We start from the raw sequence: 72,089 nt of genomic DNA, 5'->3' as shown, positions 1-72,089 counted from the left end.
GTGCATTGCGGCTAAGTACGCCGCACGATCCTATTGATTTAGACGTGGACGTAAATGACGTAAATCCCTATTCACGGACGACTTACGCAAACGACATAAAATTTTCGAATTTCGACGCAGCCATACTTTAACATTACTATTCCAACTATTTGATGGAATATCTTTAGGCCTGATAATGCGTTACGTAAACGGCGTATCTGTACTGCGTCGGCCGGGCGTACGTTCGTGAATAGGCGTATCTAGTGATTTACATATTCTACGCCGACCGCAATGGAAGCGCCACCTAGCGGCCAGCCTAAATATTGCACCCTAAGATAGGACGGCGCAAGCCCTCGTATCTTAGATAGGTTTAAGTGTATCTCTGTTTGAGAATACACTTAAACTTAACTCTATGGACCTAACTCTATGTGAAAGTATCACACTTCTCAATTGGACATTATAATATAGGAATACATTATGAAATAAGAATTATGATGATTATAATAAGAAGAACATAATTTACATGATTACCTACCTTCTCCTATAGAGTTGCTCCCTCACTGGGCAGACCAATGGAAAGGGGGCATTAATTAGTGCCCACATCATGGGATTGTGGCCGGCGGAACAACCATGAAATAATATAAAAAAAAAAAAAAAAAAAAATGGTCAACTGAAAGTACTGTAGCTGGCAGCTTGGGCGGGAAAAACGTGACTTTCAAAGGATGAGTCATGTTGCTGGGCAAAATAGGCTTCTGAGTCACGTGTTTCCCGGGTTTTTAGCAGGTGTTTGAACTCACGTGTTTCCCGGGCTTTCTGCATGTGTTTGAATTCACATGTTTCCCGGGCTTTGTACACGTGCGGGGGGCTATATAAAGCCCACTGCTCGGAAGGTTTTTCAGTCAGGGCCTATACGGCATAGTGTGCTTCCCCCCCCCTCTTTCTCTATCTTTTATCTCCTCTTACCTCAGGTCATGAAGGATCTCATCAGGCGAATCCTGGAGCGAGCAGCGGAGGACGGCGGGGAAGAATGGCTGAAGAAGTGCCTGGCAGAGATGGAGTCGGAACCTGCCCTTGTCGCGGAGGAAGATGGAGAGGTTGCGGGTCCGTCGGATGCTTTCCAGCAACCGCTGCTGCCTCAGACACCATCTCTCCCTTACAGGTGTTCCAGGACCCAGCCACCCGAGCGCTCCCTTGCTGTCTCTGCGGCCCGTGAAGATGAGGTTTCCAGCCTGGGCGGAACTTCCGACACCACCCCTCAACGCAGCAGCCTGCGGATACAGAAGAAGAAGAGGACGGCCTCTCCATCTCCAGTGCGCGTCACGACGGGGAGGGGTAGAGGCCGTCAATCACCAGTGAAGGGAAGGAGGGATCTTTTTTCTTTGCAGGTTCCTATGGAGGAGCAGACAGCGTCACCAGTGGCCAGGCAGACTCAGCTGGACAATGTGACGGCGCCTCAGCGGCTAGAATTCCTTTCTAGGCCGGCTAGCAGCTCACAGAGAGATGACAGCTCAGCGTCCCAAGCTGGAGCAGCGACATCTAGTGGTGAGTTAGCAAACCAATTGATTTTCAAACAACTATTGGAATCTGTTAATAAATTACAAAATGTCATTTCTAGTCAGTCACAATTATCCCCTGCTAATGTGTGGTCTGCACAGGCTTTACCTAACATTTCTCAGTCTGTTAGTGCCGTTAATGATAGTATTTTTGATTCTTTTCTTAATAATCCTACTTCCTCTCAGATCCCTGAAATTTCTTTTAAAGAGCCTCTCCCATGTGAAATCTCTCCTTTGGGTTTTCACTTGACCACAAATATAAAAGAAAAAATTTGGAAAGGCGACTTTATTGAATTATTGACTCTACTCCCTGGTAAGGAATTTTCGGGGAAAAGTGACAATAAAAAGGATGAGTTATCAGAAGATAGACGTCGCACTGCACCAAAATCTTTTTACAATTGGTTACAAGCCTTTTGTATTTATTCTGCTATCTTAGGTGAAAAATCCCCAGATAAGTGCAGTGGTCTATTCCAACATTTGGAGAATATACTGGAAGCGTATAGGAATTTTGGAGGTTTCGGGTGGTATAATTATGATGAATCATTTCGTCAAAAAATGTCAGTTTATCCTAATTTAAGATGGGGTATGAAGGATGTAGGTTTATGGTTGAACCTTATCCTCCCCCAGAAACCAGTTTTTTCAAGACAGTTACCAACACAGAATGTACCGCCCACTTATAAAAAAGGTATTTGTTATGCATTCAATGAATCACAGTGCAAATGGTCAACGTCGTGCCGATACAAGCACGAGTGTTCCTTTTGTTTCGGGACTCATCCCGTCTCAAAATGTTTCAAAAGAAATTTTCCTGCCCAGGGTAGGGAAAACTCCAAAGGCTTGCACTCCGGTGAATCTGCAAAACATGTACCCGTGGCTAATGCGGTACCCAGACAGGGAGAAAGCTGAGGTTTTAATTAAGGGATTTTCCTCAGGTTTCACTCTTCCAATTTTTTCTGGGGTCGGCTGCAGCCTAGTAAGTAACTTGAAATCGGTATTGATGCATAGCGAGGTGGTGAGGAAAAAATTAATTAAAGAAATTACAGCTGGTAGGGTCGCGGGTCCTTTTGTTTCTCCTCCATTTAAGAATTTTCGTATTTCCCCTTTGGGCATTGTACCCAAAAAGGAGCCCAATTCTTATCGTCTAATTCATCACCTTTCATACCCAAAGGGTGATTCATTGAACGATGAGATTGATGATTCTTTGGCTTCTGTATCTTATGCAAGTTTTGACGACGCAATTAGGCTAATAAAGACATTTGGTAACGGGGCCTTGTTAGCAAAGACTGATATTGAATCTGCATTCAGACTCCTCCCCATTGCACCGGAATGTTTTAATTCTTTAGGTTTCTGTTTTGAGGAAAAATATTTTTACGATATGTGTCTCCCTATGGGGTGTTCCTTATCGTGTAGATATTTTGAGACTTTTGCTTCCTTTTTGCAATGGGTCGTCTCATATGAGGCAGGCTACAACGGGATTATCCACTATTTGGATGACTTTCTGCTTGTAGGACCCCCTGATTCTCCAATTTGTCTTTTAATGCTAAAATTATTTTTGAACATTTCTGAGTTTTTTGGTGTACCAATTGCCACTGAAAAAACAGTTTTTCCGGTCACGTTTATAGAATTCCTTGGGATCAGTATTGATACTAGGTTGTGTCAATATCAGCTCCCTTTGGTTAAAATAACTAGGATTCAGAATACGATTTGTCTGTTTTTGCGTCGTAAAAAAGTATTGTTAAAGGAGCTACAGTCTTTTCTAGGTCTACTGGCTTTCGCCACCAGGGTGATGCCAGTTGGCAGAATTTTTTCTAGGCGATTGTCTATGGCCATGTCTGGCCTTAAATCCCCGTTTTCCCATATCCGTCTTACTTCAGATCTGAAAGATGACCTTTTGGTTTGGTCGCAATTTTTATCCGATTATAATGGTCGTACTTTTTTCCAAGAAGATTTTATTTTTTCAGCCGATCTTGATCTTTACACAGATGCAGCAGGTTCGCTAGGTTTCGCAGCAATCTGGGGCACCCATTGGTGCTGCGGTTCTTGGCCCCCATTCTGGGTTGCCAATAAGGCAACCAAGAATATAGTTCTACTCGAGTTATTCCCCATAGTAGTTGCTTTTGAGCTATGGGGAAAATTTTTCGCGAACAAACGAATTTTAGTACATTCTGATAATAAGGGTGTTATCTTCGCTTTAAACTGTCTCTCTTCTAAATCCATATTCGTTATAAAATTATTAAGATATCTTGTTTTACTATGTTTAAGGTTTAATATTTGGGTGAAAGCAAAACATGTTCCTGGAAAAAGTAATCTGATAGCTGATAGCCTGTCTCGTTTTCAGATGGCTCGTTTCAGACAGCTTTTTCCAGAAGCGGATCAGGTTGGATGCACCTGCCCGAGTCAGCTTTGGGATCTGATTTAGCCCCTATTGTTTCGGCTATCAGGGGCTCGATTGCTTCCAAAACATGGATCGAGTATTCGGTTGCATGGAGAAAGTGGCTCTTGTTCGCCGATGAATTGGGTTTAGCTGGTTTCTCATGTACTGAACAAACGGTCCTTGCTTTTCTTTGTTCACTTATGCAACAGAAGTTATCTTTTAATTATATCAACAAGAGCCTAGCAGGAATTTCCTTTTTTCTAAAATTGCACAATCTCCCAGCGTGTAACAGTTTCTTTTCGGTTCGTCAGGCTTTAAAAGGATATAGAAGACAGACGTTTACACCTGATACACGTAGGCCCGTTTCATTAGACCTTTTAAAAAAAATTTGTTTAAATACATCTAAGGTGTGTATTTCGGAATTCGAAGCATTATTATTTCAGACAGCATTTGTGCTAATTTTCTTTGCGGTTCTTCGAATTTCTGAGCTAGTCCCTAATAATAAAAAAAGTAGTTCGGGTTTAAAATTTAGTGAAATATGCGTTTCCCAGGGACAGGTTCGGGTTTTTATTAGTAAATCCAAAACGGATGTGGTAGGAAAAGGTCATTGGCTCACGTTGCATGCATGTGGAGATCATATCATTTGCCCTTATTTAGTCATTTCCAGATACATTTCCGTAAGACCTTCTTGTATAGGTAATTTTCTGGTTCATTTAGATTCGTCCCCATTAACAAGGTTTCAATTTTCTGCCATTTTCAGGCGATGCCTGATTTCTTTAGGCCTTGGTCATTTAAAATTCTCATCCCATTCATTCCGTATCGGAGCTGCTACGGAAGCTGCTAGGTTGGGCCTCCATGAGTCTGTGATTATGAGTTTGGGTAGATGGGAGTCAAAGAGGTTTGGTTTATATATACGTCCTAATCTTTCTCTCTGATTCTAGGTTCATTATCCTCCATCTGGATCATTGGACATTCATTTGTTCATTGGGCTCACATCCGGGCGTGTCAACGATGTTACTCTTCTAATCTGTCTTTGCCTCCTGACTCTTTTAAGATTTTTTGGAAAGGTATTCGTGGTTTGCGTTGGGACAATCTTTGTCACCACATTTCTAATTTATCTCACAGTTTACCATATCCTGATATTCTAATAATCCACCTTGGGGGTAATGACATAGGAAAGTATTCAACTCTAGATTTGATCTTTAAGATTAAGCGCGATTTGCAGCATATTCATTTGTCCTTTCCTAGTACTAAAATAATTTTTTCTGAAATGATTCCGCGTTTTCTCTGGCTATCTTTCCCGGAGAATAGGTCTCTGGAGAAGATTCGGAGGCGTGTTAATCATTCAATTGAGAAATTTATGCCTATATTGAACAGTTTTTCATATAGGCATACTGAGTTGGAAGGAGGTTTTTCTGGTCTCTATAGGTCGGATGGTATCCACCTATCTGACATAGGTTTGGATATCTTCAATTCGGATCTCCAGAATATGGTAGAAATGGCCACGGTGCTGGGGTAGGCCGTTTTTTGTCAGCTGACAAAATCCGGCTGGTGGGGACTTTGTATTTATTAGTTATGGTATTCGCTCGAGTTCTATGACTGAGCGAGATCTTAAGAGATGATTAAAGTTTGGAAAATGTTATATTAAGAATTTAAATAATATTAAAAATGTTACTATTAGAATTTTAGTAATATTAAATGGAATATTTATGATTATATAGATTTATTTATACCAATAACGGTGCCGCGGCCATTTCTATTACCATTAAAAAAAAAAAAAAAAAAATTGAAATGAATTTATTTATTCAATAAAGTTATTTAAATTATTTTGGTCTATGTTTTATTCAAATCATTAGAAGTTAAGTTGTCTGGTTCGGCCTACACTCCCATGGAAAGGGGGCATTAATTAGTGCCCACATCATGGGATTGTGGCCGGCGGAACAACCATGAAATAATATAAAAAAAAAAAAAAAAAAAAATGGTCAACTGAAAGTACTGTAGCTGGCAGCTTGGGCGGGAAAAACGTGACTTTCAAAGGATGAGTCATGTTGCTGGGCAAAATAGGCTTCTGAGTCACGTGTTTCCCGGGTTTTTAGCAGGTGTTTGAACTCACGTGTTTCCCGGGCTTTCTGCATGTGTTTGAATTCACATGTTTCCCGGGCTTTGTACACGTGCGGGGGGCTATATAAAGCCCACTGCTCGGAAGGTTTTTCAGTCAGGGCCTATACGGCATAGTGTGCTTCCCCTCCCTCCCTCCCTGTCGCAGCACCTTATGTGGTATGTCACCCTTAAAATCAAGGGGGGACTTTGTATTTATTAGTTATGGTATTCGCTCGAGTTCTATGACTGAGCGAGATCTTAAGAGATGATTAAAGTTTGGAAAATGTTATATTAAGAATTTAAATAATATTAAAAATGTTACTATTAGAATTTTAGTAATATTAAATGGAATATTTATGATTATATAGATTTATTTATACCAATAACGGTGCCGCGGCCATTTCTATTACCATTAAAAAAAAAAAAAAAAAAAATTGAAATGAATTTATTTATTCAATAAAGTTATTTAAATTATTTTGGTCTATGTTTTATTCAAATCATTAGAAGTTAAGTTGTCTGGTTCGGCCTACACTCCCATGAGGCGCAGTTCTATTACTGCTCCCTCACAAGTGAGTGAAAGTTATGCAGCATTCCAGATAGTTAGAAACCAATATTCACTCCCCAATTATCCCAGAACATTTATTTAGAGGACAAGAAGCATATGTTGGAAGCTGAGAGCCAGGGGTTTGTACTGCAACTGACATTCTGTATAGTATGATTAATCTTGGAAATGCAAAACTGGCTTCTTTAATGAATTTATAATCAAATTCTAAGACATCTGGAGCAGTAAACTTTTTGTATAATCACCCGCAAATTCTGTTTGCTGGCTTTGTTTATACAGGAGTAGCCGTCAGAGCTCATTCATCACAGACTAGGACCTGGCTGGTAACCTAGCTGTCATTTTGACAGCTGGGTCACAGTTTCTCTTGCAGAACCCCTGACAGTGACTCCTTTATAAACTGTTTGCAAGCTTTGTGTATAAATACATTTTACCAATATTACTAGAACAATGGGTGTCACTATAAATAAGAAAACACTTTGTTTTAAAACAATCCCATGCTTAATTATAAATACTTTGGGGTAGATCCACGTACCTACGCTGCGCCCGGCGCAGATGTAAGATACGCTACGCCGCTGTAACTTACTTTGGCTTAGCTTGAATCCTCAACGAATTTGCGCCGTAAGTTACGGCGCGTAGTGTATCTCTCGCGGTGTAAGGGCGCGGAATTCAAATGTGGCGGGTAGGGGCGTGTTTCATTTAAATGAAGCGCGTCCCCGCGCCGAACGAACTGAGCATGCGCCGTCCCTAAAATTTCCCGCCGTGCATTGCGCTAAATGACGTTGCAAGGACGTCATTGGTTTTGACGTGAACGTAAATGGCGTCCAGCCCCATTCACGGACGACTTACGCAAACAAAGTAAACATTTTTTAATTAGACGCGGGAACGACGGCCATACTTAACATTGAGTACGCCTCACAATAGCAGCTTCAACTATACGCCGGAAAAAGCCGAACGCAAACGACGTAAAAAAATGCGCTGGCCGGACGTACGTTCGTGGAACGCCATAACTAGCTAATTTGCATACTCAACGCGAAATTAGACGGAAATGCCACCTAGCGGCCGCCGAAAAATTGCAGCTTAGATCCGACGGCGTACTAAGACGTACGCCTGTCGGATCTAGCCGAGATGCCGTCGGATCTTGTTTTGTGGATACAAAACAAAGATACGACGCGCAAAATTTGAAATTACGCGGCGTATAAAGAGATACGCCAGCGTAATTTCTTTGTGGATCTGCCCCAATATTTTTATTAAAGCGGAGGTTCATCCTCAATATAAACTTTATATCACTAGTAACTGCAACCTTAGTACATGTATAAGCGATGTTTTGTTTTTTCCGTAGTTCAAGGATTACCGTGATTCTGTTGATTTTAACTCTCTTCCAGGTATAGTTTCCTCGCAGGAGTGGGCGTGTTACTTCTTTTTCCCCCGACGGCCCAGTGTGTCATGGGAGCTGGGCGCTGGGCATGTATCTGTGATGTCCCCCGTTGTCATGGTGATGTGTAATTGTTAACGGCGCAGCTCGCCCTGCTCGCCGTCAATGTGCATGGGCAAGATTACGCGGTGCATCATGGGAGCGTCGGATCATCGCATCCAGGAAGTCTTTGCTTGTGGGCTTCACAATGCCCACAAGCAAAATGGAAAATGCCTGGATGTTTTTTTAAAAGTCCTTATTTATGACGGAAAACGAAGCAATCCGACTAGAGGCGGATAGCAAGTGAGTGTCAAACTCATATATGTTTAACTATGCATTGCACAAAAAAGTAAAAAAATCGAAAAACCGCGGAACCTCCGCTTTAACAAATGAATACATAGTTTGATAAAAGAGAAAAGAACAAACAAATGTGCTAAAAACTGCAGTGTGACTACAGTGGCAAAAAGATTTTTCCAAGGAGGGAAGAGGGAGGGAGTCAACACACGTCACGAAGGACGTGTATGACCATTTTTAATAAAAGAAAGATTGTTTAGCTCTACATGTTTCGCGATGACCACTTCTTCAGGAGCTAGTTTAATTTTGTGTCCAAATGCACGGCATGCTTAAAGCGGGAGTTCACCCATTTATTTATTTTTTTACCTTTTCCCCTTAGATTCCTGCTCGTTTTGTCTAGGGCAATCGGCTAGTTGTTTTAAAATATGAGCAGTACTTACCGTTTTCGAGATGCATCTTCTCCGTCGCTTCCGGGTATGGGTCTTCAGGAGCGGGCGTTCCTTCTTGATTGACAGTCTTCCGAGAGGCTTCCGACGGTCGCATCCATCGCGTCACTCGTAGCCGAAAGAAGCCGAACGTCGGTGCGGCTCTATACTGCGCCTGCGCACCGACGTTCGGCTTCTTTCGGAAAATCGTGACGCGATGGATGCGACCGTCGGAAGCCTCTCGGAAGACTGTCAATCAAGAAGGAACGCCCATTCCCGCAGCCCATACCCGGAAGCGACGGAGAGGATGCATCTCGTAAACGGTAAGTACAGGTCATATTTTAAAACAACTAGCCGATTCCCCTAGACAAAACGAGCATTCATCTAAGGGGAAAATGTCTTCTCTATGGGTGAACCTCCGCTTTAAGGGTTTGAAGATGATTTATAGTACGTGGCCATATCCTTCGAATGGAGCCTTATGTAATGCTTTGTTGATAGGAGAGAGGATGGAAGTAAGAATGGCGCTAGCTTTTAAAGTGCAGCGCTGATGTAGTAAATGGTGTTACAGGCACCTGTACTTAATAGTGAAAAACGCAGTGACATATAATCAAATACAGGTAAATTGGTGCATTTTAATAAAACCTAATTTTGAAATCCTAGTACGGAAAGTAAAGGAACATGCTGGTGATATCCAAAATGTGTGTGTAAATAGCAATGCGATTAAGTGAAAATAGATGAATTAGATTGCTTGAGCAGCTGCGATAAAAAGTGTTCCAAGTGATCCAAAAAAAATTTAATAATATAATAAAATAGTGCACCTTAATAAAATCCTTGTGCTACAAAGGTTAGTGATATCCACTCCAAAGGGGTGAGAAATTACAAAGAAAAAATTAATTAAGTGCCAATTATAAATAAATTAAATAAATAAAAATAAAAATGAGAAAAAATGCTTCATGCTGTTGTGAACGTCTAGTTCTATGCTTCACACAGTGATCCACTCCAATCTGTGCTCCTATATGGACCGCACTCACCAGATTTGTGCCCCCTCTTGGGGTTTGTAGCATTCACAGTGTATGCCACTGTGCAGCACTCTGGCAAAGGCACGTCCTGCTATGGTCCTGGTGGTGCTCTCAGTGTTTGTTCCATATACAGGAAAAAATAAGAAGGAAGGGGTCCCACTATCTTGGCTGTGCACCAATGCTCCCCATCCAACCTGATGGAGCGTGAGAATTCTTGCAAAGAAGAATGGGAGAAACTGCCCAAAAATAGGTGTGCCAAGCTTGTAGCATCATACTCAGAAAGACTTGAGGCTCTAATTGGTGTCAAAGGTGCTTCAACAAAGTATTGAGTATTTGTTTCATTTTTTAATGTTCAATAAATTTGCAAAGATTTCAAACAAACTTCTTGCACGTTGTCATTATGATGTATTGTTTATAGAATTTTGAAGAAAATAATGAATTTAATTAACAAATGTGAAAAAAGTGAAGCACTGTGAGTACTTTCCGGATGCTCTGTATAGTGATAGTATAGGATTTGATTGGAATTCTACTTTAAGAATAAAGGAATGTCCAAACACAAAAGTATTTTCTGCATTTTACTAACTTCACAAAGATTTCCATGACATCCGACATCATATCTGACATACTAACAGAATTCTTTGGTGTGGAATGCCACACATAGGAGTAGACATTCTGTAGCTGTCATGTTTGTGCAGAACGTAAGCACATATCTTTTAAGCCATCTTCCCTTTGCACCTCCATTCCTCTCCTACGGAGCACCCCAGAGTTGGGCCACTTCCCCTTGTATACTACGTCCACAACATTACTGTAACGGGAGGGCCCGTGGGACCCAGAAGCTCTTACAAAGTATGAGTCAGGAAATAATGGACATATGTTGGATTGCTTTAACATGGCTCTGTAATTCACAATGTATTCCAGCATATCTGTAAAAGACCTATTTACAGGATGTTGATTCTGAACTCAACAGGTTAATTGAAAGAGGGACTCAGTCAATGTGGGAAAGACTGCTAGGTGTTAATGTCGTCTGCTACTGTGATGTAAATAAATCTTAGTATGGCTCCTAAGAACCTTCCATGGTGTTGTGCTAATGGACACTATTGTGTGAAGTTCTATTGATGTGTATTGTGAGTTAACACTAAAGGTCAGATGTCTGACTTGTCAGCTGTAGTTAATTAGCTCATGTAAATTATGTATACTAAAGGAACGTATATTGTATAGCAGGTGTCTATCTTGAAAGGTCATATCTCAGAGTCACCTTGTCTGGGTAAATGATTAGTTAATTAGCTCATGTAGATTATGTCAGAGTTGGAGTCAGAATGTCTGACTAAAAGATGTGTATTGAGGGGCTCATTAGGCACCATTGTATAATGTTGTGGGTGGAGTTGAGTCATTGTTCATTCTTGGTTTCTGACTGTATATAAAGAGCCTGATTTCCTCATTAAAGAGTCTATTCATTTTGAACCAGAGAACAGAGCTGTGTGTCTCGTTTCTGGGGAATTCTGTATGGGTCCTGTTCGCCAGATTGTGGAGTGTCGATAAGCTGCCTTGGGTTCGGAATGGAATATCTTAAACAGCGTTAACCCCTGTCCCATTTGGGGTTCCGTTACAATTACCTTCCATCACCTTGTCATAAGACCCATGGCAGAGAGTCGGGGATCAAGGCAATCTCTTTAGTGTACCAGTCTCTCTCTCCTTGTATAGCTCTGCCCAGTTAGGCACGCTCCCAGATGGCACATACTCTCTCAGGCTTTCACCTCTATTCACAAATGCTGTTCCACCTTGCCTGGAACTTTAGCCCTGCAAAGGGCCCTTTAGGTCAGTACTGCAAGAGACTTCATCTTAGCAGCTCCAGAGTGACTCCCATGACCCGTCTAACTTGGGCTCCACCCATCACTGGTATTTATGCGGTTAATAACCTCATCTAATACAGCAGAGGAAGGATTTCTCTAAAAGGGGAGCTAACGCTGAATTACAACTTTCCCTTTATCATACTATCTGGGAACAGAGCCATCTAGTGGCAGACAAGCTAACTGCACACATCAACATGTGCTTTTAGATTGTTTGAGTTGTAAATCTGGCCCTATTGCTAATAATAATAATTAAAAAAAAGCAGGGTCAGGAGAAACCAATGTTGTATTCTATTCAATCTATTAACCGCTTCCGGACCGCCCACCGCATATATACTGCGGCAGGGTGGCCCGGCTGTGCAAAATCACATACCTGTATGTGATTTTGTGCATGAGGTCTGGAGTGCGCACGCGCTCTGCCGGCGAACCACTCTCACTGTGATTGGCTCACCGGCCACCCGCGATCGTTCAGAGGAAAGGCAGAATGGCGGTCTGCCTATGTAAACAAGGCATATCGTTGTTCTGTGAGGGAGGAAAATGGAGATCTTGTGTTTCTAAGCAGAAACACGGATTTCTGTTTTCTTTCAGTCACAGCCCCCCCCCCCCCATAGTTTGAAAGCACTCCCTAGGAGAACACTTAACAATTTGATTTCCCCTGATGTTAACCCCTCCCCTGACAGTTTATTTTATACAGTGACAGTGCATTTTTTAAACACTGATCACTGTATTGTGTCACTGGTCCCCAAAAAGTGTCACTTAAGCCTCGTACACACGATCAGTCCATCCGATGAGAACGGTCTGAGGGACCGTTGTCATAGGTTAACCGATGAAGCTGACTGATGGTCCGTCGCGCCCACATACCATCGGTTAAATAACCGATCGTGTCAGAACGCGGTGACGTAAAACACAACAACGTGCTGAAAAAAATGAAGTTCAATGCTTCCAAGCATGCGTCGACTTTTTTTTAACCAATGGTTAAATAACTTATGGGGCCCACACACGATCGGTTTTGACCAATAAAAACGGTCCATCAGACCGTTGTCCTCTGGTTAACCTATCGTGTATACGAGGCCATAGTGTCAGATCTGTCTGCCGCAATGTCGCAGTCCCGCTAAAAATCGCCGCTATTGCTAGTAAAAACAATAAAAAATAAAGAAAGGTTCATAAAAATATCCCATAGTTTGTAGATGCTATAACTTTTGCACAAACCAATCAATATACGCTTATTGGGATTTTTTTACCAAAAATATGTAGTAGAATGCATATTGCCCTAAGTTGATAAAGAAATTAGATTTTTTACATTTTTTTATTGAATGTGTTTTTTAGCAGAAAGTAAAACACGTTGTTTCTTTCTAATATTCACTCTTTTTTTGTGATAGCACAAAAATAAAAACCAAAGAGGTGATCAAATATCACCAAAAGAAAGCCCTTTTTATAGGAAATAAAGAACATCAATTTTATTTGGGTACAGTGTGGCACGACCACGCAAAAAAAAACGGCCTGATCAGGAAGGGGGTAGTTTTAGTGCTACATTTGTAGGCGTCCTGACACTGTATAGACTCTTTCAGCAGAGTTAAGTTGTTCTTTCCAATGGAAGTGATGTCATCATTCAAGAAGTCTGAAACTACTGCATACAGGTTTTAAGCCATTTCTTTGCTGTGAATCAGCTATTGTAGGTTTATGACCCCCCCTCCCACCATTCCTAAATATACAGTTGAGTGAATCCTTTGTTTTTAAATGTGTAATGAAATAAGAATTACTTTTGTGTTAGGAAGACCGTGCTGTACTTCTCAGTACTTTAGGGTAGATCCCACACCAAAACATCAATGGTTACATTAACATCTTACTAATGACACAGTGGTTTCTGTACCTTTGATTGATAATATCTAACAAACCTTAACTTCTTCCAAACCATCCCCCCGCAATGTACTGTGGACCAGCATGGCATGTTTCTGGGTTTAGAGCGTGCACATGCACATGCATCCCCTTCCCGCCAACACCCGCTGTGATCGTACACAGCGTGAGTTTGACAGCAGGTCCCGGCCAATGATTCATGGCTGGGACCTGTTGATTGCCCTGAGCCCTGTGTGGACAATCAACACAGGGCTCTGTACAGAAGGAACAATCTCTCTGTTTCTTATCCCTGTAAAGCAGGCAAAAGAAACAAAGAAATCTTTAGTAAAAATCAGCATATATTACACAAAATAAAACTTGTTAGGCACACATTTAACCCCTTGATCACCCCTGGTGTTCACCCCTTCCCTGCCAGTGCCATTAGTACAGTGACAGTGTATAGTATTTTCACTAATCACTGTATTAGTGTCACTGGTGATTTCGGTGTCAGTTAGTCAGTTCCCACCCAGTGTCTGTTAGGCCTTGTACACACAATAGGTTAACCAGAGGACAACGGTCTGAAGGACCGTTGTCCTAGGTTAACCTATGAAGCTGACTGATGGTCCGTCGTGCCTACACACCATCAGTTAAAAAAACGATCGTGTCAGAACGCGGTGATGTAAAACACAACGGCGTGCTGAAAAAAATGAAGTTCAATGCTTCCAAGCATTCATCGACTTGATTCTGAGCATGCGTGGATTTTCAACCGATGGTTGTGCGTACTAACGATCGGTTTTGACCTATCGGTTAGCAATCCATCGGTAAAGTTTTAAAGCAAGTTGTCTTTTTTTTTAACCTAAGGTTAAATAACCTATGGGGCCCACACATAATCTGTTTGGACTGATGAAAACGGTCCTTCCTCTTTCCCTCCCCCTCCCCCATTTGTGTCCCATGTACCTTCTCCCTCCCCACCCTTCCCTACCCTTATTTTTTGATCCTCTGGTTAATCCATCGTGTGTACAAGGCCTAAGTGTCAGATTGTCCACCGCAGTATCGCAGTCTCATTATAAGTCACTGATCACGGTCAAATATATACCATTGTTTTTAGATGCTATAACTTTCACGCAAACCAATTAATATACATAAGATGGAATTAAGAAATTTTAATATACATATATTGGGATTTTTTTTACCAAAGACATGTAGCAGAATAAATTTTGGCCAAAATGTATAAAGAAGTTTGATTTTATTTGATATATCTTATAGCAGAAACTAAAACATATTGTTTTTTTTCTCAATTTTCTGTCTTTTTTCATTTATATTAGTGATGCCCCAAAATTGCGGCTCCCGAAAATCTGATTTTCAGCATTGTGCCGAAAGAAAAAAGAAGGTCCGGGTAATGGCTGCCAAAAACGCCTGCCATTTTGCCAAGATTTTACCGCAATTTTTCTGCAAATTTTACTATGCTTATGGTGTTTTTTTATAGGTCATGTGACTCAAAAAATGCATCACAAATACAACACAGGTGCTTTTTTTTATACATTCTAGCTGCCTTTTCAATGTGTTTCAATGGGGAGGTGCATTTTTTGTGTGTTTCTCTTTAACTGACCAAATATGCACCAAAAAATGCAGCAAGCAGGGTTTTTAACACCATTTCAAATGGTGTCGATAATGGCCGACAATAAATTCATATTCATTTAAATCCATGATATTAATTAAAAAGTTGAATACAATACAAATATTTATAAATATATATATATATATATATATATATATATATATATATATATATATATATATATATATATATATATATCTTTATATATATTTTTTTTAAATGTCAGTTTCGGTTTCGGCCAAGTGCATCCTAAATTTTCAGTTTTGGCACCAGAATTTAAATTTTAATGCACCACTAGTTTTAGATAATAAAAAATGTAAAAAATCCAGTGGTGATCATATACCACCAAAAGAAAGCTGTGTGAAAAAATGATATCAATTTTGTTTGGAAACCGTGTTGCATGACGGTGCAATTACCAGTTAAAATAGCGCAGTATTAAATAGCAAAAAATTGCCTGGTCATGAAGGGAGTAAAACCTTCCAGAGCTGATGTGGTTAAATATCTGTATGCAATGCAAGTTAGTTAAATGGTTAAATATTTGGATTGCACCTACTATAAAGCGTGTTTGTACATATGGCCTCTTAAGCAAGGAGCGACTTGCATCACAAGACCCGATGTTCTCTGAGTGAACCTGTGCCAAAACTATGCAAACAGGTAATTTACATATTCTGAAGAAGAAGAAAACAAACCTTTATTCATGTCTGTAGATATAGGCACTGTGAAGAAATGTTATCTTCAAATCAACAAAAGAGGTACTAAAATGTCAACTTCCTTTTTACTTTCTATGGAAAGCAGAATCTTGGCAGGCTGTCAACCTTCAAATGTAAAGACACAGCAGGTAATTGTAAGTTCAGGCGGTCCCCAGGTTACAAACAAGATAGGGTCTGTAGGTTTGTTGTTAAAAGAAAAGTATGGGATTTGTTTTGGCCTCTACACTGAGAACCGAGCATTCAAACACCGCCGATTGCTTGGTTCTCACAGATCCCTGAGCGGAGAGCTACTGCCTGTCAATCAGCAGCTCTCCTCTCTGCTCCTCCGCGCTCATTGGAGCGCAGAGCTGTGGTGGGGAGCAGCCAGTTCAGGCTCTAAGCGGCTCACTGAGAGGTTGAAATGGGTGTCAGTCCAGGCAGATAAACCCAGAGACTCCCACAGATGGACTCATCCCATCCTGCCTTGTTGCTAGGACATTGCTGACACACTCTCAGCCAGTATGTGTGTGGTCTACTGTGTCCTCTGTCACAGCATTACTGACCTCAGAGAGAATGCATGCAAAAGAAGGGGGGAGGGGGGGGTGAAAAGCCTTGGAGTGTCTTAGCAATGTTCTAGCAACAATGCAGGATTTGGAGGATGCCACCTCTGGGGGTTTTCTGACAACTTTGGGAGGAACGTAAATGGCCTAAACCTTTATCAAGGGCATTATTATTTTTTTCTACAGGTGCCCCTTACCTGCATAGACAGTTTTTTGGTAAAGGTGAACTGACCCTTCAAGATGAAGACATTGATAATAGGAAAAGCTCCCCCATTGGGGTTTCTTGGGCAGCAAGGTGTATTGAATGGTTGGTAAAATATGAACTGAAAATAAATATAAAAAGTAAAAAATATTTATTGGTACATTGAAAGTCGTAAAAATTAGCTCTGGTACTCCATACAAAGTCAAATATATACATACAGAAGGGTAAGCACCAAAAGAATGACATAAAGAAAATAAATGGTATACAAATATGTCAAACACGGTCCTGACGCATTTCAACCCATAGGCAGGGTCTTCTTCAGAGGAACTATAAGGTGCTACTGTAACGAAAAAAAAAAAGTCAACATATATAGTTGCTACAATGTATTGTAGAACAAGTATCTATTAGCATAATTGTTACATATATAACTACCTACTTGCTGTATGTAAACGTGTTGGAACCAGAGATTGCTTAAAAGCATTCTTGGAGTTTTCTTGCTTTTAAGCAATCTCTGGTTCCAACACAACTACGTTTACATACAGCAAGTAGGTAGTTATATATGTAACAATTATGCTAATAGATACTATAGTTCCTCTGAAGAAGACCCTGCCTATGGGTTGAAACACGGCAGGACCATGTTTGACATATTTGTATACCATTTATGTTCTTTTATGTCATTCTTTTGGTGCTTACCCTTCTGTATGTATATATTTGACTTTGTATGGAGTACCAGAGCTCATTTTTACGACTTTCAATGTGCCAATAAATATTTTTTACTTTTTATATTTATTTTAAGTTCCTATTTTACCAACCATTCAATACACCTTGCTGCCCAAAAACCCCAATGGGGGAACTTTTCCTATTATCTATTATTTAGGGGTGAGCAGCACTTTCCACACCCATTTCGTGTCCGTTTTCATTATTTAAGATGAAGACATTAAATATCTTAGAATTGCTCAGTTCTCAATCCAACTGAGATTCTATGGTAAGACTTGAAATTTGCTATATGCCAACAATCTCCATCCAAACAGAGCTATAGCATTGTGTACACAATTCTAGATACTAACACTGAAACATAAGGAAAGTGAAAGAGAGGTGTCTACCTATGCAAATGCCTGTATAACATGCAACCATTTTAATCTTTGGACAATTTATCACCCTATTGTAGCTTTTGTCAAAATACCAAGTAAAATGGGGAGAAGTCTGCACAACACATAAATACATCATAAGAAGACAGAGTCCCAAAATACGACCTATAAAATACCTGATGGCAGCCATGAACATGTATATAATTCAGATAAACTGTGGACCGATTGTATCTTAATTGTAACAATTGTATTCTAATACAACTGCAAAGGTGATGTTTAGCATTTTGTCTTTTAATTCATTGTTGCTGTATGGAAGATCCCCATATTTTTATTGGGTTCAGAACAAACCTATTGTGCATTAGGACAGTACACAGGAAAGAGGATGTTATTTGCTATATAAACAATGACTGTACTGTTTATATCAAGTTATTTCCTAAATAGTTCACCCTGGGTAAAATTAATACAGTAGCAAACTGTAACTGCCTGATAATAAAAGTTTCCCTATTAAGTCTTGGTAGACATAATCAACCACACACAATCCCACAGACTTAAAGTGGAGCTCCAAAGGAGGAAGCTAGGCTTGTTGGCACCTTCCTCTTCCACATTTGGCACTTTGTGGGGGGAGTGGGTACCTAATTTTGACAGGTAGTCCTCAGATTGAAGGCACTGAAGGTTTTGTCCTCGGATTGGATTTGAACAGGGGCTGGGGCAGTTAAAAGGACAGTGCAGAATAATATAAAAAAAAAATCTGAAAGTTTTTGCATTATCTTTGCCCCTTTCTGATGATCATGTGCTGGTTGGAGCAAAGGGAATATTTCTTCGGTTTCGGGTGCATGCCCATTCAGCTCTGGCCACATGTTCTTTTTTTTTGTATTTATTTATAACGGAGAGACAGGCCCGGACGGGCCAAATCAACATAATACAACAACATGTGCAGCAAAACAGATCAGACTACATGGGTCTATGCAACATAGCAATGCCATCAACAAGGTATATCAAAGTGTAATCCATCTCTAGTGTCCCCCCAGATCTCTTTCTGTCCTGCGTAAAGGTGGGTATGTTGGGGAGGATCCCAGTTTATTGCGTGTATACGTTCATGTCGCGCTCCCCGCAGGATCCCGCCCAGTCCTCAACCGTGAGGTTCCGTGGGCCTCCAAACTTGGGGCTTTCCTGGGTTGCCCAACCCACACAGGACCGACCCCCCCTTCCATTTTCTAGTTTTTAGAGTGATAAGAGTATAGAAAAAAACAGTCACAGAGATTCCAGGAGAGAGAAAAGAAAGGGGAGAGAGGGGGGGGGGAGGGGAGGGGATTCCCAGGGGTGCGGCCAGGGATTTAGGAGTGCGCCCTAAGAGGCGCCCTCTGTTCGTTACTCCCTGAGGCTCTGTCCTTCAGTGAAGTACTTAAACACATTCCACAGTTGCCAGGTTTTTTTGTATGCTTCCTGTCTATTTTGGCTAGTAAGGATAAGATCCTCCAGCCGACTGATGTTATCCACTTTTTTAAGCCAAAGGGCCAGGGTCGGTGGGTGTTGGGATTTCCAGGTGAGTGGGATGCAGTCCTTGGCCGCAGCCAACAAGTGGCGCACCACTGACTTTTTGTAGACACTTGACGGAATGTCTGTCTGCAGCAAGAAGAATGCCGGGTCATCTGGTATCACACGGTCAGTGAAATTCTGGGTTACCCGGCGGACCTCCCCCCAAAACCCCCGTAACCGGGCACAGGACCAAAATATGTGCAGGAGGGTACCCTTCTCCTCCTGACAGTGCTAGCAAAGGTCTGATGACTCCGGGAAGTGTAGTAATGCCGGGGTCCTGTACCACCGAGTAAGGATCTTGTAATTCGTTTCCTGGGTTCTGGAACATATGGAGGACTTATGGGTGAGCTCGAGAATGCGCTGTCTCTTCCCAGCGGGGAAGAGACAGTTCAGGTCTCTTTCCCATTTGAGGAGACATGGGATCGGGCTATCGTCGGGCGGAGTGTTCAGTATGCCATACATCAGAGACATGGTGTGAGGGATCACCCCAGTCCCGGTACAGATCTCCTCCAGAGTCGTGGGTGGCTGCTGTATGGGATCGGGGGGTGACATGCTAGTCAAGAAGTGTCCGAGCAGGGGAGCTCTCATGTAGTCTAATTTGTAAGGGCCTGCAGGGTCTGTTGGTTCCGTGGCGGTTTTCCATTTCCCCCTGTCACTAAAATGCGACGCTTAGCTGAACCCCGCCTCACGTAGTTCAAGAATTTTTCTGTCGTGAAGGCCCGCTACAAATTGAGGATGACCCAGCACCGGTCTCAACAGGGAGTTATGTGTCGCGAGTGATGGTTTTGTCAGCCAGACCTCCATGTGGTTTCGGGAGCGATAGCGTTTTTCTGGCGAGGGTTTTTCTCCACCCAGAGAAACCTGGTGAAGGCAGTGTGGCTGGCCGCATGTTCTTCTGCCTTGGCTCAAGTCCCAGCCAGCCGCTTGCCTGCTTATCTCCATGCCTTCCCTGGTGGAGTGATCTTCCTCCGCTCCTCACCCATTAGTAGTAGGGGCCCAGAGCGTAAGACTTGAGAGGCTGTGAGGCGGGCGACAGGCAGACAGTCGCTTATTGCCGCTATAACTAGTAAAAAAAAAAAAAGTTGTTTCTGGATTTCATTTAAAAAATCTGGTCACCTTATATCAGGGGTGGGCAATTATTTTTTCGATGGGGCCACATGAGAAACTAAAAATATTTTGGAGGGCCGGGCCAAAAGGCTAAACTCAATACTGCATAAAATCAATTGTATTTCTTTATAAAAAGCAGTAAATATCATTGTTGGAAAACTGGTACGAGTACTTGTTATAGACATGGCACAGGAGGGGGACAGAGGCTGGGGACATGGCACAGGAGGGGGACAGAGGCTGGGGACATGGCACAGGAGGGGGACAGAGGCTGGGGACATGGCACAGGAGGGGGACAGAGGCTGGGGACATGGCACAGGAGGGGGACAGACGCTGGGGACATGACACAGGAGGGGGACAGACGCTGGGGACATGACACAGGAGGGGGACAGACGCTGGGGACATGACACAGGAGGGGGACAGACGCTGGGGACATGACACAGGAGGGGGACAGACGCTGGGGACATGACACAGGAGGGGGACAGACGCTGGGGACATGACACAGGAGGGGGACAGACGCTGGGGACATGACACAGGAGGGGGACAGACGCTGGGGACATGACACAGGAGGGGGACAGACGCTGGGGACATGACACAGGAGGGGGACAGACGCTGGGGACAGGCAGCCACTGTTTAATCAATAACAATTGATTAAACAGTGGCTGCATGTGATGGCACAGTGGCTGCGTGTGATGGCACAGTGGTTGCGTTTGATGGGCACAGTGGCGACAATTGATGGCACAGTGGCTGCGTGTGATGGCACAGTGGTTGCGTTTGATGGGCACAGTGGCGACAATTGATGGCACAGTGGCTGCGTGTGATGGGCACAGTGGCAACAATTGATAGCACAGTGACTGCGTGTGTTGGCACAGTGGCTGCATGTGATGGCACAGTGGTTGCGTTTGATGGGCACAGTGGCTGCGTGTGATTGGCACAGTGGCTGCGTTTGATGGGCAGAGTGGCTGCGTGTTATTGGCACAGTGGCTGCGTGTGATTGGCACAGTGGCTGCATGTGATTGGCACAGTGGCTGCGTGTGATTGGCACAGTGGCTGCGTGTGATTGGCACAGTGGCTGCGTGTGATTGGCACAGTGGCTGCATGTGATTGGCACAGTGGCTGTGTTTGGGAACAGTGGCAACAATTGATTGCACAGTGGCTGCGTGTGATTGGCACAGTGGCTGCGTGTGATTGGCACAATGGCTGGGTTTGATGGGCACAGTGGCTGCGTGTGATTGGCACAGTGGCTGCGTTTGATGGGAACAGTGGCTGCGTGTGATTGGCACAGTGGCTACGTGTGATTGGCACAGTGGCTGCGTGTGATTGGCACAGTGGCGACAATTTATGGTGGCACAAGTGGCTGCGTGTGTTGGCACAAGTGGCTGCATGTGTTGGCACAAGTGGCTGCGTGTGATGGGCACAGTGACCCCTCCCGGCCCTGCCTACTGTTATCACCGCGGCGGGGAACATTACAGACAGCGTTCGTTTGAACAGCTGTTTTCCCCGCTGCGCATAGACACTCCCCCTTGGATGGATCTGTCCAATCGCAAGCAAGGGGGAGTGTCTATGTGACTCCCCCTTGCTCGCGATTGGACAGATCCGTCCAAGGGGGAGTGTCTATGCCACAGACACTCCCCCTTGGACGAATCTGTCCAATCGGGAGCAAGGGGGAGTGTCTATGTGACTCCCCCTTGCTCGCGATTGGACAGATCCGTCCAAGGGGGAGTGTCTATGCGCGGCGGGGAAAACAGCTGTTCAAACGAACGCTGTCTGTAATGTTCCCCGCCGCGGTGATTAACGTGGCAGCGGCGGCGATTTCGGCGGCGGGGGTGGGCCGGATTAAAAGGTCCGCCGGGCCGTATACGGCCCGCGGGCCGTAGTTCGCCCAGGTCTGCCTTATATAGTGCATGCACAGTAGGAAACCGGCTGTGAAGTCTGAAGGCTTCACTGCCAATTTCCCTTAATGAAGATGCCAGCACCTGCACCTGAAGCCGATTGACGAATCAGCTTGGGGTGCCGACATCGCTGGATCCCTGGATAGGTATGTGTCCTTACATTAAAAGTCAGCAGCTACAATATTTGTAACTGCTGACTTTTATTTATTTTTTTGCCCAGACTGGAGCTCCTCTTTAACCACTAGACTACCGCCCTCCATCAAATGACGGCGGGACTATAAGCCTCTCGTTCTGGGAGGACGTCATATGACGTCCTCGCCTTCCCGAGCCACTAGGGGGCGCGCGCACCCGCCGCGTCACTGGGAACCTGATGCGTGTGCCCAGCGGCCACGATGTCTACCGGGCACCCCCGATTGCCCAGTAACTGAGCAGGACCGTGGCTCTTTGTGTGTAAATACAGAGATCCACATCCTGTCAGGGAGAGGAGACTGATGGTGTGTCCCTTGTATAGTGCCGTTGTACGTGTTGTCGTACATGTTTTATGCCACTGCGCTTTGCTCAAGCGTTTTTTTTTTCATGAACGTGTGTATGCAAGGCAGGCTTGAGAGAACAGTGTTGGGGAATCTTGGCACCTCAGATGTTTTGGAACTACAATTCCCATGATGCTCAACTAAACTGCTGAGTCCATGAGCATCATGGGAAATGTAGTTACAAAACATCTGGGGTGCCATGGTTCGCCATCACTGCTCTAGGACATGAAGTGTGTTGGGACTACAGAATACCTTCCCATTTCCTAATCACTATAACATGAGATAGTGCTCTGTAATTCACACCGATTAATTGAGAGGGCTATGAAAAATGCTTGAAGGTGACACTGGCAACATGGCTGGACTTAGGCCCCTTTCATACTGCTCTGGTGCAGTTTCATCACAGCGCAGTGTACCCTCAGTTTTCGTGTGGGTTAAACACTTTGCCATGGATTTCTATTAGATCAGGTGGTTTTGGTGCATTTCCTGAAAACACACCAAAGGTTCTGCATGCAGGAATTTTATAGCTCTTTTTAGAAAACACACTAAAACTGCCCCATCTAATAGAAGTGCATAGCAAAATTTGAGTATAGCCGCATGTAAGACTCAAAAAATGCTTAAGCAAAAAACGTACCATCATCCAGATTGAATATAAACGATTGAACCAAGTAGAAGTGTATGAAAATGCGTGGTAACACACAAAAAAAATTATGCAGGGAAACTGCACTAGAGCAGTGAGAGAGGAAGTTTACACATCCACAATGATTGGTAGAGAAGAGGAAAATTACATTTTTAGGGTGCCCAAGAAAAATTACTAGTCAACTATATATAAAACATATATGAATTTATTAATACAAAATATCTCAACGACATCACAGTACCCTTAATGTGAGTAACCAGCAGTAACTTCTTGCTCTACATGTTTTACCAACTTGATGCATCACATATCGCAATTGGGAACCGGGGATGGGGAGGGGACATAAAAGGATCACATATTGCCTTACCAACCACTCGGGATACTGCCTTTTCTTGCAGAAAAGGGGATGCTTTTATGTCCCACCCATGTCCCGGCGCCCAACAGCGATATGTGATGCATCAAGTTTGTAAAAGATAAGGACATTCAGATTTTGATAGGGATTTTGTGGACTGGAAGCTAGCAGGTTCGTTTGGAACATCTTCTCTTTCCGTTTGTTGGTTGGTGATTAGGATATGACTGCTTGGAAGTTCCTTCTGGGAAAGTCTGTCTTCAAATCTATCAACCGTTTGGAAGTACCATTTGCTATAATATTGCCCACCACTGATTGATTAGTTCTGAAATCTGTATGTGAAGGTTAGAATATATTTACTTTATCCTGATTAGAAAAATCTTTTCTGTTGATCTTCTAAACTTCTGAGCTTACAAAGTATCCCTTTTGAGATAACACTCTGCCTTATGGGGCCTATGTATCCTTCTCTGTGATACACCAGATTTCTCTGCATCTTTCAGTGCCCTTGAGACTTCATGGTCGCGACCCTCATAGATAGGACATGTGCCGCCACAGTTCAGGTGGGGAAACGCGTGGGGGGGGGCGACTCTGGGGCTAAGGGCATTCGCGAGAAAATTCACTTTTTGGCCAACGGGGGGCAGCAGCAGCAGCATCGGATCGATGCTGCATCTACATAGATGAATATGAATGTTTGTTATTTTAGATCCCCGCACTTCTCATTTAAGGTGTACAAACAAAAGGGTCAAAGAAGAGCTAAATTATCAACTTTTTTGGAGAGGTTCTCCCTCCAAGTTCTGTCTAGTACAGTGCATGTGACCACAAGTCTAGGCATCAGGCCAACTGAACTCTATGCAAGAGAGGGATCAGTCAATCTCAAAACTAATTGTTCCTTCAGTAAAGGAATTTTGGAAAATTGCAGCCTTGTTACAATATATGTAATAGATTACAGGCTTCTTTACAAGACATCTGATGAAATAGTTTTCCTTTTTTTAACCATCATCACCAACATATGTATGAAAATAAGAGAAATGACTCCACTCAGGACACTTGGGTTGCAGTCAATAGTTCCTTTGATTATCTCATTAGTGTGTGGCTGATCATTACAGCACAAATTATGGGCTTTTAGTTGCCCAAACTCTAATGGGTCTTTTTTACAGACAGCCCAGACAGTGTCACCAAATGTCTCTTCTTTCCCCTCTTCTGCTTACCATTAGGGTGAAACTTATAATTTTTTAATCATATTTGCATGCGTCTGTTTACCACAGAGAATTAGGTTCATTAGTTTTAAGGGTAAGTATACATTTTTAATTGCAGTCTACCAGTCCTGTGTCTGCACATTAGAATTAATTCCCATCAGCACATTTGAAACTATCTTTGTTTATTTTATTTCAAATTATCAGCTTAATGCCAGTTGCTTTATAAATATAAAGAATAACTACCAAATGTGTGCCTATCTTGGTACAGGAAATATAGGGTTAAGGGTGAAGTATAACAAAATCTTCCAATACAATTTGTAAGCTTAATGCAAGGCATAGCAAACACATTTTTGTGTCCCACTACATCTACTTTTCAGGAATCCATAGTTAATATTTTATGAAGTAACCTAAAAGCCCCAATTTTTTTTTTTTGCGACAGCTGAACCATGACAAATCACAAAAGATTGAATAGAGACTACTTCCTGGTGAAATGGACACTTCCCATTAAATGTCAATACTGTTGTAGCCAGGTGCTGGGCTACAACAATATGGAGGAGACTGGGGTTGATTTACTAAAACAGTAAAGTGCAAAATCTGATGCAGCTCTGCATAGAAACCAATCAGCTTCCAGTTTTTTTTCAAAGCTTAATTGAACAAGATGAAGTTAGAAGCTGATTGGCTATCATGTACAGCTGCACCTGATTTTTCACTTTCCAGTTTTAGTAAATCAACGCCATTGCCTTTTATTCTTCTCTTCCTCCACTGAGATTAGTGGTGGTGCGTCCACAACTCCAGATAGCTATTCTCAACCCCAGTCCTCAAGTCGCCCCAATAGGTCATGTTGTCAGGCTCTCCATTATTTTGCACAGGTGTTTTGATCAGTTTCACTGCCTTAGTACCACAGCCGTTTCATCTGAGGGAAATTGGGGCGCCTTGAGGAGTGGAGTTGAGAAACATTGTTGAACACAACGTTACATAATCTACTGAAAATCCTGACTTAATTTTTGCAATTATTGGGACTAATAGTAAATAAGAACAAATACATTGCTTTAACCTCCCTGGTGGTATGATTATTTCAGATTTTAGATGCTGAAAGTGGTACCATTATCTTGCATGGAAATTTGACGTTTTATTTTGTAGGCCTGCAATTCTTAGGAATAACTCACTTAAATCTGTCCAAACAAGAGTCTAGTAGACATCCCGGGTATGATAAAGTTTGAAACACAAAATTATAATATAATAAATAACTATAAATAATTATAACAAATAATAATATAATAATTATAAAAATTATTAAATAATGTAATCAAATCAAAAACACTGACATTTGCTCAGTTGCAGAATTGTCGCTGTCATTACTGTTTGATGACGAATTTCCCCACAAATGACTATCGCACAATTCTGCAAGTGATTCTAATTTATTATCGCTGTTTTCTAGCTGGTCTAAAACCACTTTTGACATAAAGGGACACTTTTTAGTTGCTATGGACAATCTCCAGTTTTCAGGCAGAAAAAAAAGAGTATAAATTATAATATAAAACTGCATGCAGGACACTGGACAGACCACTAGGGACAAAGGGGATGTGTAATTATTTTATACAGTACTGTATGTGTATTGTGTTTTTACTTTTTTGAATTTGGCACCGTGCATCGCAGCGTCGCAGGGAACGGAGCTCAGTGGCACTCGGGCACTATGTGAATCGAGTGAGGAGACAGCTAGCTTACACAGTGGGGGGACATCGTGGGATTCAGAGGACAAGGTATGTTACTTCTCCTGTATCCTGCAATGCGATCCCGAGTCTGGCTCGGGGTTACCGCTAATAGTACTGAAATTTCACCCCGAGCCAGACTCTGGAATACCGCTCAGGAGGTTAAAAGAGAAGTTTGGAATTGCTTACCCTGGTGGATGCAGCATCGATCCAATGCTGCATCTTTCCTCTGGCGCCTCTAAGAATGAGAACCGAGCGATCAAACACGCCAATCTCTTGGTTCTCACAGCTCCCTGACTGTCAGTCAGCAGCACTCTGCCCCCTTGCTCTCACTGAAATGCTGGGCTGTAAAGGGGGCGGGAGCAGAAGGGTCAGGCTCTCAGTGGCTCACTGAGAGGCTGAGCCTGGTGTCGGTCGAGGCATGTGGGCAAATCCTGGCCATATGGTCGCGATCTTTCCCAAGGCTGGACCTCCCCGCTGTCTGCTAAAAACAGATCACAGGAGTGCAAAATGAACTGCACAAAATTAGCTTTGGCTGTACTTCTCCTTTAAGTATAAATTTACCAGAATCTACGGTACGATAGCATTGCTTCAACCCAACTTTGAATTTAAATAAATCTAATTTAGGATTCACTTGACCCCCTCTCTACATACGCTCTACTCTGAACTATCCACCTTTGTTTAGTAAACTAACGGAGGAGATGGACGAGTGGTCAGGACCAACTCTTTCTTGGTTCAGTAAGATTTATTTTACTAAAATTAAAATACTTCACCGGAATACTGTATTTTTGTAGAAACCTCCCCATTGCAATACCGAAGCAAAACCTTCTAAGATTTTAGAGAATTTTTTTTTGCTTCACATGGTGACATAAATGCTTGGAATCCCCAACCTTGTGCTTATCATCAAGAGGCACAAATATGCCCAATTAGCACGTACCACATTTAAAGGCCCAATTCCACACTAGAGTGATATAGAAGCTTTGTCATGCTCTATAGGCTCTATAACAGCCATGGTGTGGATTCCCAGTAGGTTGTGTCCCCCTATTTCACTTTGGCAAATCAACACCACAGTCTCTAGGATCTCTCTCAACAGTTGGACAAATGTCCTTTGAATAAATTGGTTACCTCCTTCCAATATCCTCGAGACATTTTGACCCCATGGTATCAGACTAGATCCTCTGATGAGAGTCCCTCAGTCAGCTTCAGGAACTCTCAGCAATGCAGGCACTTGACCACCCGCAGACACATCGCAGAAAGCAAACCTCCAAACTTTTGAACTTTGTATTGAGGGACACTTGAGGACTTGAGACACTTTAGGCCGGAAGCAATTTGCGGTGCGTGCAGCAAAATGTGGGTGGGGCCAAACTCTTTACAGTTGGAGGGGCTTAATGAGTGTGGTGGACAGGAATGGCAAAGGAGAAGGGTCTGCAGGGCAGTGTATGGGGGTTAGCAGGGCAGAGAAGATGCAGATGACAGAGGATAGGGGATCAGTAGGGCAGTGTAAAGGAGTTAGCAGGATGGAAGACAGGGGGTCACAGTAGGGCAGGGTATAGGGGTCAGCAGGAGGGAAGACAGGGGGTTAGTAGAACACGCTACAGGGGTCAAGCAGGAGGGAAGACATGGGGTCAGTAGGACAGGATACAGGGGTCAGCAGGACAAAGTAAAAGGGGAGTCAGTAGGGCAGGGTACAGGGGTCAGCATGACAGAAAACAGGGGATCAGTAGAATAGGGTAAAGGGGTCAGCAGGACAGAATACAGGGAGCCAGCAGGATGAAAGACGGGCAGGATACTGGGGGGCAACAGGACAAAAGACAGGGGGTCAGTAGAGCAGGGTTCAAGGGTCAGCAGGATAGAGGACCAGGGGGCAGTAGGACAGGGTACAGGGGTCAGGAGGTCAGGATGGAGGACCAGGGGTCAGTAGAGCAGGGTACATTTGTCATCAAGACGGAGGACTGGGAGTCAGTAGAGCAGAGTACAGGGGTCAGTAGGACAGATAACCAGGGGGCAGTAGAGCAGGGTACAGGATGGAGGACCAGGGGGCAGTAGGGCAGGGCACAGGGGTCATTAGGGCGGAGGACTGGGGGTCACTAGAGCAGGGTACAGGGGTCAGCAGAACGGAGAACCAGGAAATCAGGAGAGCAGGGTACAGGAGTCAGCAGGACGGAGGACTGGGGGGCAGTAGGGCAGGGTACAGGGGTCAGCAGGACGGAGGACCAGGGGGCAGTAGGGCAGGGTACAGGGGTCAGCAGGATGGAGGACTGGGGGTCAGTAGGTCAGGGTATAAGGGGTCAAATCCTCCCAATTCTTCTTCTTACCCATAATCCCCCCACCCCTCCTAGCACAAATACCCCCCAGTCTATCCCCCTGTACTCTTATACCCCCAATCTTTCCCCCTTACATTCCCCACCGACTGGCCATAGTCAACAAGAAAACAATTGGTAACACACTACACCGTGAAGGACTGAAATCCTGCAGCGCCGGCAAGGTTCTCCTGCTCAAAAAAGCACATGTATGGGTCCATCTGAAGCTTGCTAATGAACATCTGAATGATTTAGAAGAGAACTGGGTGAAAGTGTTGTGATCAGATGAGACCAAAATCAAGCTCTTTGGCCTTAACTCAACTCTCTGTGTTTGGAGGAGGAGGAATGCTGCCTATGACCCCAAAAACATCATACCCACTGTCAAACAGAGAGGTGAAAACAGTATGCGTTGGGTGTGTTTTTCTGGGGACAGGACAACTTCGCCACATCAAAGGGAGGATGGATGGGGCCATGTACCGTCAAATCTTGGGTGAGAACCTCCTTCCCCCAGCCAGGGCATTGAAAATGGGTCGTGGATGGGTATTCTAGCATGACAATGACCCAAAACACACGGCCAAGGCAACAAAGGAGTGACTCAAGACCTTCACATTAAGGTCCTGGAGGGGCCTATCCAGTCTCCAGACCTTAATCCCATATAAAATATGTGGAGGGAGCTGAAGCTTCGAGTTACCAAACGTCGGCCTCAAAACCTTAATGACTTGGAGAGGAGTGGGACAAAATCCCTCCTGAGATGTGTGCAAACCTGGTGGTCAACTACAAGAAACTTCTTACCTCTGTGATTGCCAACAAGGGTTTTGCCACCAAGTACTATGTCATGTTTAGTGAAGGGATCAAATAATTATTTCACTCAATAAAATGCAAAACAATTAATAACTTTTTGGGAAATACGTTTTCTGGATATTTTTGTTGTTTTTCTATCTCTCACTGTTAAAATAAACCTACCATTACAATTATAGACTGGTCATTTCTTTGTTAGTGGGCAAACGTACAAAATCAGCAGCTGATCAAATACTTTTTTCCCTCACTGTATTTGTTGTCACAGTATCACTATTTGTGTACAGTGAAACCTCGGATTGCGAGTAACGCGGTTAACGAGCGTTTTGCAATACAAGCATTTTTTTGTGGAAAATCCTGACTCGGTTTGTGAGTGTTGTCCCGCAAAACTAGCAGGATTCAAGCCACAGCGGTGTGCAGTACCACATTTGGCCAGAGGTTTAGGGCACCGGAGCCGAGCAGAGCCAAACAGAGCCGTTCACAAATACTCGGAAACACTCCATTCCCGAGCCTTTCCAAGTTCAGCTGAGCTGTCCCAGAGCCTTTCCGAGGCTCTCCGGCGCCCCCCCCACCTCTGGCCACATGGGGTATTGCATGCCATAGAAATCAATGCGGAATGAATAATTTTTGTTTCCATTGACTTCTATGGGGAAACTTGCTTTGATTTGCAAGTACTTTGTATTACGAGTATTCTCCTGGAATGGATTATGCTTGTAATCCAAGGTTCCACTGTATTTTGAAAACAAATAAATAGATTAGAATGAAAAATGTCTGTGTTGTAGGATCACGCCTAATTACACATGCCAACACATATTACATGTGTTGACACATTGTGGTGTCATTCATTTTGAGCAGCACCTTAAAGGGGTTGTAAACAAAAAAAAATATTTTTTTAAAATAACAAACATATCATACTTACTTCACTGTGCAGCTCGTTTTGCACAGAGTGGCCCCGATCCACGTCTTCTGGGGTCCCTCGGCGGCTGTCTCTGTTCCTCCCCGCAAGAACTACACAGATTCATGCGAGAGAGCTCGCATTGTGTGCACTTCCTGTTAGTCTGGCCGGGAACAGGAAAACTGAATTTCCTGTACCACGCGTGGTACCTGGCCGGAATGACAGGACTCCAGGAGGCAGGAGGAGGAGCTTGGCCAAGCTACAGCCTGGGAAGGGGAAGTTGGGGGCCCCAGGCCAGCTCGGGGGCCCCAAGCAATTGTTTTGCCTGTCCTGTAGCGACGGGCCTGGCTGCGCTGCTTTCAATCCATCCGCTCTAGCTAATCAGCGGCCAGGCGCGGGGCCAGGCGCGGGACTTTTGAGGGGTCAGGTAAGTATAACGGGGGGCCGGTATACTCTGAAGTTTTTTCACCTTAATGCATAGAATTCATTAAGGTGAATTTTTTTTTACCTTTACAACTCCTTTAACATACTAACGCAACACATGGCAATGCACTGGAGTGCACTGCAACAAACATTTTGAGACATCAGATTTTTGGAATGATTTGGTGTGTAGGAAGCCCATTTATTTAATAGGCCTTTTTTTTTTTTAGAGAGAAAGATTGAATATTTTTTAGGATAAAATTGTCATGAGATACAATAATCCATCTTTGTGAATTGATCTTGTGAACAGTTACTTAGTTCTCTCCCTGAAAAGATGACTAAATATTGCTTCTGAAGGGACCGTGTGCATGCTCACATCTTTTCGCAAGGCTCTTTATAACCAAGTTCTCTGCAAAAGTCGTCTATTTAGCTGGAGGCTGACACTTTCCCCCCAGTCCCTTGACTTTGTGTATGTGTCTTACAACCGCACCCACCCAGCAGCGGTTCTCATTCACTTCTCCCCCCTGGCTGGCCGAGCACAGAGCTTTGTGTAGGGAGCAGAGAGGTGAGTACTGACAACTATACTAACCAATCTTCGTACAATTTCACATCTGTACAGGATTGCATTCACCTACCTTATGGGTGTGGGCTCTTAGAGTCTTGTATGTTATATTGTATCAATGTTGTTTCTGGCAAAACTTGGCAAACATATGTGCAAAGGTTTTATCTTTACTTTTATTTTGTATGGTCATTATTTGTATTTGTTATGTAGATGAGGGCTGTGGCTGCGTGTAGTGCTAGACAGGGATGTGTCCAGATGTGGCTACAAGTTGTACACTTTGTATACAAGCTGCAGTAAGTTGGTGTACAATGATGCTGTGTAGATCCGTGTTTGTATACTTTTTGTTTGTTTGTTTGTAAGCTCTATAGATCAGTGTTGTGTACTTTTTGTACACAAGCTGCAATACATATACGTACAATGATACTATACATCAGTGTTGTGTACTTTTTGATACACATTGTAGTAAGTATATGTACAATAATATACTCCATTACAGGGGTAGGCAACCTTTTGAGCACAGTGTGACGACAAATGTTTTCAAAGAAATTGAGCGTACCGATTTTATAACAACAAAATGTAAACTTTACACTTTCAGTCACGAAAATGTTTTTTTTTTTTTTATAAAGTAAATGCTGTAAACTACTTTAGTAGTGAAAAATTAACATCCTGCACTCTCACACCTCAGATCAGCCCCAACTCATGCACCTTCACACCCCAGACCACCTTACCACCCTGCAGATCTGCCCCACCACCGTACCACCCTGCTCATCTGTCCCACCACTATACCACCCTGCTCTTCTGCTCCCCCAATGTTTCCCCTTTTTTATCTGCCCCACCACTGAACCATCTTCTCACCTGTCCTAACACTGAACTTATCTGCTCATCTGCCCCACCAATATAACCCCCTTTTCTCATCTGCCCCACCACTGTACCTCCATGCACATCTGCTCCACCACTGAACCCCTTGCTCTTCTGGCCCACCACTGTAACCCCCTGCTCATGTGTTCAGCTAATGTACCTCATTTCTCCTATGTATTGGGTTGCCAACTCATCCCTTTAAAACATTACACAGGTTCTGAGGCTAATTTAATGCAAATAAGGCACCAAGTGAGTTTAATTACCTCCTTAATCAGCCACAGAACCTGTGTAATTAATATGTGTTCTGTTTTAAAGGGATGAGTTGGCAACCCTACCTATGTACCCTCTGCCCCACCGCTGTAACCCCCTGCCCCACCACTGAACCTCCCCCTGCTCATCTGCCCCATCACTGTACCCCTTGCTTTTCTGTCCCACTGCTGAACCCCCTTCTCATCCCTCCAACCACTGTACCTTCTGCACATATGTCCAACCACTGTAACCCTCCCTGCTCACCTGCCCCATCAATGTACCCCTTTTCTCATCTGCCCCATCACTTTACTTCCCTACACATCTGCTCCACCGCCATATCCCCATGCTCTTCTGTCTCACTACTGAATCACCTTCTCATCTGTCCTAACACTAAACCCATCTGCCGCACCACTGTAACCTGCTTTCTCATCTGCCCCACCAATGTACCTCCTGCACATCTGTCTCACCTCTGTTCCCCCTGCTCTCCTGCCACACCATTGTAACCTCCTTTCACATTTGCCCTACTGCTCAGCCCCATCACTAAACCCCTGCTACTCGCCTGGCCCATCACTGTACCCCCCTGCTCATCTGGACCACTGCTGAACCCCCTTCTCCTCTCTTCCACTACTGTACCTCCCTGCGCATCTGCCCCACCTGCTCTTCTGTTTCACCACTGAACCCCTCCTGCTCATTTTCCCAAACGCTGTACCCTCCTGCTCATCTGCTCCACCGTTGTACCTTCTTCTCATCTATGATCTGCAGAAAGGTGAAAGGAAGCAGAGATGAGACATATCTACCTGTCCTGGCACACCCATCCTGTGGTGCAGAGGGGTTCAGTAGTAAGTGGTGCAGAGGGGTTCAGTAGTAAGTGGTGCAGAGGGGTTCAGTAGTAAGTGGTGCAGAGGGGTTCAGTAGTAAGTGGTGCAGAGGGGTTCAGTAGTAAGTGGTTCAGTAGTAAGTGATGCAAAGTTCAGGAATAATTTCAACAAAGTTCCTAGAAGCTGACCAGTAATTCCACAAACTTTCACCTGATTGTGGTTTTCTCAATCAAAGTGAAATCCCTTCCTTCTGAGATTGGTAGTGGCAACCAAGTGAGTCATTTTCCTCCAGATGGTGGGCGGGGCTAGCAGGACAGTGATTGGCTTTAGCAGTGGCCAAGTCATCTTCCTGGAAACAGGGACCACCCCCTCTGGCAGAATTGCACCCAATCTCTTTCCCATCACAAGAGCTGCTACAGCAAAGTTAAACCAAACAATGTTTTCCATCTTTTACAATGTGTGGGGGCAAAGTGCCTCTCCCTCAGTGCAAGTGTAGTGAACTCTGAGATTGGAATGCATTAGTGTCTCACTGACACTTCCCTGCGCTGCTCTGCTGCTGGAGAGGGAGTCAAGTGTCGGCAAAAGAGGCTTTGTGCGTCGTTTGCGGCACCAGTGTTGGGGGTTGCCTACCCCTGCTCCATAGATCAGTGTTTGTTGTACACTTTAGATACAAGCTGTAGTACATACAATACTATACAGATCAGTGTTTGTAAACTTTGTATACAAGCTGCGGTAAATACAGTATATGTATATTTATACTACATATCAGTGTTGTAAACATTTGGATAGACGCTTACGTAGGTTTATATACAGTAATCTACTGTGTAGACATGTGTTGTTCACTTTGGATACAAGCTTTAGTAAGTTTATTTACAATAAGACCCCTTTCACACTGGGGCATTTTTCAGGTGTTTCAGTGCTAAAAATAGAACCTGTAAAGCAACTCTCATGCCTCCCCTAGTATGAAAGCCTGAGTACTTTCACACTGGTGCTTACAGGATGAACAAAAAAAGTCCTGCAAGCAGCATCTTTGGGGCGGTGCGGGAGCAGTGTATACAGCGCGCCCAAAACGCCCTGCCCATTGAAATGAAAGCGCTTTTGGCAGGGCCACAACACGGGTGCTTTTTAACACTTTCTTTACCTGCTAGCGGGGGTTAACAGCGCCCTGCTAGTGGCCGAAAAGCGGCGCTAAAACAACAGTAAATCGCTGCTAAAACTAGTGGCGCTTTACTGCAAATGCACCCCTGCCACAGTGTGAAGGTGGCCTTAACTATACACCTACCATAATATTTTATATATGTGTGTGTGTGTGTGTGTGTGTATGTATGTATGTGTATATATATATATATATATATATATAATATATAATATATAATGTTTTGTGTAATTGGTTTGCACAGAGCAGCCCAAATCCTCCTCTTCCCGTGTCTCTCTTCGGTGCTCCTGGTCCCTCCCTCCTGTATCCATTCAGAAATGGAGCCACGGCCCGGCCCCCTTTCTCTCCTCATTGGCTAACTGACTTTTGACCAATGGGGCCATGCTGCTGTCTAAGCCAATGAGGAGGGGAGTTCCGGACAGCCGAGTCTCATACAACAAAGCTGGATCTAGATGGGGCTCGGGTAATTATTAGGGGGGAGCTGCACACAGAAGGCTTTTTATATTCATGCATAGAATGCATCAAGAGGAAAAAAAAAACTTCTGCCTTTACAACCACTTTAAAAGAACCAGTGGGTAGAGGAGAATCCTCTTATAATGGATGTTGGACATTAATTATAATTTCCTTTTAAAGCCCAACTCCAGCTAAAACTTTGGGACCTTAAGGTGGTAGTAAACTCTTTATTTTTAAAAACAATTGTACCTACAGGCAGGGTGGACATAAATCCAATGATTTTTTAAAAACAATCCTATTTTATTTTTTTTACATCAAATTTATTTTAATAAAATGCTTCTGGAGTAAAAATCTATTTAAATATATTTTTTATTTAAGATGCTTTAATTAATTTATTCAGCATGAAATGGAGTTTAGTTATGTAGCACAAGGCTACATATTCTGCAATCTTTACATTTTTTTGGTAAACTAATTTAATGAATGCAAGCTAACATAACATGCACTGCATTGATGCATTCACACAATTTTACATTGACCATTAGATAAAGCTTCAGGTACATTCCTTTATCCCATTGTTTTGCAAATCTATGTACACTAAAAACTGTATAATTGAATTGGTTTTGATGTTGCTGTTTTACTTGCCTAACAGCTTATAACCGCTTATATTTCTAAAATAGGAAACTTTTGTTTTGTTTGCAAATATTAAAGATTCTAACTACCAGCAAGAATAAGTCCTTACATTTAAAGAGCACCTGTCATTTCAGATCCATCATGGGAGCGCCTGTTAGTGGGAATTCACTCTCCTGTTACCGCCACGTCCCTCACCTTGTTGTGTCACTGCTGCATCACCAGCCGTCCCATTAAAGTTAATGGGACTGTCGGTGAGTCAACAGCGGGTCAGAGGAGCAGGACAGAAAGGACAGTTTATCTTTATAAATTTTCATTTAAATCAAGCATTTTTTTTCTAGTGATCTAAATCGTGATTTAAATCAAATCCACCCTGCCTACAGGTAAACGTATAATAAGGCTTACCTGTTGGTTATATGCATATCTCCTAAACGTGCACCATGTTGAAGATATTCTACTGAGCAACAGCTAATGATGTCACCAGCGCATGCGCTCTGAAGGAACGGAATACCCGTGCCATTCCTTCAGAGCTCTGTGCCATGGTATTCCTTCAGAGCTCTGTGCCACAGCCTGAGAACCCGACAGGAAGACCGAGTGAACATGGAAGCCTCTGCAACGGTGAAAGGGCAGGGCCAGTGATGGAGCATTAGTGCAGTAGGAAGGGGCAGGGCCATTGATGGAGCATTAGTGCAGTAGGAAGGGGCGGGGCAAGTGATGGAGCATTAGTGCTGTAGGAAGGGGCAGGGCCATTGACGGAGCAGTAGGAAGGGACAGGGCCATTGACGGAGCAGTAGGAAGGGGCAGGGCCAGTGATGGAGCATTAGTGCAGTAGGAAGGGGCAGGGCCAGTGGTGGAGCATTAGTGCAGTAGGAAAGGGCAGGGCCAGTGATGGAGCATTAGTGCAGTAGTAAGGGGCAGGGCCAGTGATGGAGCATTTGTGCTGTAGCAAGGGGCAGGGCCAGTGATGGAGCATTAGTGCAGTAGGAAGGGGCAGGGCCAGTGATGGAGCATTAGTGCAGTAGGAAGGGGCAGGGCCAGTGATGGAGCATTAGTCAGCTAGCAAAGGGCAGGGCCAGTGATGGAGCATTAGTGCAGTAGGAAGGGGCAGGGCCAGTGATGGAGCATTTGTGCTGTAGCAAGGGGCAGGGCCAGTGATGGAGCATTAGTGCAGTAGGAAGGGGCAGGGCCAGTGATGGAGCATTAGTGCAGTAGGAAGGGGCAGGGCCAGTGATGGAGCATTAGTCAGCTAGCAAAGGGCAGGGCCAGTGATGGAGCATTAGTGCAGTAGGAAGGGGCAGGGCCAGTGATGGAGCATTTGTGCTGTAGCAAGGGGCAGGGCCAGTGATGGAGCATTAGTGCAGTAGGAAGGGGCAGGGCCAGTGATGGAGCATTAGTGCAGTAGGAAGGGGCAGGGCCAGTGATGGAGCATTAGTCAGCTAGCAAAGGGCAGGGCCAGTGATGGAGCATTAGTGCAGTAGGAAGGGGCAGGGCCAGTGATGGAGCATTAGTGCAGTAGGAAGGGGCAGGGCCAGTGATGGAGCATTAGTGCAATAGGAAGGGGCAGGGCCAGTGATGATGGAGTAGTAAGGTAGGAAAGGGCATGGCCAGTGATGGAGCAATAGTATGATGGGAAGGAGCAGGGCCAGTGATGGAGCAGTAGGAAAGGGCAGGGCTTGTGGTGGGGTAGTAGTAAGTTAGAAAGTGACAGGGCCAGTGATGGAGCAATAGTAAGGTAGAAAGTGGAAGTGCTATTAAACAGGATGCTGGTAAGTACTGGCACTCAGATTTATAGCGGTGGAGGGGTGCTATATTTGGTGTGGGTTGCACCATTCATGCACGTGGATGTGCCTTCTAATAAAAAAAACACAGGTTTAATGAAAAATTCTCACCATGGGCTTGCTTTCAGCGCTAGTTCTAGTTGCAGCATTGGTTGGCAGGTCTCTCTGCTGCTTGGCAAACTCGTTGGTGGTATCAGGCACATACAGCAGGGAAACCCACGTTGTTGCCTGCACACTGCCACTTACACTGGCGTTGATTTACTCTTGTTTATTTAGCACCAGCTTTGCAGCTTTTCTCGCATCACAGTTACATCAGCTTTAGAAAAGGGAAGGGATTATGACCATAAGTGGACAAGTAATGCAATAGCTGGCAGCCGGCCATTGTACAATCTGCTTTGCTGTGCATCTGGCAGGGTGAGCCCAAGTCTTGTGTAAAAAAAAAAAAAAAAAAACACAATTTTACATACAAACTTTTTATATACAGTATATATCATAATAGTTGATTATATCAGGGTGTTGTATAAAAATACAATTACGGTACAGATGTCTAGCTAATTATCACAGATCAGCCAATCTATATAGTTACACTTCACAAAATATGAAAGATGGCGTAGCACATTATTTATGTTAGAGATGTGGCAATGTTCATATGCTCGATTGTTCAATAAAATCCATTTTAAATGTATATGGCCACAGTGCAGTTTCAGGGAAAAAAGCTGTACCGTTTTTTGTTCGCAAAGAAATGGTTATCAGTGTCATTTGTGCCTGTGTTTATCTGTTTCTCTTTCCCAAATCATCAAAGCTGGACAGGTCGGAGCCTTGAAGGCATTTGAATGATCAATGATCCTCCCCCAGCCTAGATGCACACATCTGCCTTGCTGCTGGCCATCCCTCTACAATGGTCCTGGTATGACCCTATGAGCCATTTCCTGAGTGTCTTCAACCTCGACTGCACAGACTTTGCATGAAAGATTAGGCCAGGGTGTCAAATTCAAATATTTGTGTAGAGTGGAAGAGGGTTAGATCTTTAGATGGGAGCAAGGCAGGCTGAATTGGAGCATGTATCCTTTAAATATAAAGTAAACTTTCCATGCCAAACAGAAGGTCCACTTTTTTTGTTTTGCAAGCTCCGTGCCGCTCCCTCAAATGCAAAAAATAAAATAAAAGCCATTTGTTAACAAAGCGATTGTCTGAAAAAATGTATTTTGGCCTAGGTCTCTGAAGCTTCCAGGAGGCATGGGTGACCTTACCCTGCCCTACCGAAGGACTGGGAGCTCAAAATCCCACGATGATGCACTCCAACCCATCTCAAGAGTGTAATTATTGTGGGATTTTGAGTTCCCAGTCCTTTGCTAATCAGGGCCGATCCTAGGCGGGGTGCACCGGGTGCTCCGCACCCAGGTGCTGCAGAGGTGGGGGCGCCGAAGCTCCAAAGTGCTCCCCTCCCTCCTCCTTGTCTGTGTCCAGAGGCGGAGCGCATGATGCTGTGGATCCCCATCCCGCTTGTTCTCGCCGCTGTCAACAGCGCATACCTCCCGCTATCCCCAGAATCCGGGATGGGTACCACAGCGGAGCCTAGAACTGGAACACGTTCTAGTACTAAGCTCCTCTAATTCATTCTGTCCGGTGTGCATGGAGCAGTCTCCTGTCTGCCCGCCCCCTCTGCGTGTGTCAGCTCTTTTCCCATAGGTGGTGTGATGAGAGGGTTCTGGGTTGGCCGGTGCTGCTGCTAATCATCCCGTGCACTCCCAGAAATGCTCTCCTCCAAGTAACCAAAGATGCCACGTATGCCCCGCCCCCTGTATTGTGCGTCTGCTCCCAGTGCGCCCGAGCTACAGGGATCTATTGGACAAGTACTGATCTATGGGGACACCTGATGTGGGGGGCTCTGATGGGGGACACCTGCTGTCGGGGGGGGGGGGGCTCTGATGGGGGACACCTGCTGTCGGGGTGGGGGGGGGGCTCTGATGGGGGACACCTGCTGTGGGGGGGGCTCTGATGGGGGACACTAATGAAGAATTCTTAGGGGAGCATCTCTGATTCGTAGCCATAGAAACATTTGTAAAGGGGAGGAGTTAGTAAGATGACCATGCCCATGTGGGGGCGCCAGAAATATTTCTGCACCCAGGCTTCTGAGACCCTAGGATCGGCCCTGTTGCTAATGCACTCCAACTCACTGCAAGAGTGTATTATTGTGGGATTCTAGTGCCCAGCCACCAGCACAAGGGACACTGCTGATTCTTAAAAGGGGGGGAAAAAAAACTTTAGGTTTAAATGAGTGTCAGGCAGAGACCAAATGCTGCAGGTAGGATTGCCACCTTTTCTTCAAGCCAAACCCAAACGCTTTAGCGGCACATAGCAATTTCTTTATATATTTTTTTACGGGAATACATTGTGGACTGTGTTTATAAAATGGAACTTTTTACCAAAGCCCTTCTTACATAAGAATTCCCAGCATTCCCCATTAAATCAGGGTTCCCAAATCTCCCCCTTGCATCAGAGTCCACAGAACACCCCTTGCATCTGAATCCCCCTTGCCTTAGTGTACTCACTTGCTCAGGGGCAGGGATGGGGCCTATGCACTGGGTGGTTGTGGTAAAGGGTAGCACAGCTGTGTGCAACCCAGGCAACAGGGGGAATCTGTGCCTAAGTTGGAGGGGGGGTTGCAGTCCCATCTGAATAACGTGTCTGGGTTTCAGACGGACTGAAACCTGGACACCTGATTTAAATCCGAGACTGTCGGGCTGAATTCTGGACAGGTGGCAACCCTAGCTGCAGGCAATAGTCACTGACGTACCCTTAGCCTTTAGATGGGAACGTGGACACTTGGATCTAACTCTACCCATACCACCCATTTCTGACTCTGTCACGATGGGGAACCAGGCTTGGGGGAAGTGTTGCGTGTTTCTTCATATCTGGTAGTATCATGCAGCCATTGCTGTAGTACATGCATGTAGACAGGAAGTGTGTGCAGGAGATCATCAGCACTGAAATGCAACCAAGAAAAAAATATAACAATCCCCCCCCCCCCCCCCTCCCTGTATGGTTAGTGTTTATATACTATTTACTGTATATACTCGAGTCTAAGCAGAGTTTTTCAGCCCTTCTTCTTTTTTTTTTAGGGCTAAAAATGCCCCCCTCGGCTTATATTCGCGTCAGTGTACCTGAAGGGCTGCAAGCGTCCATTGTTTAAAAGTCGCGGCTTCCCCCTGGTCCCTTCTGTGATAGGCGTGTCTCTGTGTTTCCGCCTATCACGGATGTCCTCTCATCCTCGGACTCGGTTTCCTAGCAGACACTGTGTTCAGTGGTCCGCCAATCACAGACATCTTTTCATCCTCGCACAAGAGAATGTCCCTGATAGGCAGAACACTGAAAACAGTGTCTGCTGGGAAACCCAGTCAGAGGGTGAGAAGATGTCCATGATAGGCTGCTGGGAAATGCCTATCATGGAACGTGAACAGGAGGAGAGTGCGACTTTTAAACAATGAATGGATGCCCACAGCCTGTCAAAACTTTCAGGTACACGGACTCAGGCACGGCGAGGTGGCAGTGGGCACAGTGAGGCTGCAATGGGCACAGTGAGGCGTACAAATGGGCATTGTCTTTTCCGCTTACAGTGGCTGCTGCATTCTCACCCTAGGCTTATACTTGAGTCAATATGTTTTCCTAGTTTTTTTTGGGGGTAAAATTGTAATACATGTATTGATGTTTATTTATTTTATAACGTCTAAAAATCCAGGATGTTTTTTAAGGTACATCTGTTTTATCTTATTGTACAGGATTTATATAGCACCAACAGTTTGCCCAGCGCTTTACAAAAGGGAGGCAGTACAGTTAGAAATAAATACAAGAGGGCTCAGAGGGGCTCTGCTCGTTAGAGCTTACAATGTAAAATATACTTTACATCCTTTACATTCCATATGTAGTCATTGCTATCTATACTGTTTTGCTGTGGATATACTTAGACTGGGGATTGCATGGCTGAGTTTTATTTAATCCCCTGCAGAAGGCTAACCTAGTGTACTGCAGCTGTCACAGCAACAATGGTTTCTAAAAACTGCAATAACAGTTTACTGAACAAAACACATTGCTTTTTATAACACTGCACAGCAAGAAATAATAATAATAATAATAATAATAATAATAATATAACAATTTTTAAAAATTAAAGTCATTAGAACAAACGCAATGATTTTTTTGTTTTTTTCTAATGATATTCATTAAGAAATGTAACTTACCGATCTGCATGTACAATGTAAACTTCTGAACTGTATTGAAATGGTTTCCTGTTTGGGGTTTGGTGGGGAATGCCCGCTGGGCGAACCTTGCTCTGTTTATCTATCACAGCTTGTCTAGCAGCGGAGGTTTGCTGGTGATTAGTGCATTCTTCGGATGGTTTACAATTAGGCCTATTTATAACAATTTAAATGCTATTTACTGGTAGACCGTATCAGTGAAATTGGTGGGTAGTTGTGTATGTGGCTCCTTGTGTTCTCAAAAATAACGTCCATACAGAAAAAGGGAATGTTGCTGCATGTTGACATTTAGCTGGTTCAGTGCAGATAGGAAAAGCATCCTGAAAATGGCAAGATTTACGTGTACTCACAATAGTGGGAATATTGGAATGTGGAAATGATCTGTAAATTCATAATACTCAGAAGGTGAATTTGCAAAGTTAAAATGATGGGAACAAACGGAAATAAAACTCCAGGAAAGGTAAACAAATATTAGTTTGGGGGCTCCTTCACACCAGCGAACCGCCATGAACGTATGGCCACTGGTGTGCGCCGTGAGACGCGGTGCCAATTCTAGCACATCACACTACTTTTTTCGCAGAAAATTTTAACATTTCCATACACTTGTATTTACCATGGAGGAGTTGCAATGAGGTGGTTCACGCTACACTGAAAGAAATGCTGCATACCGTGCTGCTGTGGTGTGAACCGACGCTATTTTAAATGAGGCATTTTACCGTGTCTATGGATTGGGGCTGTGCTAAAAACAGCAGCCAGTGTAGGCCCAGTGCCTCTGGTGCAAATGAGCCATAAAGTGTATGTACACATATCTCACAACTTTTTGAGATGGGAATGAGGGACACCTATCAGTAAAAGTGTGCAGGCATAGGACACGCCCCTTGCCACGCCCCCTTAACCACTTAAAGGAACACTATTTTATATATTTTTTAAAATAACAAACATGTTATACTTGCCTTCACTGTGCAGCTCGTTTTGCACAGAGTGGCCCCAAACCTGGTCTTCTGGGGTCCCTCGGCGGCTGTCTCGGCTCCTCCCCGCAATAATTCACCACCTTCATGCGAGCGAGCTATAGCCGCTCACTATCACTCGGCCCCGCCCCCCGGTGCGCCACATCATTGGATGTGATTGACAGCAGCGCAAGCCAATGAATGAGCCAAGAAGCCGGCCGAGAAGCCTGCGCGTTCATGGTGCGGGACTTTCGAGGGGTCAGGTTAGTAAAAGAGGGGGCCGCTAATCCTCAGATGTTTTTTTCACCTTAATGCATAGAACGTGCCATTCTGCCGACGTATATCGTCCTTAAAGTGGAGGTTCCATAAAAAAAAAACAATTTTGCTTTAAACTGTAGCTTACGACTAAAAAATAAAAAAAAGAGAGTTTTTTTTTTTTTTTTAATCATCTGGAAATGCCTGTTGCTATGCGGTCCCACGAAATCTGCCTTTGAAACCACCTAGGATTCTGACATCTCCCTCCAATGCTCCTGGGAAATGTGTGTCATCATTTCCCAGGATGCAGTGCGCTGTCCAATTATCACTCCCCATCCAAGATTTCCAGGAAGTAAGTGCCTGTAGGCTTCACAATGCCCACAAGCAAAATGACAACGTTGTGGACATAGTTTTATAAACTATCTTTTTTGAATATCTATGCAGATCGGCGGCGGATTGTAAAATAGTAAGTGACCAGATTTATATTATAAAAACGCATGATGAAAGGACATACATTTAAAAAATGCTAATTGTGGTTGGAACTCCGCTTTAAGTGGTTAAGGACCGAGCCTGTTTTTCAGACTCCAGGGTTTAAAGTCCAAGTTAAAAACAATCTTTTTTTGCTAGAAAATTACCTAGAACCCCCAAACATTATATATGTTCTTTTTCTAACACCCTAAAGAATAAAATGGCGGTCATTGCAAATACTTTTTGTCACACTGTATTTGCACAGCGTTCTTACAAGTTCACTTTTTTTGGACATTCACTTTTTTGAATTAAAAAATAAGACAACAGTAAAGTTAGCCCAATTTCTTTTTTATATTGTGAAAGATAATGTTATGCTGAGTAAATTGATACCCAACATGTCATGCTTCAAATTTGTACCCTTAAAAATCTCCATAGCCGTTTAAAAAATTCTACAGGTTGCATGTTTTGAGTTACAGAGGAGGACTAGAATTATTGCTCTCGCTCTAACGATCGCAGTGATACCGCACATTTATGGTTTGAACACCGTTTTCATATGTGGGCTCTGCTCACGTATGCGTTAGTTTCTGCGTGTGAGCTCGTCTGGACGGGTGCTTTTAAAAAAAAAAAAAAAAAAAAAAAAATTGTTCTCATTTATTTTTACTTTATTTTATTTATTTTTTAAAACATTTTTCTTGTTTTCATTTTTCAATGTGTTCAAACCACACATGTGAGGTATCTCCACGATCGTTGGAGCAGGAGCAATTATTCTAGCCCTAGCTCTCCTCTGTAACTCAAAACGTGTAACCTGTAGAATTATTTTTTTTTTTAAACGTCGCCTATGGAGATTTTTATGGATAGAAATTTGTCGCCATTCCACAAGCCGGCATAACTTTGAAGCATGACATGTTTGGTATCAATTTACTCGGCATAACATTATCTTTCACAATATAAAAAAAAAAATTGGGCTAACTTTACTGTTGTCTTATTTTTTTTTTTTTTTTTGTAAAAATAATTATTTTTTTTCCCCAAAAAAAGTGCGCTTGTAAGACCGCTACGCAAATATGGTGTGACAAAAAGTATTGCAATGACCGCATTTTATTCTCTAGGGCAGGGATCCTCAAACTACGGCCCTCCAGCTGTTGTAGAACTATACCTCCCATGAGGCATTGTAACACACGGACATTCACAGACATGACTAGGCATGATGGGAATTGTAGTCCCTGAACAACTGGAGGGCCGTAGTTTGAAGACCCATGCTCTAGGGTGTTAGAAACAAAAATATATAATGTTTGGGGGTTCTAAGTAAAAAAAAAAAATAACTGTTTTTAACTTGTTTACACCAAATCTCAGAAAGAGGCTTGGTCCTTAAGTGGTTAAAAAAAAAAAAATTGAAACTGCCCTAAAACCATTATAGTTACTCTTTTATAATAACTATTAGATGTTATTTTACTGTTGTAATGTATAAACTAATCTTGTATATAATTGTGACATTGGCTGCATACAAAAAAAATTATTTGCAATGAACTTTTGTTGCCATGATTGCCACAGATCACACCAAATATTTTTGACATTGCTATAGTAACCTTTACTTTATCTATAGTGTTAGAAATTGTGGTTTAACGCTAGTAACTTTATATCTCGCTTTACGTGGTAGTGGTTTCCCTTGTGTGTCAGTTCGCTGGTAATGGCAAGCTGTAGTATGTGTTGTGTTTTTTTTTTTTTTTTTTTTTTTTTTATCACGGCTGTACTTATTAAACAGTTTTTATTCTGAAGGACTAATTGTTAAGTTTAGTAACCAATTCAATCTATTTAAATTCACCCTAATGATGCTGACCGCCGGCACAAGATGGATTCTGATTACTGTTGGTTACAGGATAGGCAATGTGACAGCGTGTTTCTGAAGGCCCCATCCCAGTTAAACTAACATTACCAGCAAAAAAAGCTCTGCTCCCGCCTCAGGGCCCTTTCACACGGACGTGCCCGTGTGCGGGTTCCGCTTTGCTCAGTCGACCCCCCCCCCCCCCCCCGCTGAGCAGGCAGATGACGGGTCTGTCTCTGCACACTGTGCAGGGACTGACCTGTCAGAGGGCTGCTCTCCTCTATGGGGGATCGGCGGAAGACAGACCGTAGAGTCCGCCTTCATCCAATCTGTGAGACGGATGGGAAAATAGGGTCTCCATCCGTCACACTTTAGCGGGTCGGATGTCAGCGGGGATGTCACCGCTGACATCTGTGGCTCCAACGAGGTGCACGGGAGCGTCTGTTCAGGTCCGCCTAAAAAAACATCCACCTAATTGGTCCGCCCGTGTGAAAGGGGCCTTAAGCTTGCCATAGCCAGTTCACCAGGGATTAGCCGAGATTCAAAGCATGTCTGGGCAGGCTGATGTACACAAGTTGATCCATCAAGTGAAGTAGAACCAGCCTGTTGGATTTTTCATGCATTATTGCTGGGGGGTGGGGGGAGAGAGAGAGTCGCATGCTGCCCTCATACATGGTATAAACAAGTATTCTACATGGAGGCAGGAGCAGCATTGGAAATATGAGTATAATTGGGGCATGGACTTTTTTTTTTTTTTATGTAAATGGTGTAAATACCTGAATGTGGCTTGATATCCGCTTCTACCAGAAGACTGGATGAGGGACAAGTCGCATTAGGAGCCAATCAAGTGTTTCCTGCCAATGCACTGATGGGGAATAAGCTAATAAAAGTAGAAAGCAGGGGGATAACCTCATTGGTCTGCTGCTGCTCTTTGGCTGTCCAATCGGCAGGCAGGGTAACAGAGAAAAAGTGGTCTTCTCCACTTGAGTGTGCAATGTGACACGGCTTTGTATGTCTCCGGGTTGGATGTAAAAATAAATCCTTGGACAGTTCCTATTTACACTATGTGCTGAGTCTGTATACTTCGATGTTTGCCAGCTTTAGGCGAGGCCAGAAGCTTTGGCCTTGCTAGTGTTCTCGGCAGACGGTTTTCATTAGTACTCATTATCTCAGGAAATTTATTTTTCACCAACTCTGTAGAGTAATGATTGCAGTCTTCTGCCAAACTAGTGTAAGAAGATTGTGGTTTGGGGTTCTCCTCAGAACAAGTGCATTCAGCCAAAGCGGACAGAACCATGGTTGTGGTACATGTATGTGGTCTGTGATTATACCTCCACTGACACATGTGTACATGCAGAATGGTTGGGCTGTGGTCTGTCATCTTTGACGTTCAAGTACCTGAAGCAAAATGATAAGCTTTTGTGTGTTGTGGACACCAACTAGCCAGGGCCGATCCTAGGCAGGGTGCATTGCACCCAGGCGCCTGCAGAGGTGGGGGTGCCAAACATCTAACCGACTATCTAACAGAAGCCCTCTCTGTGTCCATCACAGAGGCCCCCCCCCCCCCCCCAGGTCCCAATAAAGTACTCCTGTATTTTGTTTATTGTTAAGAGATCACGTAAGGATCCCAGATTAATGAAGACTTTGTGGGGGGCATCTCTGTGGTTGAGTCCTTGCCATAGAAACATTTGTAAAGGGCAGGAGTTAGTAAAATGACGATGCCCATGTGGGGGCGCCAGAAATATTTCTGCACCCAGGCGCCTGTGACCCTAGGATCGGCCCTGCAACTAGCCATCAATCAGCCTGCATACCCATAATTCACTGCTGAGTCCTGTAGAGACCACAGTGCATGGATTGAGACCCAGGTATTTGACAATCCCGGAATTGACAAACGCTGAAGACCTTGCCAGAGGCTGCAGACTTGCTGCCCACAGGAGATGTCTCCATTTACACAGGTGGGCAAGAGGTGGTAGAAACTAGTGTTTGAGCCTCAGCTTTACTGCTCCCCCCTCGACCACAGAGCCGTAAGTTAACCTACCAGTGGCAGAGAAAAAATTATGCAACAGGTTTTATTCAGCAGGCAGTACCACTGCCCATACGGCCCCTTTAACTGAATGGGTCTGCGCCTCAATCTTGCTGCAACTGCGTGTAATGCACATGGTTGCAGTGCAGAGCTGCAGGCTTTTTATGCTTAAAGCAGAGCCCCACCCAACAGGGGAAGCTCTGCTTGTTTGCACCCTTCCCCCTCCACTTTTTTGGGGGGGTGGTTACCCTCCAGATCCCCCCCCCTCCCGCTACCTTCTGCAGCACACACAGGTCCCAGGAAATGGCAGGAAATTACAATGTTGGCGCCTTCCCCCAAAGCTGATGGATAAATCGGATTAAGGTGCTGACATCTTGGGATCCCTGGACAGATAAGTGTCCTAAAGTGAGCAGCTACAACTATGACTTTAACCACCCCCAACGCGCTGAAAATATAACCTACAGTCGGCGAGTGGGGACTATAGCCCCACACATGCCAAAGCACATTTAACAGTTTGCCAAGTCAAAGTCGCCCATTCAAGTCAGTGGGGCTCAGGGTGGATAAAAATTAATGATTATTATTTTATATATATATATATATATATATATTTTTTTTTTTTTTCTTTAAATCTAATTTTAATAAAAGGCTTTTGGAGTAAAAAATCTATTTTAAAATACATTAATAATTGAGTTTATTCAGCATGAAATTGAGCTTAGTTATGTACCATGAGGCTGTATATTCTGCAATATTTACATTTTTGGTAAACTCATTCAATGAATGCAAGCTGAGATAACATGCACTGCATTGATGCATTCACACAATTTCGCAGTAACCATGAGATAAAACAACATTCAGGAATATTCCTTTGTTTTGCAAATCTATGTACACTTCAAACTGTATAATTGTTTGAAGAGAAATGCATCTGTACCAGGCTCTAAGTGTGAGGAGGAAGGGCAAGCAGTAAAAATGAAAGTGAAACCTAAGCAGCTTATAAATCTTGTGATCTTCCTACACATAGATTGAAGTGCTTTATTCCTCTCTTGAGGAACAAAATGGCAGAAGGCCGTAAAAGAGACCCAGTTTGGGAATATTTACTAACCTGACAGCTTATTATTCTAAAAAGGAAATCTTTGTTTTGTTTGCAAATATTAAATATTCCAACTACCAGCAAGAATGAGTCCTTGCATTTAAAGAGCACAGGGTGACAAAAAATTGGTGCATCCCATTTGTCTGGAAGCTGCATTGAGCCAGTGCATTCCTTGCTCTCTTCTTTGCTGTGAGTCATACATAGAAGAATGTATTGAGAAACAGTAGAATGACCTCCTAGCCCTGATAATGGGGTTATGGAAATGATTAGTCTCACATGTTTAGCTGTCATGGGCTATACACTGCAATCCTCCCACAGATTAGTCCTCTACTTTTCCCCAAATTCTCTGAACTCTGCAGATTGTTCAGCCTTTTTTGCATCAAGTTATCTGTTCTAGTTGGCCACAAACAACCTTGTTCGATAAACGGAGCACCTAGCCAAGTGCCAAATTAGCGTATCCCAACAAATTCAATCGGCATTTACGACGGGCATTCAAGTCAAACCAAGACTTTTGAGTTTTTATATAATAAAAAGAACAAATTTCAAGGAGTGGAAACTGAATTTCTTTTTCAACATACTCCCCTACTACATTTATACACCTGCAAGGTTGCCAACATTTTGAAAAAATGTTTAGGGACGCTTTTAAAAAACAAAAAAACTGTTTTGTTTTTTTTTTGCTAGAAAATTACTCGGAACCCCCAAACATTAAATATACCGTATTTATCTGCGTATACCGCGCACTATTTTGCCCTGAAAATCAGGGCAAAATCGTGGGTGCGCGGTATATGCCGATACCCGCTTTCCCGCGCTGAATTTGAATACTGCGCCGGCATATACCAAGCGCAGTACACTCGTGTATCTTCGGGCAGTTTTGGCGCCTCTTGCGCTGACGTCCTGGACGTACAGGACGTCAGCGTGTGAGTAGCCGAGCCTGCCCGACGATACACGAGTGTACTGCGCTCGGTATATGTCGGCGCAGTATTCAAACTCGGCGCGGGAAACGAGCGGGGAGGACGCGAGGACGCCGCAGAAGGACGCCGGACCCTATGAAGAGGACACCTAAAGCCGCAGACGGACGCCGGACCCGACGAGGCCGCCGATGGACGCCGCGGAAGACACCAAAACTGTAAGTACAAAAAATATTTTTTTCACAGGAATTCGGGGCAAGTTTAGGGGTGCGCGCTATACGCGGGGGCGCGCTATACCCCGATAAATACGGGTATTTTTTTTTAGGAGAGAAGCTAGAGAATAAAATGGAGATTGTTGCAATATTTTATGTCGCACTGTATTTGCTCAGCGGTCTTTCAAAAGCTAATTTTTTAGGAAAAATTACACTTCAATGAAACTAACCAGTAAAATTAGCCCAATTTGTTTGTATAATGTGAAAGATGATGTTTCTCCGAGAATCGTGATCTTTATTCTAAGCTTCTCATTTTATCCAGAATCGTGCAGCTCTAATGGAAGTAGATATATAGGCCGAGTGATTTGGCTATCCAATTCCAAGATTACAACGCCTTTACAAGTCAGCACAAGTACTGTTTGGCGGGTAGGGGATACAGGTCTCCTCTTCACCCCTACCATGTTCCTGGGCAGTTACAGGGGATGCGGCACATGGATAAGCTGATAATTTTTTCAATCTACTCTCATCTCTTATCAGCATGCCTTATTGGTATATTGTGCTGCTTCTGCCTTCCCTTCGCTGAGCTCTGCTGTAGAGTGGACTACAAAAGGTTTAATACCAAGACAAATTGCGGTACTTGCACTGCTTGAATTCTAAATGCATTTAATAATATAATAACATATATATATATATATATATATATATATATATATATATATATATATATATATATATATATATATATTTTTTTTTTAGGTACCTTGCGTATAATACTCGCACAGGGAGCAAGCCCTACATCTGTTGAGCAGGCATAGCTTCCAAGCAATTGGCAGTAAGAAGAAAGGGAAAGAACATGTTTAGTTGCAAAATGTGTAATAGAATGCCAAGAAATATGTTGTTTCAGCCCATGCAGCTAGTGCTTGTTCCAGTAGGGTGCTTTCAGTATGTGTCTGAAAGGTTGATCCTGGCTCTTGTAAGGTCTGGCATAGACTGTCAATACTAATGGTCTAAGTCTTTAGAAAGACTCTTTCTGCCTTCTACTTGCAGGACAGACTTAACATGGTATTGGATCCAAAAATAAAAATGTAATCTATTGCAGTGTGCAGATTCTTAAATTTGGAAGCTGCAATAGTTTAACTTTCTTCCTAAATTTTTACTGGGTAATCAGCAAGTAACACACTTCCTTTCTAACACACTTCCTTTCTTGGGGTATCTCCACCCTAGACAATACCCCTTTTGGACAGGGGTATTGTCAGTCTGGGGAGAGGGTAGTATTAGATGTACTTGGCTAAAGTCAAACTCCAGCTAATACCTTATAAGCAGTTGCAGTATAACCCCCCCCCCCCCCCTTTTGGGATAAAGACTTTACATAAATGAATAAAAGCTGAGCCAATGTAAGGATACCTGTCATGTTTCACATGCTTGTGATATGCCTTTTAAATGTTATTTGTATTCTGTGCCTGGTTCCTCCCCTTTCTGTAGCTCAGTTTTACCCGTATAGTTAGCTCCACCCTTTTGTTCATTTTCCCAGTAATGCATCTCAGCCTCATGTCTCGTAGTGGATCACAATAAGATCTTTTGACCAATCCAATGTTCATTGTTGTAAGATCCTCACAGTTTATGGCTTAAACTTCATAAGATCTTCAAGGTGTCATCTTGATTGAGTCACTGTCTGCTAATTCAGCTAAGATTGAGTTATCGATATCTCATTACAACTGTAAGTTACAGAGATCACACTTTCAGTGCTTTGATTGGAGAGGCAGAACACCACCTATCAATGTTAAATGGTTTGTTTAGCTGCCACTTTTGCTGGACAGAATGGTCTGTTTAAAGGAAGTAAAAAAATTACTTACTGGCTGAAAGTAGGTGAAAATAAAGGAAAAAAATCCATAAAAAAATTAAATGAATGCAACCACATCTAAAAACTGGTAAGCTGTGATTATGTTACATTTTTGTTTGTTAATTATTAATCATAACTAAAGGCAATTTTTTTTTTAAGTTTGGCTAGAGTGGTGAGGGATTAGGAACACTGTGACAGAGAAGTGAGTGGAACAGAACACGTGGAGATCAAGAGTGGTTTTAGGGCCCCTGGCCAAGGAGTTTATTGGTGCAGGCTGAAAAACCAGGGAGTCAGACAAGGGAAAGGCTACGGGTCAGTAATTCAAACACAGTGAGGAACAGGCAGCAATCTGGTGCAGCAAGGACTTAGTCTAGAGCCACAGGGCAGCAAATCGGGCACAGTGAGTAGCAGGCCCCATTATGGTACAGGAGGGGTTATGTCCAGGATTGTAAGGCAACAGTCCTGGCACAGGGAGTAACAGGCTGCAATCTGGTACAGCAGGGGTTAAGTTCAGGCCAACAATACAGGCACATCAGGGGCTGGTAACATCCTGGTACAGCAATGACTTAATCCAGGGTCAAAGGGCAACAGTCTGGGCACAGAGAGTAACATGCCGCAATCCAGTACAGCAGGTGTTCAGTCCAGGGCCACATTCCAGGCAAACTGAGTCAGGCAGCGAACTGGTACAGCAAGATTTTAGGGTCCCATCAACCAGCAGTAGCCTCAGCAGAGGAAGTCCAGGCAGAGAAAAGGAGGTCCTTCACAAACCCATAGCAGGTTCTTGGAGGGTTCTGCGTCCTGGCCACAGCTTCAGGACCACCCAGTCGGTGGCTGAAGGAAGAGCAGAGTCCCAGTGTCTAGAAAGCCACATATACAATACCGAACTACAAGTCCCAGCAGTGCAGGCAGCAAAGCGCAAACCAATACCAATGTCTGTCTCCGCAGTTCCATGCATCTTCTAGCCTTCTCCTAGTGAGACCTGCAGCCACAAGCTCCTCTGTCCCTCACTGAAGTAAGCTCTGAACAGTCTGAGGCCTTGTACACACGACAGAGTTTCTCGGCAGAATTCACAGAGAAACTCGGTCAAAACCCAGATTCTGCCGAGAAACTCTGTCGTCTGTACACTTTTGGCTCGATGGAGCCGCCGAGGAACTCGTCGAGAAAATAGAGAACATGTTCTCTATTTTCTCGTTGTTCTATGGGAGAAGGCGGCCCGCCGAGCTCCTCGGCGGCTTCATCCCAGAACTCGACGAGGAACTCGACGTGTTTGGCACGTCGAGTTCCTCGGCCGTGTGTACGGGGCCTGACTCTCTCTCGTTATCTGGTACTTTGAATTCAACCAGAGATCTCAGCTTCAAGCTGTTGGTGCCGAGGTGTCTGGCTCTATCCTGTTTTTTTAGGTGTCTTTGTCCCCATCCCCAGGGAGATTCATCTTTATCTCTCGCAATCAAAACTTTGAGTTGCTATCAGAACATGAATAGAAAGGAAATCTTCCAATGAGGACAATTGTTCCTGTGACGGCTCTCCAAGAAGGATCACTTCTTGGCCATTTGGCTATGACCAAGTGTAGTATCTGTTCTCCGTGTCCAGTAGGGGTGCTGTCATTCTGGCCTTTTGGTAGGAATGGCTGGCTCTAGAAAGGAGTGCGGCAGCCGCGTCACACGCTGCCTGTTCACTCGGAAACGTGCCGCATACCCGGTGACGTCATCATCCTCCGCCTGCTTTCCACCAGCATTCCAAGCCTCTTTTGAGGATCTCCTATCACAGCTGGCTTTTTTCATCAGCGGTGAGAAGATAACCTCACAACACAGTGCTCCAGCAGGACCAGGAAGTGAGCGATGGACCGGATGATATCCTTCCCTCCCTGGGAATTTTTTACATGCCTACCTGCCACCTCTAAAATGTGAGTGACCAATACCTATGCTTACAATAAATTATGTTTTAAACTACTACACCCAGAGGCGCCTCTTCCCTTGTTGTCTTTTATAGAATTAGAACATGGTTTCTGTTCCCCTCTGACGGCAGCCCTGAGAGTGTATCCCCATCAAACTTTACCACTTTGCAGACTTTTTAACCCCTCTTGTCAGACCTTGTAATTGATTGCTTGCTGACACTGTCCATCTCCTGTGTACCTATTGTGCTGATTTGATGCATTGGTTTTACTGCGCATTTTTTACTTGTTTTTGCTCTAAAGTGTCCCTGCTGTATGATGGGGGTTCTGAAAGGTACTACTAGCTGAAACCGAAATCATGGCACCTATGGGATGTGGGGAACAAGAGCAATTCCCCCTGGAAGACTGGAGGGGCCCAGTGCCTCCTAATTCGAATGGGTCTACATTGTTTGGCCTTGGCTGGGAAGGCAAAGAATCTGCAGTGCTGTGCCCCCTGGGAGTTGGTTGTCCCAGGGTGCTCTTAGTATCACTTAGGTGTTGGAAACCCACTGTGAGAGTTGAGCACATGCCCATGGAACTTCTGCTTTTTCTGCACTGCCCCTCTTTGGCCTGGGCCACTTTTTGTTACCAGGCCTCAGGGCCTAGCCAGTGCACCTGTTTAATTTTAAAAAAAAATTTTTTCATTTGTGTTTGTCACTTGCACTTTTGCTTGTGTTTCTTTTCTCACCAAGTTGGAAGATGTGGATCCTCAGGCTTACCCTGAAATTTAGGGGGAAGATGTGTGGCAATTAGGTTCCTTCCTCCCCTGAACCAGGAGGTCTCTCTTCATTAGAGCCCCTCACTTATTACTCATTGGTCTGCTTCGGCTGACCATGAGGAGAGGGGTCCACCAGGCCATTTGGCTAGATGGACCAAGTTAAGCCTTGCCCCAGTCAGTAGCCTTGTGCGCCAGGGGGTCAGGGTAAGGTCCTACTCCTTCGGGGAGTGGACATGAGACACACCCTTTTAGTGCCATTTTTTTATACGTTTAGGTGTTTTGTTTTTGCACACCACTGCACAAAAAAAGCCCTTGTTCACACTGGTGCAATTTCTCATGCGATTTGATAGTTCCAAAACACATGACAATTTGCACCCCATTGCCAGCAATGGAACTGTTAAAATCACCGAGTCGCAGCAACTTTGAAAAAGGTTCCTGCATTACTTTTTCAGATTTTCATTGCAACTTGATTGGACCTCTGTTAAAGGGGTTGTAAAGTCCAGAAGGTTTTTTATCTTGAGGCTGGGTTTACACTGATACTACACGACAGTCATATGACTTTCATCCTACTTTGCTCTGCGACATCAGTCCTACATTGTTCCTACATCCATCCGACTTGAATGAACAAGATACTACTTTGATCCAACTTTGTGATAGTCTGGCTTAGTCTGGCTTGTCCTTTTGACCAATCAAAACAATCCCAGTGTGAGAAATTCCTTTTACTGCTGCTGTAATCACATGTCAGATGTCAAAAGTCAGATGGTAAGGACAAGGCTCCTACTTTGGTCCGACTTCAATGATATTCAATGGCTTGAAGTAGGATCAAAGTCGGACCAAAGTAGTACAGGGAGCATTTTCAAAGTCGGACCAGTTAAGACGGCTCCCATAGGGAAACCATTAATTTTCATGCGACATGAGCTCCCAATGTCGGAGCGTTTGTCGGACAAGTGTGAACCCAGGCTCATACATTCTATGCATTAGGCCTCATGCACACTGCATGTTTTTACAGCTGCTGTTTTTGGCTTCAGACATTTTTCCCTACATTTAATAAACTCTCCAGCATGTTATCCTATGTGTCCATGCACACATAGGCTGTTATCAACCGTTTTTGGCTGTAAAAAACAAAACTAGTGGGTTCTGAGAAGTTTTTCAGCTGTAAAAACGCTCGACCGTCAAACACTGATACTGTCAAACGCTTCTCACCAGCGTTTAATGTTTTTGATCCCATTAAAAAAAAAAACACAACGCTGACGCTGAAAAACTTTATTGCAAAAATGTTGAAAAGCTCACTGCAAAGCTACTGATGTTTTTATAATGTTATTATAATGTCCAGTGTGCATTAGGCCTTAAGCGAAAAAGCCTTCAGTGTGCAGCAGCCCCCCTAATACTTACCTGAGCCCCATTTCTGTTCGGCGATGTCCACAAGTATCTTGGCCGTCCTGGAGTCTGAGTCATTGGCTCCCACTGTTGTCAATCAAAGTCAGTTAGCCAATTGGAGAGAGGGGGCAGGGCCAAACCGCAGCTTTGTGTCTGAATGGACACAAGGAGCTGCAGTTTGTCTTGGGTGCCCCCGTAGCAAGCTGCTTGCTGTGGGGGCACTCACCAGGAGGGAGGGGCCAGGAGCACCGGAGAGGCACAGAGAAGAGAAGGATATAGGCTGCTCTGTGCAAATCCAATGCACAGAGAAGGCAAGTATAACATGTCTGTTATTTTAATAGAAAAAAAAACGAGACTTTACAATCACTTTAGACTAAGTCACAAGCTGCATTGAATTCGTAGGTGCAAAAATCGGTGATCTGTGGCTTTAGAATCACGCTGAAGTAGTACAATTTGTGACCACATTTCCCCACCCTTCCTGTCCCTGTAACATGTTTGCAATAAATGCAGGGTGTAGTCATCAATGGGACAGAAAGGCATGTACATCAATAAAAGCTAAAGTTCAAATCCTTCCTTTCCCATGGTAGAAGGGATGACAGGAGTCTAATATATATATATATATACACACACTTGGGTACATAACATGTGTGGCATTTGAAGTGAAGTATGCCACCAGGAGCTCTTCCATAATGTGGAAGTATACAAAGCATATTGGTATATTATGGCATACCTGTCTCTAAAAGTTCCTTTCCCCAGTACATCACCCTTCTCCAGTAATGCAATTTCCATGACCACCCCCCAGATCCTCCATTGTCACAGCTAATCTATTCTCCCGGCCCCCATCCAAGTCCGGAGTTTTCTTTCTTTCTTTCCTTTCGCCAGGTGTAATCCCCACCCATGTGCCCTGAGGTTACTTTGTCGCAGCACCCAGCATTTCTGACAGCTGTCAGTGTAAAATCGGAGCTGGTTCGCATCTGTGCGTTGTTTTTTTTACATATGTTAATAGGGATGAGCCCGATGTTCGAGTCGAACGTAACATCAGGTGTTCGCCGAATAGCGAACAATTTGCAGTGTTCGCAGCAATTCAAAAGCCACGGAACACCCTTTAAAAGTCTATAGGAGAAATCAAAAGTGCTAATTTTAAAGGCTTATATGTATGGTATTGTCATAAAGTGTTTGGGGACCTGGGTCCTGTCGCCAACAGTTTATTGTTTTGCCCGGCTGGGTAATAAAGAGCACAGAAAGAGACACCTGTTGCGGACATTCCTTTACTACTGCTATATGCACCATTCACCCCTAGGAATTCGGAGAGCCACGAGGTAAATGTGCCACCCAAAAACAAACCAGCAGCTCCTCCGGGGGTAGTGCTACACAAAGTTAAAACGGCAATGGCAGAAAATGTAACAGATGCAAAGATGAAAAAAATGAAGACTGGAGGTGTTGGTGCTTCTTTATGATGCTGACCATCAGACTGAGGATATACAGCAGCAGAAAAGAAATGATCGCAGGGGGAAATCTCTGTATTGAAGACCAATATTACAGCAAAAACTTTATTTTTTTCTTTGATGGGCTTTTTATTTATTTTTGGTTGGAGATGTGCTTTAAAGCGGGGGTTCACCGCCTTTATTTTATTTTTTTGCGCCGTACTCAGTTTAATCCCTTAGTTAAGTTTCAGTAAGCGTTCCTAGGCAGAGGGGAACATGATTGACGGCCGGCTATGGCACGTCACGCTTCCCGAAAATAGCCGAAATAGGACTTGGCTCTTCACGGCGCCTGCGCAGTCAGCTCCTAGTCTGTGCGCAGGCGCCGTATAGCGCCCTTAAAGGGCCGAGTCCTACTCCGGCTATTTTCGGGAAGCATGACGCGCCATAGCCATCCGTCAATCAATCATGTTCCCCTCTGCATAGGAACGCCCATTCCCCGCGGGTGTCTGAAATTTAACTAAGGGATTAAACTGTGAGTACGGCACAAAAAAATAAAAATAAAGGCATACTTTAGCCGACGCTAGTATGCTGAATGGCATGGTAGAAACTTGGGGCCAGATCCACAAACAGCGGGGGCAACGTAACTTTTCCGATTTTAAGTTGCACCGCCGCAAATTGCCCAAGTTAGTGCCCGATCCACAAAGCACTTACCTGGAAATTTGCGGCGGTGTATCCTAAATCAGTCCGGTGCAAGGCGAGTCCCATTTAAATTAGTCTTTTGCCTGACGAAGAGGTCCTGCGTGACCTCGAAACTTTGCTTTTTGGATCGCTATTATGCATTAAATTTTTGGACGTTTTTTCAATGATCCTTGGTGTGCTGGCGAATATGTGTACATCCCATTTAAATTAGGCGCGCTCCCGCGCCGGATGTACTGCGCATGCTCCCGACGCTATTTTCCCGACGTGCTTTGCGTGAAGTTGCGTTGCGCCGAGGTTTTGTGAATCGCGATGGGTAAAAAAGAGTTGCGGCGGGAAAAATAAATTTAAAAAAAATTTGACAGAGACGCGGGAAAGACGGGTATACTTTTACATGGTGTACTAACTTTACACTTTGTAAAAGGTACCCTATCTTTGCGACGGCAAACTAACACTTACGGCGACTTCACGAAGGGAAAAACCTTTGTGGATCTCCGTAAGTGCTAATTTGCATACCCGACGCTGGTTTACGACGAGAAATGCCCCCCGCGGCGGCCGCAGGTACTGCATCCTAAGATCCGACAGTGTAAAACTATTACACCTGCCGGATCTTAGGGATATCTATGCGTAACTGATTCTATGAATCAGCCGCATAGATAGAAACAGGGATACGCCGTCGTAACCCTTTTGTGGCCCTTGTTTTTTAGGGTGAACCTCCGCTTTAATATTCCCTCCACAGACATGTGTGAGGCAGGAAATGCCCCACCCAAGTCTAGCTGCACATATCATCATCGTTCTGTTTCAGCACATCTACTTCTCTCGCCGGTTACCTCACTCTGTACAGGAAATATCTCTGACTCATATCCCTGGCTTGTGAGAGAATGTTTACACTTCTCCTCGTCACTTTTTAAGAGAAGGAACGTAATTGAAGTGTTTTTTCCAGGTTTCTTTCTTCGTAAAGCCTTGCCTATTATACCAGCATATTTAATACACTATAAATTCGGTATATAACATACAGATCTGGCAGGACTTGGGCCTCAGGCACACTGGATGTTTTTGCAGCTGCTCCTAGGGGCATCTGGCGGTTTATTTTTATTTTTTTTTGCCTCTAAACTCTTGCATGTTATCCTCTGTGTCCATGCACACAGGCTTTTTAAAGGCAGAAAAAAATAAGTGTCTAAATGCGCATAAACGCTAGGCATGTTTAGCACTGCAGCATTTATTTATTTCAATAGCTACAATAAATTAGTATTCTTGCCAATTAACCACTTGCCAACTGCCACATATACATATACGTCGGCAGAATGGCACGGCTGCACAAAGCAACATGCCTGTACGTTGCTTTAAATTTTCCGCCGTGCGCTTAGTGAGCGTGCCCACGGGTCCCGTAGACTCGCTGTCCGCCGCGTGCCCGCGATCGTCTCAGAGAGGCATTTCCCTGTTCAGTCTAGTGACAGGACAGTTATCTACTGCTCCTTGTCATCAAGAGCAGTGATCACTGTCATGTCACTTGTAGCCCAGCCCCCCCACAGTTAGAATCACTCCCTCGGACACACTTAACCCCTTCATCGCCCCCTAGTGTTTAACCCCTTCCCTGCCAGTGTCATTTACACAGTAATCGGTGCATTTTTGTAGCACTGATCCCTGTATAAATGACAATGGTCGCAAAATTTGTGTCAAAAGTGTCCGATGTGTTCGCCATAATGTCGCAATCCCAATAAAAATCGCAGATTACTAGTAAAAAAAAAACATAAAAAAAATGCCATAAAACTATCCCCTATTTTGTAGACGCTATAAACTTTTGCACAAACCAATCAATATACGCTTAGTGTTTTTTATTTATTTATTTTTTACTAAACTGAGGGGAAAACAATTTTTTTTTGGAACAAAAATGGGGGATATTTATTCTAGCAAAAAGTAAAAGATATTGTTTTTTTTTTTTTTTTAAATTGTCACTTTTTTTTTTTTTTTTATAGCGCAAAAAATAAAAACTGCAGAGGTGATCAAATACCACCAAAAGAAAGCTATATTTGTGTGAAAAAAAGGAAGTCAATTTTGTTTGGGTGCAATGTCACACAATCGCGCAATTGTCAGTTAAAGCCACGCAGTTGCGAATCGCAAAAAAGTGCTCTGGTCAGGAAGGGGGTAAATTCTTCTGGGGCTGAAGTGATTAAATGCCCAAACACTGCTAAACTGGGTAAATAGTTACAATAAACCAGCGTGCATGAGGCCTAATATAGCAAGAGACATTTGTATAAGGATGAAAAGAGTGTTAAAGCTTCCTCTATCGGAATCTGATATTTAATTTCCTGCCAGGCAGTTGAATCACACGCTGATGTTTGTCTCCGTGGGATCTGTACACCTGGAGTACTGGGCTGCCTGCCATGGCCGTGACATTGGAGTAGATCCCCCTCCCACCTGCTGGTTAAAGGAGTTGTAAAGGAAAAAAAAAAAATGCCTAAAATTACTGTATGCAAGGTAGACAGAATAGTGTAAGAATTCTGTTAAAAAAACGAGTAAATACCGTTCTAGTTTCTGTTCTCTCGTTCACTTCCTGGATTGCGGCGTTCGTTCATGTAAGAACTACATTTCCCAGTATGCATTGCGGCAAGCCCAGTAATTCACACCTCCTTGAAGTCTCTAACACGTATTGTTTACTGTGAAAATGACAATTGCAGTTTGGGAGTTAACCACAAGGGGGCGCTGAAGGGGTTATGTGTGACCTCATGTCTGTTTCTAACTGTAGGGGGTGTGGCTGTAGGTGTGACGTCATCGATTGTGTTTCCCTATAAAAGGGAACACACAATTGATCATGGCGCCACAGTGAAGAACGGGGAAGCTGTGTTTACACACAGCTCTCCCCGTTCTTCAGCTCCGGGGACCGATCGCCGGACTCCAGCGGCGAGCGGGTCACAGAGCTTCGGACCGGGTTGCGGGCCCGCGACCCACGGCTGGGCACTTAAATCCTGTGTAATAATATTAAACTGTAAATTATGATCTTCCCTTTTTTTTTCCACAAATAGAGCTCTTTTGGTAGTATTTGATCACCACTGGGTTTTTTATGGTAAAGAGAATGGGGTAAGTGGCGCTGCCTAGGTTACATAGGGGTATAGCTCCCATGATGCACTTATGCAAATTTGTGAAAAATATATATTAAATAGATAAGTGACTACTTATACGAGAAACCATACAGAAATAGTATATTCCATAGGAATGTGAGTGGAAATATTAAAGCGGTTCTCCACCCTAAAGTGGAGTCCCGCTGATCGGAACCCTCCCCCCCTCCGGTGTCACATTTGACACCTTTCAGGGGGGAGGGGGGTGCAGATACCTGTCTGAAGACAGGCATTTGCACCCACTTCCAGCCACACGCTACGGGCAAAAGACGGGTTTTTCTGACTTCCCGTCTGTCGCCCGTTGTGTGCTGGGAACACTCGGCTCCCAGCACACAGCGTGTGAGCCAATCGGCGGGCACAGCGCGACTCGCGCATGCGCCGTAGGGAACCGGGCAGTGAAGCCGCAGCGCTTCACTTCCGGGTTCCCTCAGCGTGGATGGCGGGGGGAGCAGCAGAGAGACGAGCGATCGCTCGTCCTCTGCTGCGATCGGCGCTGGACTCCAGGACAGGTAAGTGTCCTAATATTAAAAGTCAGCAGCTGCAGTATTTGTAGCTGCTGGCTTTTAATATCTTTTTCCCATGGCACATCCGCTTTAATAATCCAACATGTAATTAAGTCTCTGCCTCCTATCAAGAGGCAGATAGAAATCCTGTAAAATAGTACAAGAGAGAGATGATATAAATACACTAAATGCAGGTGTGTGTGTGTGTGTGTGTGTGTGTGTGTGTGTATAATAAACCATAATCCACATAAGCCAAGTGCAAACAGGTTAATAAATGTTCTCAATCCACCACAAACATGATTAGCAAAAAAATCAAAAAGTCCACAGAGAATGTTATTTATTCATATAAGGCGATGTGCTCCAAAGTGACTTGTGTAAACTGTTGGCATAGGTTAATCGGGTGACTTTCGTGCTCCTCCTTATGGGTCCCCACTTGCCAGCTACCACTACCCCTGCAGGGGTAAATGGCATAGATTATATAAGCAGCTGAAGTCCTGTTGTCTCTCAGGATCAGATCGCCTCCAGCCTTCCCGCTAAGGTATCCTGCCCTAGCCGAATGCTAGATGACAGCAGGTCTATTTCTGTTAGGTCCACAGCGATCAAGCCTCATAAGGAAGAGATAAGGGCTCAGATAGTGTAGTATCAAAAAGTTTTTATTAAAAATAATTAAAGTGGATGTAAACCCAAACATTTTTATTTATTTTTTTGATGTCACAATGTAGAGCATACGATTTCCTATCATCTGTGCCCAGTCTTGCCACACAGAGTTAATCCAGCTCCCAGCAATCCACTTTTATTGTTCAGTGAAAATGAACAGACTTCCAGATAAAAACCTGTCTGAATAAAAAGTCCTTTCTGTCCCCTTGCTTCGAGTGACAGGTTATTTACATATCTCATGCACTAGCTTGGATACATGCACATTCCTGGATGTTTATCATAATATGGGGGTGATCCACAGTTCATTGTGAGAGGTAATGTATGGTGCAGTGAACAGCCAGCAGAATATACATAGACAAGAGATTAGGGGAGATGTATTTAGTCAGAGCTGGGCAGAGTAGAAGCTTGAGTGATCTTATTATTATTATTGTTATATTGCAATGTGGTGTGTCTGAGGTCACCTGATCACATATGCAACATTTCTTTGTATTACCAGGATGTGTTATGTGGGGGAGGGTCGGATTTCTCACTTTTTATACTTGCACCCAGTAAGGATGAATGAACTTAGGGCTGGTTCACATTAGTGCGCTGTGCGAGATCGCAAGTGATTTGCACCGCATTACTGTTCAGATCACATGCGATGTCTGTGCAATGTGATTTCAGCCATACAAACTGTATGGCTGAAATCGCATCTCATTTAGACCAAACACGCACAGGACCCTTTTTTTTGGTCCACACCAGAATCACATGGGTGTTCATACCCATGCGATCCGATTCATGTCCTAACTGTCAGTTCGCAGTGTGATCTGCGAGCTGAAATGGGGGTGTCATTACCATTGTATGACACTCCCCAGCAGTTCACATATGGCAGTGTAAACTGCCGTGCGAGTCGGGTGCGATGTGGGAACCCGGAGTGAATTCGCAGGGTTCCCAAATCGCACCAGTGTTAAAACGAGCCTAGGTGGGCTGTATGCTTGGAGGTTTGGTTCACACTGGTGCGATTCGGGAAACCTGCTAATCCACTGCAGGTTCCCACATCGCACCCGACTCGCCCAATAGTGTACTCCGATCCTTCTCGATCTAGGTTGACAACAAAGCATTTTGTGGACTGACATGCAATGGATGGTGTTAGCATGGGCGTCCGCTGACATTTTTTCAGGGGGGGGCGCTTCCGCAGTGGCGATACACAGTCGCATTTAACCCTTTCTTCAAACGCTAGCAGGGCTTAAAAGCACCCTGCTAGCGGCCAAATAGCGCAGCTAAAACAATGGTAAAGCAGCGCTTTACCAATAACGCGGCCAGCTGGCAGTGTAAAATTGCACTTGAGATAATTCAGCTTCACTCCATGCTCATATAAATATAGCCTAGAGAATATACAGACCCCCCTTCAGCACAGACCCCCCATTCTGCACAAACCCCCCCATTCAGCACAGATGGACCCCCTTCAGCACATCCCCCCCCCCCCCCCATTCAGCACAGACCCCCCTTCAGCACAGATGGACCCCCATTCAGCACAAATCCCCCCCCTTCATCACAGACGGACCCCCCCTCCCCCATCCCATTCAGTACCTCAAATCAGCCATCATCACGGCATGGGTACAGCAGGTTCCCTCCCCCTGTACACTCTGCTCGCTGTGTCTGTGTGACATCCGTCCCGGGACTGCTCAGACAGCCCACAGCTGCGAGACTCTTCAACACCATCTCGATTTTCCAGGGGGGGTCAATTGCCCCCCTTTGCCCTATGGAGCGGACGCCCATGGGTGTTAGCCCTGTCCAGCTATCACTCTCTAAAGTAATGAAGAGATCCAGGGGCGGACTGCCACTAGGGGGCCCCATCAGGGCTGCCAGCCTCAGTAAAACCAGGGACAGTACGTAAAAATCTTCTTTTTTTTTATATCCCAAGATTATAGCTGCCCCGCCTCTCCAGTACCTTTTTCAGTGTATGTATACAGTGTGTGTGTCTGTGTATACTGTGTATGTATACTGTGTGTCTGTGTATACTGTGTATGTATACTGTGTGGCCCCAAAATCTATTGCCTGGGGGCCAATAATCTCCTATTGCCCGGGGGCCCCAGGAGTTGTCAGTCCACCCCTGAAGAGATCTCTGCTCTATGTGATGGAGAGATGTGGTGTCCTAGCCCTTCCTCCTAATACGGAGGCTCTCCTTGCAGGGGTAGATCTCTCCTATCGTGATCTATTGCTGACTCATTACAGAAGAACAAAACCTCATTTTAGTTTCAGTTTTAAAGAAATGAGAGCTGCACGTAAAATTAAAAAGGTCCCCAATTGGTCATCAGTCTAGAATCTAATATGCAGTGATATGTTCCACCTAACTAGCGGCCTTCTGAAAAATGATCACAAATGGAATTCTGCGTCCATATAAGGTCACTCCTTGGAAGGCTTGGCCTCATTCCACACAGTTCAGTACGTCTGCCGCTGTCCTAGAGGGATGTTAAAAATGTTTACATGACGTTAATGTACTGTAGTTCTCCGCAATGGGAAACTTGGAACAGGATCGTGCTTTGTTTATGCCATTAATTACAAATATTGTAGATCTGGATTAGAAAATTGGCAGTACTGTGATATGTCAATATTCATTATTAATTCAACTTATTTTACATTATTGGAGTTTGCAATACTTAAACAGTGCCTGGTGCACTGTTTAAAAGTTCATTTAAAAAAAATTCACAAGCCTTTGCAGAAAAGTTTTTTTTTGGACATGAGCCCGCAAAACATTGCAACCATGATCATGGGTGCAATACCAGGCTCCTGCTGACTCCTTTTCCAGCTCTGACTGTACCGAGGTACAGACTTTTGGTTACAGAGCTTGAGGAATAGTCAATGGACCATGAGTGTAGTAATCATGGTAGATGGGACTTGTAGTTTATTCATTTACAGATTTTTTTTCTGATTGGCAGTACTGTGCAGGTGAAAATGTTAAGTGTCAGGAGTGGCTGGGAGAGAACCTTAACCACTTCAGCCCTGGAAGATTTGGCTGCCCAGGACATTTCTTGCGATACGGCACTGCATCGCTTTAACTGACAATTGCGTGGTCGTGCGACTTTGTACCCAAACAAAATTTACATCCTTTTTTTCCCACATATAGAGCTTTCTTTTGGTGGTATTTGATCACCTCCTGCGGTTTTTATTTTTTGCGCTATAAACAAAAGAAGAACGACAATTTTGAATAAAACAATATCTTTTTACTTTTTGCTATAATAAATATTCCACTTTGTTTTTTTGATTAAAAAAAAACAATTTCCCACAGTTTAGGCCGATATGTATTCTTCTACATATATTTCGAAAAGATAAATAAAAAATCCCAATAAGCGTATATTGATTGATTGATTGATTTGCACAAAAGTTATAGCGTTTACAAAATAGGGGATAGTTTTATGGCATTTTTATTATTATTATTATTATTATTATTATTATTATTATTAATAATAGTAATGGTGGGACTGCGACATTATGGCGAACACATTACATGGATTTTACCAGGCTTTAATGCGGTTTCTTGCCTTTTTCTGCTCTGAAGAAGCAGATCACTTACCATGTTCTTTCTTAAAGTGGTTCTACATATATGTAGATCAATCACGAATACACATAAGCGATTCATCATTTGATAGAATATTGAATGATGCAACATATACATTATTAATTGAAAATGTGATCTATCCCAGGGGTATTGAATTAAAATGAACCAAGTCCAGTCAGTAAAATATTTCTTCCAGCTAAGGTCTGAATCACGTGTTTACGATGACTCCGGTCCATCACATTACTGCCCCCCCCCCCCCTCATTTTATATCACAATCCTGTTCTTACATGATCAGTGTCTTTGGTTGCATTCTTGCAAACCATTCACTTAAATTAACTTCGGCAGCTCCTGCCCTCCTTCCAAAGCTGCTGTGCCTCCCGCTCTTTGTCCACAACTGTTCTGCCTACCGCTCTCCGCTTTGTTGTAATAACGGCAGCGACGGAGGCATGGGGAATGAAACGGCTCCTAAATGGTGGGACTGCGGTGGCCTGGATGGGACACTGACTCATTCTGGACCGTGGTCCACCATTTAGTGACGCCTGATCCTATCTGAAACAATCTATTAGAAAAGATAATTAATTTGATGTGTACTGTGATTGATTGACAGACACATCTTCATTTGAACAACAAGATAGCCAAGCGACTTTCTGGTGTTAAAATTGATCGAAAGCTCACTAAATTGTCCTACTGAAATTTTGATATGCTATATCGGTATTGCATGGCCATCTTTAAATTGACTAAGCACGTTCTCTGTTGTAACCATGTAACAGTGAGACCAATTAATTGCCACAGAACCAGCTATACCAATATTTATTTATAATATAATATATATTGCACAATTAACATGCACAATTGACTACTGTCTGTGATACTTTTATTATATGCACAAACATCCAAATTGTTAGGACAAGCTTTCGGGGTGTGTCGCCTTCAGCAAGGTCCTAACAGTGAAAGCAGTGATTATCAGCCATCACATGTAACATGGCTCCAATGTATGGCTGTCTCCTGAAGCATGTACCCAACCTCCAACTCCTATAGCAGTGGTCTCCAAACTGCTAAAACCAGTACACAAAGTACCAATAGAATACACAGAGGGCCATATTCTCAGTGAAGTTACGATGGAGTAAGTCAGATACTCCATCGTAACTCCCTTTTTTGGCCAGTGTATCTATGCTCCTGATTCTTAGAATCATTTTTGCATAGATACACTTAAGATCCGCCATCTGTAAGTCACTTACACTGGCGGATCTTAAATGCAATGACGCCGGCCGCCGCTAGATGGCATTTACGTGAAGGAGTCATTTGCATATGCAAATGATCCTTCTACGCCGATTCCCGAACGAGTTCGCGTCGCGTAACCGTCGCTAACGTCGTTTGCGTAAGCGGAAACTTACTCCTGCTATATGAGGGGTAAGTTTCCGCAAGTCTCGCGTAGGCCATGTTACGGATGGCGTCGGGTCCCCGTCGTGTTTTTTCGTCGGGTACGCCGTTTACGTAAGTCGTTCTTGAATACGACTTTACGTCAATGACGCACACGTCGGCGTCATTGACGTTTTCCGCCGAGAACTGGAGCATGCGCACTGGGCTTTTTGCAGCCCGGCGCATGCCCAGTTCTTTCGCATCGGGGGCGCGCTTCATTTGAATAGAAGCCGCCCCCTTGGAGATCCGCCAGGCTACGCCGGGACACTTACACTCCGCTGTCCCAACTTATGGAGCAAGTGTTTGGGGAATACAACACCTGCTCCAGTAAGTTGGGACAGCGGAGTGTAAGTGCCCTAAGTGCAGCAGGCGGATATTTAGAGAGAATATGGCCCAAAGTTTTTTTTTTTTGTTGTAGTTTTAGATTCTTCTAAAACGTTGTGTATTAGTGAATGAATGAATGAAAACTTATATAGCGCAACACATGCAAACTTAATTGCCAGCTTGCATCTTGAAGAAGGGGAGCTTTCCTGAAAATGTGGACATTGTGCACTTGCTCAAGAACAATCACCTCAAGCACACTTCACATACACAGTAAAACCTTGGTTTGAGAGTAACTTGGTTTGAGAGCGTTTTGCAAGACAAGCAAAATGTTTTAATACATTTTGCCTTAATATACAAGCGATGTCTTGATATAAGAGTAGCGTCATGTCACAACTGAGTCTAAAAAAGAAGAGAGACACCTAAGTGTAGTAGAGGTACCTCTCTTCTCTTTTATAACCTGTTAAAAAAAATGCTTTGATATTCAAGTGCTTTGGATTACAAGCATGTTTCTGGAACGAATTATGCTTGCAAACCAAGGTTTTACTGTAATTGACATTATTCATAAGTACAACGTTGCAATGATTTGTACATTAAAAGAAAATCCCTCCTCTAAAAGTACATCCCATTGGGTACATAATAACACACACGATGCTACCCCTGCTGCACAATGCCAGTAGTTTCCTTCACTAGTCTTAGATGTGACATCAATCTGACTGACTTAGGGGAGAGGCGCCACCTTTCTTCTGTAAAAAGGTAATGGATTCACCTTTTAAGTATTCATGGCATTTCTAGAACATTAATTTGCGAACACTTGAATTATTTTCATTTGTTTCTATTCCTGGTGCCCAGTCTATGGCCCTTTGACAGTTATTGTGCGGCCCTCAAAGCCATTAGACACTAGTTTGTTTCCCTTACCTAGGTGCTTACTCAGGCTAGTAAAGCAATTATTTTATTAGACTGGTTTGTAGTATTGTAGGTTTTTTTTTTTTCTTTCGATTTTTCATAATGGATCCTACTGAGGGAAAAAATCAAGGACATAACATTATAGGGGGGCTGTACAGATATTGAATGTGGAAGCACTGATTTGTAAAGGGGTTGTAAATGGCAGTGATCATCAGCCATCACACATAACATGGCTCTGATCTATGGCTGTCTCCTGAAGCATGTACCCGGTCCAACTCCTATAGCATATTCAGTCTCTAGCATATATTGTAGAATGCCTGCAGTCTGACCATCTCCTCTTGCATTCATTCAATTTCATTATACCACACTTCGGACTCTTCTAAACATTAAATTCTTTTTTTTTTGGTCATATCAATAATATTGGTTATTTCTGAATGTGTTTTTTTTATTTATTGGCTTTGTTCCTGGGTCATAGCAGTACGTGTAAATTCTCTGCTTCCTGGTAACATTATAGTTTGTGGACTGGTGATATGGGTGACATGCTTAGTGTATAGTGTTTTTTAATCTGTGTTGTATGCTTTTATGTATTCACAGGGAACTACTTTTAAGCGGCTTTTAGGACTGTATGAATTATGAAATGTGTGCTAATAAAGTCAAATATATTTTAATTGTGCAATTTCCATATTTCGATTATGTATACTTTATTTTGCTATATAGTCGTTTACCTCGTGTTTGTAAAAAGATCTTGGCTGTGTATTTGTGAAATGAAACTCTGGTTGCCTGTAAGGCCCCGTACACACGACCAAGTTTCTCGGCAGATTTCAGCCTGAAACTTGATCGGAGCCTTATTCTGCCGAGAAACCCGGTGGTGTGTACTTTTGGCCGAGGAAGCCGACAAGGATGTCGTCGGGCCAAATAAAGAACATGTTCTCTATTTCCTCGTTAGTCAATGAGGAAACTTGGCTCGCCGAGATCCTCGGCGGCTTCACAGGGAACTCGACGAGCAAAACGATGTGTTTTGCCCGTTGAGTTCCTCGGACGTGTGTATGGGGCCTAACTGGTCTTTAAGTCCTAAACGGACATGGACATCTGGAGAAAAGCAGTTTGAGGTTTCTAGGGGCAGTCTATAAACACAAATGTGAGTATGTGACCAGTTTGCCTTATTGCAAGAAATAATAAAAGAAAAAATACATATTTTGTGCATATTTTTTTTTTTCCACAATATGATCTATTTCAATCGTAAAGATGTTTTTTTTTCCCCCCCACAAAAGTGAAGTGTTGCCTGATCAAAATCAAATGACCGCCATGACAAACTATTGTTGTACTTTTGTTACATAAGCCAGCCTTTATCAGCTGTTGTGTGGAACCGTTGGGTTCCTCAAGAGCAGGGATCCTCAAACTACGGCCCTACAGCTGTTGTAGATCCCATGAGGCATTGTAACACACTGACATTCACAGACATGACTAGGCATTATGGAAATTGTAGTTCCTGAACAACTGGAGAGCCATAGTTTGAAGACCCCTGCTCAAGAGGTTGCTAGGGGTTTCATCAGCAATGAACAGCATCTGCTTTACTACGGACACCAGGGATTCTTTTAGTGATCTGAAAAGGGGGGGCTCCTCACCACTGAATGCAAATTTAAGGGGGGGTTCCCTGAGACCAGAAAGTTATTTCAGGGGTTCCTCTATGGTAAAGGTGTGGGAAAGGTTGATGTAAATAATATATTTGAATACATTTTGGCTTTCCATTATAAACACTAAACTATGTTTTCATTTCTTTTTCCTTTAGAAGATACATCTCCAACCATGTCGGTCCAACGCAGGAAAATCGTGGAGGGAAACACCCATGTCCTGAAATCTCCTGTTGGGATTGTACGGCTTCTAGCAGTCATCTTCGCCTGTGTTACATTCAGTTTGGTTGTCCACAGAGGAGGCTATAGCGGCCGAACTGGCGACATGTGCATGTTCTCGTGGTGCTTCTGCTTTGTTGTTACCATCATTATCCTAACTGTTGAGTTTGTAGGGATACAGAGCCGGATGCCAGTATCTTGGAAGAATTTTCCCATCACGTTTGCAATGTTTGCCGTCCTAATGTGCCTCTCGGCTTCTGTCATATATCCGCTATTCTTCCTTCAGGATAGGAGCTACGGCAGTGAAAGACACACTTACCAAGTTGTAGCGACTGTGTTCTCCTGCCTCACCACCTTGGCATACATTATCGAAGTGTCTTTAACCAGAGCTCGACCTGGAGAAGTTACTGGCTACATGGCTACTGTGCCCGGAATACTAAAAGTCATTGAAAGCTACATTGCTTGCGTCATCTTCGTCTTCATTTCAGAACCCATTCTATATGATGGACATGATGCACTGAAATGGTGCCTGGCTGTGTACTGCATCTGTTTCATCCTGTCTGTTATAGTAATTATTCTCTGTGTTGGAGAGTGTACAGGGTGGCTGCCTTGTTCTTTTGAGAAGTTCCTCAATGCTTATGCTCTTTTAGCTGTGCTGCTGTACATCTCTGCTGTGATCGTCTGGCCCATTTTCCAGTTTGACTCAAAATATGGGGGCAGAACACGTAGGCGAGATGAATGCGGGTACGGCTCTGGTATTCTATGTGTTTGGGATAAAAAGGTAGCTGTTGCCGTTTTGTCAGCTTTCAATCTCATAATCTACATCATAGATCTTGTTTATTCTGCAAGACTTATCTTCATCACGGTTTAAATAAGGAAATTATTTGGATTTCACTTTTCTCCATATATTAATCAATATAATTGATTTTAGTGATATAAAGTGCCCATTTCAAACTTGATAAGTAAATTATTTACATGAATTACAATTTCTAAATCACTCCTTGTCATTGCACAGTTGTCATAGCTCAAATCGGAAAGCTTATTTAATATAGAATTTCAATAATGATGCCTATTGAGTAGCAGATGTTGGACTTGAGTCCGTTTACACCCAGCTACCCCCCGATCCGCCCCCCAAAAAATGGAAGGTGATCCGTTCCCATCCTGCTGGCTGGATCGGATGGCAGTTGGGTGTAAAAGGACAGCCGGTCTGTTTACATCCAACTGCCTATAGAGCAGAATGGGCTGTGTCCGTGTCTGCTCTGCATAAGCATGGACATGGACCTGTCATCCGACAGCTCAGCACAGAAGTGGATCAGCGGACAGATCCCCTGCTGAGCAAAACAAAGTCTTTCCCATGTGAAATGAGACTAACAGTGATTCAAATAGCAGTACAAATCTCACGGGGGTACTAATCCTTCCTCACTCTATTTTGGCTATACACACTTTAAAGGTCTTGTTTAATGCAAAACTTTTAATATTTCTATGGGTATCCAGATAAAAACATACCATATTGCTTAAAAAAAGAAAAAAAACTACTGAATCCTACTACATTTCTCTGAACTTGCTTACCTTGAGGCTTAGCTTCACCATTGAACAAATGAAAGTGATCATTTAGTGCTAGTTCACACCAGACGCAGTTCCATTTCAGTTCCGTGTTTTTTTCTGCACTAAAAATGCATGCAGTGTTTTCCATGTATTCCAATGGCTCTAGTTCACACCAGTGCAGTCAGTTTCTGGTGCAGAAACTGATTGGAACTGACTGTATTGGTGCAGAAAAAAAAACTGAACTGCATCTGGTGTGAACTGTCCCTTAAAGAAATGGTGGTGTTGCAATTCTTGATTTTTCTAAACCTTCACTTTACCCGACTGTCATACTGATGAATGGAGAGGCTTTAGTTCCTTCTGACTTGCTGTCTCAGAAGCAGTCTACTGACCACTTATACTTCTTCCAGGTCAAGAAAAAATAATTGAAGTGACCCGTCCCTTGAACTCTAATTTGGTGTACTTTGGAACATGTGCATTCACAAGGATTATGATTCCTATATTTTTTTAAATATGTTTTTTTTTTTAACATAATCCTGCCAGGATATTCATATTATTAAATGAAGAATATGCTACTATTGAGTCTAAATGAAAATATTTGTTATTAAAATGTTATTTTTTTTTGTATTTTAGTTATATATTTTTAGGTGCAAGAGTTTGTTTTCACACATATTATGCAATGCCATTTATACCAAATTTTACTATCGCATAACTCATTTGTATCTAAACTTCTAGAAGATCCGAGCTTGCAGAATAAGACTACTAATTCTTAAGATTGAGCTCCAACCAAAATGTATGTTAGTTTCAGGTAGATCAGGGAAGGGTCAGAATTTGTTGGGATTAGAATGCTGGGTGTTTACTCCTT

At 43.6% G+C, this 72,089-nt stretch overlaps 2 protein-coding genes and 1 pseudogene across 2 annotated transcripts; all 3 read left to right on the top strand.

Annotated features, from left to right (window-relative positions):
• The first annotated feature begins 627 nt into the window (after nucleotides 1-627).
• On the top strand, nucleotides 628-5,649 carry LOC120915294. Its single transcript, XM_040325672.1, has 2 exons — nucleotides 628-1,521; nucleotides 4,845-5,649. The coding sequence occupies exons 1-2, from the start codon at nucleotides 813-815 to the stop codon at nucleotides 5,420-5,422; spliced, it is 1,287 nt and encodes a 428-aa protein (XP_040181606.1). The 5' UTR covers nucleotides 628-812; the 3' UTR covers nucleotides 5,423-5,649.
• A 25,718-nt stretch (nucleotides 5,650-31,367) lies between these two features.
• Nucleotides 31,368-71,205, top strand: MYADM (myeloid associated differentiation marker). Its single transcript, XM_040325673.1, has 2 exons — nucleotides 31,368-31,476; nucleotides 69,622-71,205. The coding sequence occupies exons 1-2, from the start codon at nucleotides 31,383-31,385 to the stop codon at nucleotides 70,551-70,553; spliced, it is 1,026 nt and encodes a 341-aa protein (XP_040181607.1). The 5' UTR covers nucleotides 31,368-31,382; the 3' UTR covers nucleotides 70,554-71,205.
• LOC120916616 lies at nucleotides 52,762-52,913 on the top strand (annotated as a pseudogene).
• Nucleotides 71,206-72,089: the final 884 nt, after the last annotated feature.

This window comes from Rana temporaria, chromosome 10 (genome assembly GCF_905171775.1).
Source record: "Rana temporaria chromosome 10, aRanTem1.1, whole genome shotgun sequence".
NCBI classification, from domain to species: Eukaryota; Metazoa; Chordata; class Amphibia; order Anura; family Ranidae; genus Rana; species Rana temporaria.
The sequence above is the reverse complement of the archived record's forward strand: the minus strand, read 5'-3'. Positions and strand labels throughout refer to the sequence as shown.

Bases quoted from the DNA above. Each gene is read 5' to 3' on its own strand.
- MYADM (XM_040325673.1), top strand. From the start codon at position 31,383: ATGTGTCTTACAACCGCACCCACCCAGCAGCGGTTCTCATTCACTTCT. The intron at 31,477-69,621 runs GTGAGTACTGAC...TTTTTCCTTTAG, and splicing joins TTTGTGTAGGGAGCAGAGAG to AAGATACATCTCCAACCATG.
- LOC120915294 (XM_040325672.1), top strand. From the start codon at position 813: ATGTTTCCCGGGCTTTGTACACGTGCGGGGGGCTATATAAAGCCCACT. The intron at 1,522-4,844 runs GTGAGTTAGCAA...CTCTGATTCTAG, and splicing joins TGGAGCAGCGACATCTAGTG to GTTCATTATCCTCCATCTGG.